Source organism: Cololabis saira, chromosome 3, assembly GCF_033807715.1.
Source record: "Cololabis saira isolate AMF1-May2022 chromosome 3, fColSai1.1, whole genome shotgun sequence".
Lineage (NCBI taxonomy): Eukaryota > Metazoa > Chordata > Actinopteri > Beloniformes > Belonidae > Cololabis > Cololabis saira.
The window spans coordinates 44,893,683-44,965,771 of NC_084589.1; the positions used below are offsets into that span (position 1 = coordinate 44,893,683).

The following is a 72,089-nucleotide window of genomic DNA, read 5'->3' on the forward strand; positions in this document are numbered from 1 at the left end:
TTATACAGGACTGTCTCAAAAAATTAGAACATTGTGATTTTCCGTAATGCAATTACAAAAACAAAAATGTCATACATTCTGGATTCACTACAAATCAACTGAAATATTGCAAGCCTTGTATTATTTTAATATTGCTGATCATGGCTTACAGCTTAAGAAAACTCAAATATACTATCTAAAAAAAGAATCTTCTGATTGTTAACATCAATATATAAAATAAAAATATTTTTTAATTCATGTGTACTTTATTATTTGTCATAAAACATTTATGTTGTTAAGAAACTTTTATTGCAATGGGTCTCAAAATAATACATAAGGTAAGTCTTTGAGACATTAAAACATTTAAATATCCAACTTAGTTTAGTTCAGCGCTTCCAGTCGGTGGATTTATTATTGACGTGCACATGCAGGACTCATGAGTCACCGTTTGGCATTAAAATAAAAAAGTAAGTTAAGTCAGAGGGAAGGTAAACTTCGGATGGTTCGACCAGAGGGAACACAGGGAAGGAAATGAGGATCAATTAACATGATTTTGGTGTGAAATATATAGATATACAAGACTCATTTAAAGCTGCAGTTTCCAACATTTAACCACTAGAGGGAATAAAGATCCCAAACTAACCCCCAAACTCAGAATGACGGTTCATTCATGCATGAATCACCCACAGGTTTTCTGCAGGGGTTTGAAGCCTCTTTTTCCTCGTATTGTGGCAGGTTGGAATTATATAAAGCAAGAAGTTTAATGCGTAATTAGGGGCGTGGCCTTTTGATTGGCATTAATTTGTCCAACCTGTAAATAAATAATTTTTCTAAGATCTTAGAAAATGTTGGGAGTAAAGAATCAGGCCTGTAATTAGTGAATTGGTGTCTGTCTCCAGTTCTGTACAGTGGGATGACTTTTGCAGTTTTCATTTCATTCATTCTTTCATACATTCAAAGTCCTCCCTCCATTATCATATTATTTTTATTATTATTGTAATTATTATTACAAAAGTGTATCCCCACTCGTTGAGTTTGCACTCTGAAAGAGATGGAGAATGGACTGGTACCAAAAGCCAGGCTTGTTGCACAAGGTTTTGAGGAAGTGCAAGTTTCTGCTACAGAAGGAATCTCCAACCTGACGACAACATGAGCTTCATTTGTCACGAGTCACCAGACTTCTCCTCCGGGTGATTTTTCATGTGACTCAGCAAATCAATTCTGCGGCTTAAACCTTTGTTGCACATCTTGCACAAATATCACTTCTCGCCTGTGTGCATGGTTATGTGGCTTTTAAGAGATGATGATCTAGTAAAGGTTTTGCTGCAGGTGTTGCACAGGTACGGCCTTTCACCGGTGTGGATCCTCGAGTGAACCACTAGGTGGGAAAGTTGCTTGTAACTTTTTCCACATGTTTTGCAGATGTAGGGCTTCTCACCCGTGTGCGTGGTTATGTGGCTCTTAAGAGCTGATAATTGAGTAAAGGTTTTTCCGCAGGTGTTGCACAGGTACGGTTTCTCGCCCGTGTGGATCCTCGAGTGAACCAGCAGGTGGGAACGTAGCCTGTAACTTTTACCACATGTTTTGCACATGTAGGGCTTCTCGCCCGTGTGCGTGGTTATGTGGCTTTTAAGAGCTGATAATTGAGTAAAGGTTTTTCCGCAGGTGTTGCACAGGTACGGCTTCTCGCCCGTGTGGATCCTTGAGTGAACCAGCAGGTGGGAACGTAGCCTGTAACTTTTACCACATGTTTTGCAGATGTAGGGCTTGTCGCCCGTGTGCGTGGTTATGTGGCGTTTAAGATCTGATGATTTAGTAAACGATTTTCCGCAGGTGTTGCACAGGTATGGCCTTTCGTCAGTGTGGATCTTCATGTGAGCCATTAAATTACAACTTTTACTGAACTCTTTCCTGCAAGTGCTGCAAGAAAATACCTTCTTCCCCATGTGGGTCCTGGTCAGCTTTGATTTACAGTTGCTGTCTGACGGGACAGCAGCATCCTCGTGGTCACCGTGTCGTCTCATTGGCTCCGGATCTGCAGTTTTACTGGAGTCTGAGCGTAAACTTTCAGTCCCTTCCTCATCTTTGTTTTGAGCTTCAGGAGAAGTGTGCAACAGCAGCTGGCCACAGTTTGGTCCTGGTTCATCATTTTCAACTTTCACATCAGCGACATTGATCAATGAGACATCCACCTCTACGTCCTCGTGCTTCATCTCCTGACCGCTGGAGTCTTCCTCCAGTCCTGTAGTCTGTGGATGCCCTGGTTCCTCCTGGTCCGGGCTGCAGCTCCTCTCCAGGTTATCCAGGTGCTGGTCACTGAAAACCCCGTCCTCCTCCACCTTACAAACATTTTCTTGTGGGAGTTCTGGAATTACAAAAAGGGACAAAAAGATAGGATTTTAACAAGTCAAAAGAGCTTCCCATTGTTTATTGTATTTGTGAGGTTTAAACTTTGTCCTGAATCTTCGGTCTTCCCCTTCATCTATGTAGTATATTTGAAAACAAGTGCATTACTCTGTGTGACCATTAGGTGGCACTGTGACTGTACTCTTGTGTTACTGCGTTGGTATCGAGACATTTGAAGAATAAAGTTATTGCATTTCAGGTTGATCCATCCATCCATCCATCCATCCATCCATCCATCCATCCATCCATCGTCTGCCGCTTTATCCGTTCCCGGGTCGCGGGGGCAGCAGTCTCAGCAGAGATGCCCAGACTTCCTTCACCCCAGACACTTCCTCCAGCTCTTCCGAGGGGAGTCAGAGGCGTTCCCAGGCCAGCCGAGAGACATAGTCTCTCCAGCGTGTCCTGGGTCTTCCCCGGGGTCTCCTCCCGGAGGGACATGCCTGGAACACCTCCCTAGGGAGGTGTCCAGGAGGTATCCGGTACAGATGCCCAAGCCACCTCAGCTGACTCTTCTCAATGTGAAGGAGTAGCGGCTCGACTCTGAGCTCCTCCCGGGTGACCGAACTCCTCACCCTATCTCTAAGGGAGCGTCCAGCCACCCTCTCAGTGGCCGAGATGAGGAAACTCATCTCGGCCACTTGTATCCGCGATCTCGTCCTTTCGGTCACTACCCAAAGTTCATGACCATAGGTGAGGGTAGGTGCGTAGATTGACCGGTAAATCGAGAGCTTCGCCTTTCGACTCAGCTCCTTCTTCACCACGACGGTCCGGTACATCGACCGCATAACTGCGGACGCTGCACCGATCCGTCTGTCAATCTCACGCTCCATTGTTCCCTCACTCGGGAACAAGACCCCAAGATACTTGAACTCCTCCACCTGAGGCAGGACTTCTCCACCCACCCGGAGAAGGCATGTCACCCTCTCCCGGTGGAGAACCATGGCCTCGGTTTTGGAGGTGCTGATTCTCATCCCTGCCACGTCGCACTCTGCCTCAAACGGCCCCAGCACATGCTGAAGATCCCGGTCCGATGAAGCCAACAAGACAACATAATCCGCAAAAAGCAGAGATGAAATCCTGAGGTTCCCAAACCGGATCCCCTCCGGCCCCTGGCTGCGCCTAGAAATCCTGTCCATAAAAATAAACAGGACCGGTGACAAAGGACAGCCCTGCCGGAGTCCAACATGCACCGGGAACAAGTCTGACCTACTAGCAGATGACACCACACTCTTTCTCCGGGATGAAAATCAAGTTTCTATTGCAATAAACACCATAAATGAGTTTTCCAAGGCCTCTGGCCTAAATCTGAATCTTAATAAATGCAAAATTATTTCCATTAAGGATTCTGAAAAAACATCAATTTGTAGTATCCCAGTCAAAAATGAAGTAGTTTACTTGGGTATTACAATAACTAAGGACCAACAAAAAAATCACTTCACTGAATTTCAATCCTATTATCCAAAGAACTCAAAAAAAGTTAAACCAGTGGCTATTATGGGATCTCTCTTTTAGGAGGTAGAGTTCTACTCACCAAGGCAGAAGGAATATCACGTTAACATATGCATCTCTGTCTCTGTTCGTGGACAACAAACGTATTACTCAGATTGACAGGCTGCTTCTCAAGTTCTTGTGGAAAAATAGAACTCATCATCTGAAAAAAATCTGTTCTAATGAATGACTATGAAAATGGTGGACTACATTTTCTAAATTTCTGCACCCTAAATAACACGTTTAAGATAAAATTGGTTGAAACAAATCTGATTCTGATCAAAATCTGTTTGTCCTGTAACCGTGGTAAGAACAATAAGTTGATTAGATTCTTGTTTAGACAGGATGTCACCACAGTTCCTTATGTGGTCTCACACTGGAATAGGTACATGGATCATATTGGCTGGAAAAAGGTCTGGCTCTTACCCAACCGATACCTGTTGACCAACAAAGTTAGAGAAATATTGTTTAAAATAATTCATAGATTTTATCCTTCTAATGATCATATTGTTAAAAAGTTTTAGATAGACATTGATGTGAAATGTGCTTTCTGTTCTGTAAATATTGAAACAATTACTCATTTATTTTGGCTCTGCCCCATTGTCCAAAACCTCTGGATTGATATATGTAATTTTATTGTTAACAATATTGAAGAATTTAAGTTGTTTTGGAGGGATGTGCTGTTTGGACTCTTTGACTTTGACAGGATTAAGGCAAAACCCAATGAAACATTCATTATTAACCTCGTCATACTGTTGGCAAAATTTCACATTCACAAATGTAAATTTACACATAGAAAACATTCTTTTGTTACTTATTACAATGAGCTCAAACATCGACTCCATTCAATTTTCTCTTAATCAAAAGTCGATGTTTTCTTGTAAACTCTTATCCCCCCTGGCATGAAATGTGATTTCTATGTTCTGTTGAAGATATATAATTTGTAAACTTCAGGTTTTTGTGAAATAAAGTATTTGAAAAAAAATAAAATAAAAAAATAACAATCTAACTACAAGTCCTGCATATGAACTCCTACATGAACATCCTCCTACGATCTGGTTTTTTGCCAGTGTCATCTCACATCTTACAGGAGCCACTGTGATCTGCATCTTTTCTACTAAATAAACAATTAAGTCTAAAGAAATGTATGGATCTGGTTAAGAAATGTATGGATCTGGTTAAATACAAAACAGCGCAAGTAATGTTCAAAGCAAGGAATAATCTACTACCATCTAATTTTAGAAAACATAAAGTAGGAACAACAATGTGCAGCATGTGCATATGGAACTGTGGAGACTCTGTGGAACAGTTTGGAGCTGGAAATGAAAAGGTACTAACATAAATCTGTTTAAAAAGAGATACAAACAATTATTTATAAACAGGTACAGGGGGTTGCAAAAGTATTCACTCCCCTTGGCTTTTTATCTATTTTGTTACATTTCAACCTGTAACTGAAATATTTTTTGAATCTGAATTGTATGTGATGGATCTGCACAAAATAGTCTAAGTTGGTGAAGTGAAATGAGAGAAATATCTATAAAACAATAATTAAAAAAAATAAAACACTTAACATTAGCATGAAAGAGGAAATGGGGTAACGAGTGTGAGAAACAAATAAAATAGGGAAAAATTGTATATTATACTTGCTTAAGATATGTTTAGATATTTATGTGGATATTTATGTAGTATATATTATATGTTGAGAGGGATAGTTATAATTATGTAATATATGTTATATATTTATTAGGTATGTAGCATATATATATTTATAGGGATATTTATGTAGTTATATAGTGTATATTTATATAGATTTATAAAATATTTGTATTTTCTATATATTGATATAATATTTATGTAATATTTATATTTTCCATATACTTATATGGATAATTATGAGGTAATAAGCATGTTTTACATAGTATTTATATAGACTATATTTATATGGATATTGTGTAGATATAATAATAGCAATAATGTAAATTCATAGAGTTATAAAGGGGTAGGAACTAGGAAAAAGTGTAGACTTCTTCCTACTCCTTTTTTCCAACATATGTGAATATGAAGATGTTAATGTTTATTTTTTATATACATGTTCGAAATAAAAATTCATTCATTCATTCATTGATAAAGTGTGAAATATGAGTCTGGTCCAGAGTGTGAATGGAGCATGAAAGGCAGCACCAAGTAAACAGAACAACAAGTTAGTTCGGGATGTTTCCGAATCCCACATCAGCAGCTGCTTGAGCTGGGGAGTTTCCCATTTAGTTGGTTTGCTTCATCACCACGGCTTTTAACTGGAAACAAAGGGATCTTGTAGGAGTCATACTCATGTGTTCATTCATTCAACTTTCCAGGGTTACGTACCGACTCTGTGGAGTCTGATTTCAGGTTTCCAGGCGAGGTCCAACAGTCTGCGCTGACGGTCGAGCTCTTCTTCATACTCCAAGATGCTTTTTTCAAACACTGACAATATTTCTACAGCAGCTGCTGTTAGTCGCTGACCGATAAACTCTCTCAGATGATTCACCTTAGACATTGTTGAAGAGGAAAAAGAAAGGAAACAACAGAACCGTCCTCTCCTTCTTCTTCTCTAGGTTTAATGGCGGATCACAACCAACGTTATTAGGTTCTACCGCCACCTGCTGTACCGGAGTGTGTAACATCAGGATCATTATTACACCAGGTTACAGTCTAACTTAAAGGGGGGAAAAAAGGAAATACCTAAATAAAATAAGATAACCACATTTAAATCTTATTATCTATCCCTGCATCTTTAAGAAAGACAAGGATTTCCTTATAACAATCCCTCATCACCTCACTCCTCCCTAATAACCTACTAAACTCCATTCCCGTCCCAGCTCGTACATCCTGTCTCTTAAAGCGTTCCTTTCTACCTCATACTTGCCACATTTAAGAATCACATGCTCTACATTCTCTGTGACATCACACTCATCACATTTATCACACACGGACTTTGACATTAAATACAGAGTTGATTTTAAACTAGTATGACCTAATCTTAATCTAGAAATGATGACTTCCTCTCTCCTACACTTTCCTTTGAAAACCTTCACGTTAATTGACTTGTGTATGTTATAAAAATGTCTCCCTTTTACACCGTTGTCCCACACCTTCTGCCATGAATCCCTCACTGCCTTTCTAATTCATGATTTTGCTTCACCTTTACCAAAAGGAATTTCCATAATTACCTCACTACTCAATTTCAATGCTCTTTTAGCAATATTGTCTGCTTTCTCATTGCCATCAACACCCATGTGGGCAGGAACCCAACAAAACTACACAGTAATTCCAGTTCTGCATAACCTCCACAATACCATTAATATTTCCAACACTAGATCTTCTCTTATTGTTTTATTTGAAGTCAAACTTTGAAGGGCTGCAGTGGAGTCTGAACAAATGACATAGTTCCTTCTCGCAGTTACAGTCAGTATTTCATTTACCAACGAAAGTAATTAGAACAAAATGCATACAACATTCTTTTCATCACTGGTTTACTACGACTTCTGTCATTTAGCAGACGCTTTTATCCAAAGTGATTTACATCTGAGAAAACAACACAAGCAAGAAGGTTTAGAAAGAGTTTTATTTTTTCCGACACAATGAGAGCTGACGCAATGTATATGATAAGCTTCTGATTGTTAATATCAAAATATAAAATACAAATATTTTTAATTCATGTGTTCTTTATTATTTGTCATAAAACATTTATGTTGTTAAGAAACATTTATTGCAATGGGCTTCAAAATAATACACATGGTAAGTATTTGAGACATTAAAACATTTAAATATCAAACTGATCAAACTATCAAACTGATTTTGGTGTGAAATATATAGATATACAAGACTCATTTACAGCTGCAGTTTCCAACATTTAACCACTAGAGGGAATAAAGATCCCAAACTAACCCCCAAACTCAGAATGACGGTTCATTCATGCATGAATCACCCACAGGTTTTCTGCAGGGGTTTGAAGCCTCTTTTTCCTCGTATTGTGGCAGGTTGGAATTATATAAAGCAAGAAGTTTAATGCGTAATTAGGGGCGTGGCCTTTTGATTGGCATTAATTTGTCCAACCTGTAAATAAATACTTTTTCTAAGATCTTAGAAAATGTTGGGAGTAAAGAATCAGGCCTGTAATTAGTGAATTGGTGTCTGTCTCCAGTTCTGTACAGTGGGATGACTTTTGCAGTTTTCATTTCATTCATTCTTTCATTCATTCAAAGTCCTCCATCCATTATCATATTATTATTTTTATTATTATTGTAATTATTATTACAAAAGTGCATCTCCACTCGTTGAGTTTGCACTTTGAAAGAGATGGAAAATGGACTGGTACCAAAAGCCAGGCTTGTTGCACAAGGTTTTGAGGAAGTGCAAGTTTCTGCTACAGAAGGAATCTCCAACCTGTGCTTCAGTCTCTGAGGCTCCTTGTGGCAGGAAGTTATCAAAAACAATGGACACTGCATTTGATGGACATAAAATCTGCCTTCTTTCATGGACTAGAAATGTGGAGACATTTTGATTAAACCTTCTCCAGAGACCAACAGAGCAGATCATCTTTTTTTAACCCACATCAACTCCATGGTTCCTGACACAGTGGATTCCTATCAGTTTTCCTACCGTGCCAACAGATCAGTGGATGAAGCGATGGCTTCGGCTTCACTTCACCTTCCAACACCTGGACAGGATGAACACCTATACACGGCTTCTGTCCTTGGATGTGTCATTTGATGAAGCCAAGACCAGTGAAATAACAAACTGGATCAAAATGACGTGATTGAGGAAGTTGAGGATAAAGGACAAAAGTGCATCTCCACTTTTCAACTTCATTTGATGACATTTCTCTTTCCACATTGTTTTCTGAGCTAAATGCTGGTTGTACTGATCACGCTGTACCAATAATCTGCGTCACTGACAACTTTCCTCTTGTTGATGCACTAAAGTCTTTTTTTATTTGTGTTTTTATTATTATTATTACGATAGATTGTTCACTCTTGGGTTTATGTTGAGCTTTTATAACTCACCACCAGGGGGCACTGCTGCTCTTTCTAAATAATAACATTCCAGAATTATAAACAATAAAAAAATTCATCCATGTAAAATGAAAATTGAATTACATTTTTCATGATTATTTCTTACTAAATATGAGTTGAGGTAAAAAAAACATTTACTTTCAAACGGATGTCTGATATAAAAGGGTTAAATCCAAAGTCTGTCCTCTTCCTGGAATCTGATCCCGATGATCCTCCCTCTTCTTCCTGCTCTCCAACCTGCAGATCTGCAGCTTCAAGACGTATCTCAACATCAACTTTAGAATAAATCATGTGTCAGACGAGTTGTAAATCTAGTACAACTTGATTTTATACATGTGATTAAATAATATTGTTAATTTTATATTTTTTTAAATAATATGAAAAACGTACACAAATATGTTGTAACATATAGTTACAATAACATAGCATGGATCATTTGAATTACATTGTTTTGATTTAGTTTGTCTCATAAATTATCACGATAATCTGATGTACGCGCAGCTCAGATTTTAAAATGTATAAAGCCTTTTACAGTTTTCAGCGAACTATGTATAACCTCTGAACGGAGTAGATGGAGAGAGTTTAACAACATGGAGCTGCAGATTAACTTTACAAAGAGAATGTGAGTGAAGAAGAAACAGACGGGAAAAAGGATGTGTGGGAGAGGCTTTGTAGATGAACGAAATAAACTGTCATGTTTAAAGAAACTTCAGCACATACTAACAGCTCTTTATTTGCACCATGGAGACGACAAGTTACCAACAGCAACAAATAATACGATTTTAAGAAGGAACAGGGATTCAAACAACCTCAATGCAGAACTTTAAAAAGTGTACACAACCACATCGTTCCCTCTGCGTCAAGTTGACGGAGAAGCATAAATCTGGGTTGAACCTGCAACCCTTGTGGGGAGGGGATTAGGCTCATCAGCCACAGGAGGTGGTGGTTGGAGTTCTGCGGGTTCTTCTTCTGTGGGTGAGACAGGAGTGGACAGCTGCCCCCGGAGGACGACAACATGAGCTTCATTTTTCACGAGTCTCCAGACTTCTCTTCCGGGTGATTTCTCATGTGACTCAGCAAATCAATTCTGCGTTTTGCACAAATATCGCTGCTAGCCCGTGTGCGTGGTTATGTGCCGTTTAAGATTTGATAAATCAGCAAAGGTTTTGCTGCAGGTTTTGCACAGGTATGGCCTTTCGCCGGTGTGGGTCCTCGAGTGAATCACCAGGTGGGAAGGTAGCCTGTAACTTTTTCCACATGTTTTGCAGATGTAGGGCTTCTCACCCGTGTGCGTGGTTATGTGGAATTTAAGACTTGATAATGTAATAAAGGTTTTATTGCAGGTGTTGCACAGGTACAGCTTTTTGCCGGTGTGGGTCCTCGAGTGAACCCTTAGGCTGGAATGATCTGTGTAACTTTTTCCACATGTTTTGCAGATGTAGGGCTTCTCGCCCGTGTGCGTGTATATGTGGCTTTTAAGATGTGATGATCTAGTAAAGGTTTTGCTGCAAGTGTTGCACACGAATGGCCTTTCGCCAGTGTGGATCATTTTATGGTTCTTGAGCGTTGATGATTGTCTAAACGATTTTCCGCAGGTGTTGCACAGGTGCGGCCTTTTGCCAGTGTGGATCTTCATGTGATCCATTAAATTACTACTTTTACTGAACTCTTTCCTGCAAGTGCTGCAAGAAAACGCCTTCTTCCCCGTGTGGGTCCTGGTCAGCTTTGATTTACAGTTGCTGTCTGACGGGACAGCAGCATTTTCGTGGTCACCGTGTCGTCTCATTGGCTCCGGATATGCAGTTTTACTGGAGTCTGAGCGTAAACTTTCAGTCCCTTCCTCATCTTTGTTTTGAGCTTCAGGAGAAGTGTGCAACAGCAGCTGGCCACAGTTTGGTTCTGGTTCACCATTTTCAACTTTCACAACAGCGACATTGACCAATGAGACATCCACCTCTACGTCCTTGTGTTTCATCTCCTGACCGCTGGAGTCTTCCTCCAGTTCTGTAGTCTGTGGATGCCCTGGTTCCTCCTGGTCCGGGCTGCAGCTCCTCTCCAGGTTATCCAGGTGCTGGTCACTGAAAACCCCTTCCTCCTCCACCTTACAAACATTTTCTTGTGGGAGTTCTGGAATTACAAAAAGGGACAAAAAGATAGGATTTTAACAAGTCAAAAGTGTTTCCCAGTGTTGATTGTTTGGTTGTATTTGTGAGGTTTAAACTTTGTCCTGAACCTTCGGTCTTCCCCTTCATCTATGTAGTATATTTGAAAACAAGTGCATTACTCTGTGTGACCATTAGGCGGCACTTTGACTGTACTCTTGTGTTATTGCGTTGGTATCGAGACAGTTAAAGAATAAAGTTGTTGCATTTCAGGTTGAGCATTTCTTGTAAATTCTTGTGTTGTCAGCATCCCGTTTGTCCAGTCTTTTACACACTACCCAAAGTGCACAAAAGCCTGTCAAATCCTCCGGGTCGCCCTATTGTCGCCCAGATGAACGCTTTACTATCAACTTTGTCAGAGTTTGTGGATCACTATATCAAACCTTATGTCCAAACACTACCAGCGTATATTAGAGACTCCACGGATTTCATTAATAAGATCTTTAACCTCACTAACCTTCCTGATGATCTTCTGTTGGTCACCTTCGACATCCCCAGTCTCTACACTAATATTCCCCATGATGGTGGTAGAGAAGCCTAAAAGTTGTATTTGCAGGACTTACTAATGCCCCTGGATACGTTTATTGTTGACTTAGCTACTTTAATCATGAAGAAAAACTACTTTAACTTTAATGGTGAATATTATTTACAAGTATATGGTACCAGCTCTATTTGTGCTCCGAATTAGGCAAATCTATACGTGAGTCACTTTGAAAAAAACTGTGAAATCCTGAGCACAATATTTTTTTGCCAAAAATCTTAAAATGGTACAGATTCATTGATGACATCTTCTGTCTAATTAAAGCTGATGCTAACGAACTGGAAGACTTTTTTACCTTACTGAATAGCTTCGACAGCAACCTCCAATTTACAATGGAGTATAGTAGTGAAAAAGTTCTTTTTCTAGATATGTGGGTTGAAAAAAAGAATGGCTCCTTATCCACTTTACTCTACCACAAAGAAACCGAAGGAAATACGTTCTTATTGGCTAGTAGTTTTCATCCTCCTCCCCTCAAAAGAGGCCTACCCAAAAGCCAGTTTTTTAGATCCCGGAGAATTTGCAACAGTACAGAGGATTTCATAGACAAGGCATCAGAGATGAGCTCTAGATTTTTCCAGCGGGGATATCCTATGGATTGTATCCAGAGGGCGTATGATGCGGCACGGAGGAAATCACGCTCACAACTGCTACAAAAAAGCCAAAAGAAAGAAAAGAAGTTCTTTGTGACCTGTATCACTCTGTGAAATCCACATTTGAGAAATACTGGCACAAACCTGACCTGCTTGTTCCCGCTGACTATACTACCCAAACACCTAAGCCACCTACTCAGAGACTGTTTATCATCCCCACTCTAATAAAAAAATTTCCATCAAAGAGGTGATTACTTGCGCATCTACACATGTCATATATATGCTACGCTGCCCTTGCGGTCTAGCATATGTGGGAAAAACTTCCAGACAGCTAAAACAAAGGATAAGTGAACACAAAAGCTCCATATGGAGAAAATACATTAACTATCCTGTGGCTGTTCATTTCAACGAGAACAAACATATCATCTCAACTTTACGTTTTTGTGGACTTGAAAAAGTCAGCCTTCCACGGAGGGGTGGGAATCTGGACTTGCTGCTAAAACGTCGAGAGCTCTTCTGGATTTTTACTTTACAAACACTGGCACCGAAGGGATTGAATGATGAACAACAACAGTCAAGTTGCTTATTTATAACATCAAACTGGCTACTATGGACTGAAATGCTTGTGCTCAATATAATATTCAAATTGGTGGAAAGGTGGAAATCAAACATCATCAATGTTTCAAAAGCAATAATATTAGCACAACTTTATCAGCTTGGTGGGAATTTCTTAAAGTAGCTAAAATTTCACTTTTTCCATTGTGACCGTACACCCATATGGAACAACCCAGACATCCGTTTTGTTTGTGGTTTTTTTGTTGCAGATTTCCAGTGCTTTGTCATTATGGCGTGTTTTATTAAAAGTAGGTCAATATCAATTTCATTAAGTTTGCACAATGCATGGTTTCAAAATGAGCATTTAAAATAATATTTATTTATCTGATTATATTTAACATTCACAATGACTAAATCTGGAGACAATTAATACATAATTATATATATATATATATATATATATATATATATATATATATATATACACACATACATAAATCTTCGACTTTGAGTGCAAAATACATTTTGAAAACCCCCAAATGTTGTGTGCTGTCCTGCAGCAGCTCCATGGACTTCCAACCAAATACTGCATCACTTATAAAATTCTTCCTCTCACCTTCAAGGATCAACAACCAGCCCCACAGTGTCTTGCTGAGCTGCTTCATATTAACATCCTCACCGTTCTCTCAGTCCTCCTCTTCCATCCACCTCACCCTCTCATCTGCTCGTCTATCCACCTCACCCTCTCATCTGCTCTTATCCACCTCACCCTCTCATCTGCTCGTCTATCCACCTCACCCTCTCATCTGCTCTTATCCACCTCACCCTCTCATCTGCTCGTCTATCCACCTCACCCACTCATCTGCTCTTATCCACCTCACCCTCTCATCTGCTCGTCTATCCACCTCACCCTCTCATCTGCTCCTATCCACCTCACCCTTTCATCTGCTCCTATCCACCTCACCCTCTCATCTGCTCGTCTATCCACCTCACCCTCTCATCTGCTCCTATCCACCTCACCCTCTCATCTGCTCCTATCCACCTCACCCTCTCATCTGCTCTTATCCACCTCACCCTCTCATCTGCTCTTATCCCCCTCACCCTCTCATCTGCTCTTATCCCCCTCACCCTCTCATCTGCTCCTATCCACCTCACCCTCTCATCTGCTCCTATCCACCTCACCCTCTCATCTGCTCGTCTATCCACCTCACCCTCTCATCTCCTTCAAATCCACCTTAAACCTCATCTTTTCAGACATGCAGACTCACAATAATCTTGGAACTGGAATAACTCACTATTGCACTTTACTGTTTCATGTATTGTACTTTGTTATGTTTTTAATTGATGGCAATGTTTTGATTGTTTTTAATGTCCTTTTGTACGGCGACCTTAGCTGTCCTGAAAGACTTCTATAAATATGTATTATTATTAGTATAGGAATATAAATATTAAAAAACACAGCTGAACAATAAGGACAGTAAAAGATAAAAAACACTGAAATACTAAATATAGAAAGGTTTTTAGAAAAGTAAGGTGTTTGAAGTTTACACCTTAATATTTAAATATTTATACAGTAAAATTGTTTGAAATTCACTGTGCCTGTAGTGATTGTAGTTGTGAAGAGAGCTATATGAGGCATTGGGTGAAATTATGGGAGGTTTCATTTTTATAGTCTCTGGAAAAACAGAACCTGAAGGAAAAAAGGCGAATGACTTTCGTAGAAAAGTAAGGTGTTTGAAGTTTAGATGTTAATATTTCAATATTTGTACCCGGACCACCCTCCCACGGAAGACAACATTCATCCGAGAAAGGGAGAAATGGAGAACCAAGCCATCACCTCCAAACTCAGGCCCACTGGACACAGCCCGGGATTGGGAAATGCGGGTCGACCTCAGCCAGAGGCCTCACTTTCCCGCCAGAAATCGCAGCAACCAACCTGCTCCCAGATTTGGTCCTCTGGTCCAAGTCCTGCCGTCGTGTCTTCATTGTGGAGCTGACTGTCCCATGGGAGGATGCCATCGACGAAGCATTTGAAAGAAAAGCTATGCCAACCTAGCAGCAGCTGATGCAGAGGTGCGGGGGTGGAACGTAAAGGTGTGGCCAGTGGAGGTGGAGCTGCTTCCGAGGCTTTGTAGCCAGGTCCACCACACGACTCCTGAAGGAAGTTGGGGATCAGAGGACTAACAGGCCCAGTGGAAGGCAATAAAAGAACTTGTCAAAGCAGCCGAACGGAGCAGTCAGTGGCTGTGGCTGAAAGGGAGGGATCAACATGGGCTGCTACATGACCCCGGGGGGCCACCGTATGACACACACCCAGGTCTGATCAGCCTGTGGGGGCCGACCTTGGCAGAGGGAGTATTGTGATAAGAGGCCGAAACACCTGATGAAGACAAGACACACGACTGATGACGTGTAGATTTGGTGGTGCCCCGCGATCATGTCCAAACTCCACCCACCCACATGTGCGCTAGGAGTTATTGTGCTGATATATTTAGGGATATTAACAGCTAGTCCTAGTAAGAATCCTGCAGTAAAATTGTTTGAAATTAAGCATGCTTATAATGATTACAGTTGTGAAGAGGGGTATATGAGGTATTGGGTGAAATTATGGGAGAATTAATTTTTATAGTCTCTGGAAAAACAGAACCTGAAGGAAAAAAGGCGATTTACTTTTGTAGAAAAGTAAGGTGTTTGAAGTTTACCCCTTAATATTTAAATTTTTCCACAGTAAAATTGTTTGAAATTCACAGTGCCTGTAGTGATTTTAGGTGTGAAGAGGGCTATATGGAGTATTGGGTGAAAATATTATTCATTTTTATAGTCTCTGCAAAACAGAGCCTGAAGTTAAAAAAAAGTAGTGTTTCATCCCTTTCTTTTACAGTAAGAGCTTGTAAATATTACGGTGGAAGTATATGAAAAACATATCTGCATTATCTCAAACTCAGTATTTCATATCTTTCCGTTTCTGAGCCGCATGCATTTGCATTAAAAGGCTGAAATAGGAGCACATGAAAATTTAGGAGCGGCTGATTTGACCACGGAAGTACGAATGACGGCTGGCTTGGGGAGTTTCCCATTTAGTTGGTTTGCTTCATCACCACGGCTTTTAACTGGAAACAAAGGGATCTTGTAGGAGTCATACTCATGTGTTCATTCATTCAACTTTCCAGGGTTACGTACCGACTCTGTGGAGTCTGATTTCAGGTTTCCAGGCGAGGTCCAACAGTCTGCGCTGACGGTCGAGCTCTTCTTCATACTCCAAGATGCTTTTTTCAAACACTGACAATATTTCTACAGCAGCTGCTGTTAGTCGCTGACCGATAAACTCTCTCAGATGATTCACCTTAGACATTGTTGAAGAGGAAAAAGAAAGGAAACAACAGAACCGTCCTCCTCAAAGGAATCACTGCTCACGTGTTCCGTTCGCTCCAAACTTTCGCTCTTCCGCCAGGTGTTACAATCTGGATTTCCGCATAGACATGTCGTCTCCTCCTTCCATGGAGCTGCTGCGATGCGTCAACGTCGCCGCCATATTGGATGTGGCAAGACTGCGCTGTAAACTAATACAAGTAAATTGACTTATTTTCATAAAGCGCCTTTCTACAAAGAAATGTACGTTTTACGTCTCATTTATTCATTCACACATGCACTAATATACTTGGGAAACAGTTAGGCACCAAATATAATATATTTAATTTTCTCAGATGGCAAAAATAAGAACTTTATTGATCCCACATAGGAGTATTCATGTTATACCAGCTATAGAGAACAAGGTAGTGCCGCAAAACAATATCCCCCCTCACAAAAATAAGAAAATATTTTCTCATCAACAAAACAAATTTTAGATTTTTCAAATAAAAAATAACATATTTGAACCATTTTTCAGACAATATCTGTGAATATCTCTATATAATAACTGAAAAAAATCGGAAAAATTGTTAAAATGTTATTTTGTTACTTGAAAAATTTTAAATGTTTATGTAAAATATGCTACATGAATATGTAGTATATGTATATGTAGTATATGTAATGATATACAATAAAAAATAAAACAATTTATGTCCAAGTAGAGTTTATAGTTGTATTGTAATCCTCACTCGCCAGTGCGCCCCCCCAAAATTTTTTATCACCAGCCGCCACTGCTTGTTATTATTATTATTACGATAGAACGTTCACGCTTGGGTTTATGTTGAGCTTTTATAACTCACCACCAGGGGGCACTGCTGCTCTTTCTACATACGGAGAGTGTAATATTCCAGAATTATAAACAATAAATCTACAATGAAAACTTAATTACATTTTTCATGATTATTTCTGACTAAATATGAGTTGAGGTAAAAAGACATTTACTTCTAAACGGATGTCTGATATAAAAAGGTTAAATCCAAAGTCTGTCCTCTTCCTGGAATCTGATCCCGATGATCCTCCCTCTTCTTCCTGCTCTCCAACCTGCAGATCTGCAGCTTCAACACGGATCTCAACATCAGCTTTATAATAAATCATGTGTCAGACGAGTTGTAAATCTAGTACAACTTGATTTTATACATGTGATTCAATAATATTGTTTTTTTTTTTTCCCCAAAATATTGTTAATTTCATATTATTTAAATAATATGAAAAACGTACAGAAATATGTTGTAACTTTAGCTTGTATAGAACAATAACACAGCATGGATCATTTGAATTACATTGTTTTGACTTAGTTTGTCCCATGAATTACACGATAATCTGATGTACGCGCAGCTCAGATTTTAAAATGTATAAAGCCTTTTACAGTTTTCAGCGAACTATGTATAACATCACAATATATAACCTCTGAACAGAGTAGATGGAGAGAGTTTAACAACATGGAGCTGCAGATTAACTTTACAAAGAATGTGAGTGAAGAAGAAACAGACGGGAAAAAGGACGTGTGAGAGAGACTTTTGTAGATTAAATAAACTGTCACGTTTAAAGAAACTTCAGCACATGGGTGATTATCTGAATTCGGTTCCTTTTATGTCCCACACGTTTATCTTTAATTTCTTCAATTAGAGTAACCAAAAAAAAAAGCATTTTTAATCTATAGATTGATAGATCCACATGTTTTGCATTATTACACACAACTGTAATAAAAAAATATCTGTTTATTTTTATTTGTATGGATTGCTCAGGAACAGATGACAGCCAAATGTGCATGTCCCCATTAACCAATGTTACTTTTTCATTGAATATAAAACAACAAAAAATTGCATTTCACCCTAAGTTGTTCCTGATAATATAATCCTATGTCAGTCTACCTGAATGAGAATATGAAACATCTGAAAAAACCCCATGAATAATTCATAAAACAACATAATTTTATCGTGTCCCCCAGTTTCGTTCAACCCCGTAACGGCCTATCAATTTCCCCCCTTTTAAAAATAATGGTTCAGTCCAACATCCTCAGGATCTAGGAAGTGAAATCACTCAAGTCTTTTCAAGGTGACACTGTACAGAGAGGTAAGTGTTAGCATACTTTTCTGCCTATATTTGATTGTTTTTAATGTCAGATTGAGTATGTCGAGCTCAACCATTCAACACTGTTACACAAATAAATGACAGATACTATTTGTGAGGGAAAAGCAAACAATAGTATTGGAAATATATGTTAATTTCATGGCTTTCTAATGCCAAGTGGTGCTCCATGCTAGCTAAATATGGACAAGAAGGCTAGTTGAAGCTAAAAACTTCAACCCCGTAACATTCAACCTGTAACAAAGAGCACTGTTACAGGGTTGAATCATTGTTACAGGGTTGAAAGTAGGAGGGGGGGGGGGGAGGAGCTCGCAGAGAGCTTCCACACCCATCTAAAGAAGTTCAAGAGGCACCTCTTTAACATACGTCAACAGTATGCCTACTACCGAGAGCTGCGTAGCAGCATGGCCAACAATGAATGCCTGATACACATCGATTTCTCTGAAAATGTCTCTTGCAAGTACAACAAAGAAATCCAGTCAGTACATTTTGGATCATCTCATCAACAGGCCACACTCCATACAGGGGTTATCTATGTTAGTGGAAACCAAGAGCCAACCTGCTTCACCTCCATCTCACCATCAAAGCACAAGAGTCCAGCTGCTATATGGGACCATCTGAAGCCTACACTGGACCTTGTGCAGACCACCTACCCAGAGGTTTCTGTCCTACACTTTTTCAGTGACGGGCCCTGTACTCAGTACAGACAAAAAGGCAACTTTTTCCTGTTTAGCACAGAGCTAGAAAAGAGAGGCCTGAGAGGGACATGGAACTTTTTTGAGTCCAGCCATGGAAAAGGAGCACCAGATGGTGTCGGAGCAGCTTTGAAAAGGACAGCCGATGTGATGATCAGCCATGGCAGGGACATCTACAATTCCCATGAGCTCTTCAAGTCCCTTTCAGAGACAAACACTTCAATCAAGCTGTTTTTTGTCGAAGGTGAATCTGTTGAGCAAGCACTCGAACATTCCAGCAGTCCCAGGAACCATGCAGATCCATCAGGTGGTAACTCTGGCTCCAGGAGAGATAACATCGCGAGATGTCAGCTGTATGTGCTCAACCAAGAAGAAGTTAGAATGTGAATGCTGGAATACACAGCATTTCAGCTTTTCCAAGAAAGTGCCAGCTACTGTTTTGCACGGGGAGAAGCAAATCAATTAGGATGACCCAGAGGTCATAGGGCTTTGGTGTGTGCTCACCTATGATAAAACCTTATACCCAGGAATCATCATTGCCACAGACGAAACAGACGTCCAGGTCCGATGCATGCACCATGCCGGAATAACCAAAAACAGATTCTTCTGGCCTCGACTAGAAGATGTGCTGTGGTACCCATTTGGTGACGTGCTCGAGCTTATCCCACCGCCTCAGCCTGTGACAGTACATGATGCACGTCACGTGGAAATTCTGAATGAGATTTGGGACAGACTGTCTTTGAACTAAAATAGTTCTTCAGCTCTGTGGTTGCCTGGGACCTGTCCACACAGCAATTTGATTAAGGGACCTTAGCAATTAGGCTATACTGTGTAGCCTATGTAGTAGCAGTCTTCTTGCAACAAATGTCTATCCTCATAATTTTGGACTTTCTTTCAAAAATCAATTCAATCTACTTGAATTCATGCTTTTGATATTGTTTTCCCAAGTAGACATGTTCAGATGTTGTTTTTAAGCAATCCATTTATAGCCTTCAATATTGTTTTTCAGTCATGTTCAGATGTTATTTTTTAACAATGCATTTATAGCATTCTATGGTGTTTTTTAAGAGGACGCGTTGTTATTTTGAATACTGTTCATTTAATTGATGTGTTTGTTCCCTCAAAGGTGTATTAATCTGTAGACCCTATGGAAATATTCAATGTCCCTTCAACCCTGTTATCCTATTCAACCCTGTTACAGTGAGTTCAACCCTGTTATTTCATACATTTTATAATTTTTTTGTATAATAAAACAAATATTAAATCAATTGTTTCTGGATTGTATGTAGAATGTAAGGGACACCAAGAAAATATATGGGAGCCAAACCATTTCTTACTGTTGATGCATACCGTTTTTACATGAAGTTGTCAAATCCTACTTCTCAGTCAAATTATGAATATTAAAAATAAAACAAAATCTACTCACCAAGAGTTATTCTAAACAAGGGACAGATAATTACCAATATTCTGCAATAATTATTTTGAACATGTTTTACTTTAGTATTCACACAGATATCGAGTTGACCGTTACAGGGTTGAATTCAAAACAACTCGGGTGACAAAGAATTTGCTAATAATGTTTGGGATTTCAAGTCTGAGGTGGACAGAGGTAATTTCTCAAAGGTTCAGATAGTCCTTTATCAGATGCAATGTTCAGAAATATGATTATTTGTAGTATTTTTTTCAAAACCAAGACAACCCAAAGGGCACCGAATTCAGATAATCACCCACATACTAACAGCTCTTTATTTGCACCGTGGAGATGGAAAGTTACCAGAAGCAACAAATAATACGATTTGAAGAAGGAACAGGGATTCAAACAAACTCAATGCAGAACTTTAAAAGTACACAATCACATGGTTCCCTCTGCGTCAAGTTGACGGAGAAGCATAAATCCGGGTTGAACCTGCAACCCTTGTGGGGAGGGGATTAGGCTCATCAGCCACAGGAGGTGGTGGTTGGACTTCTGCGGGTCTCTTCTTCTGTGGGTCAGACAGGAGTGGACAGCTGCCCCCGGAGGACGACAACATGAGCTTAATTTGTCACGAGTCACCAGACTTCTCCTCCGGGTGATTTTTCATGTGACTCAGCAAATCAATTCTGCGGCTAAAACCTTTGTTGCACGTCTTGCACTAATATAGCTTCTCCGCGTGTGCGTGATTATGTGCCGTTTAAGATGTGATGATTCAGTAAAGGTTTTTCCACAGGTGTTGCACAGGTACGGCCTTTCGCCTATGTGGATCCTCGAGTGAATCACTAGTTGGGAACGTAGCCTGTAACTTTTTTCACATGTTTTGCAGATGTAGGGCTTCTCGCCCGTGTGCATGGTTATGTGCCGTTTAAGAACTGATGATTCAGTAAAGGTTTTTCCACAGGTGTTGCACAGGTACGGCCTTTCGCCGGTGTGGATCCTCGAGTGAGTCACTAGGTGGGAACGTAGCCTGTAACTTTTTCCACATGTTTTGCAGATGTAGGGCTTCTCGCCCGTGTGCGTGGTTATGTGGCTTTTAAGGTTTGATGATTTAGTAAAGGTTTTTCCGCAGGTGTTGCACACGAACGGCCTTTCACCGGTGTGTATCCTTGAGTGAGCCACCAGGTAGGAAAGTATCCTGTAACTCTTTCCACATGTTTTGCAGATGTAGGGCTTCTCGACCGTGTGCGTGGTTATGTGGCGTTTAAGATCTGATAAATTAGTAAAGGTTTTGCTGCAGGTGTTGCACAGGTACGGCCTTTCGCCAGTGTGGGTCCTCGAGTGAATCATTAGCTGGGAACGTAGCCTGTAACTTTTTCCACATGTTTTGCAGATGTAGGGCTTCTCGCCCGTGTGCGTGGTTATGTGGCTTTTAAGATTTGATGATTTAGTAAAGGTTTTTCCGCAGGTGTTGCACATGTACGGCCTTTCGCCAGTGTGGGTCCTTGAGTGAACCACCAGGTTGGAACGTTCTGTGTAACTTTTTCCACATGTTTTGCAGATGTAGGGCTTCTCACCCGTGTGTGTGATTATGTGGCGTTTAAGATTTGATGATTTAGTAAACGATTTTCCGCAGGTGTTGCACAGGTATAGCCTTTCGCAATTGTGGATCTTCATGTGATCCATTAAAATACTACTTTTACTGAACTCTTTCCTGCAGGTTCTGCAAGAAAACGCCTTCTTCCCCGTGTGGGTCCTGGTCAGCTTTGATTTACAGTTGCTGTCTGACGGGACAGCAGCATATTCGTGGTCACTGTGTCGTCCCATTGGCTCCGGATCTGCAGTTTTACTGGAGTCTGAGCGTAAACTTTCAGTCCCTTCCTCATCTTTGTTTTGAGCTTCAGGAGAAGTGTGCAACAGCAGCTGGCCACAGTTTGGTCCTGGTTCACAATTTTCAACTTTCTCATGAGCGACATTGACCAATGAGACATCCACCTCTACGTCGTTGTGCTTCATATCCTGACGACTGGAGTCTTCCTCCAGTTCTGTAGTCTGTGGATGCCCTGGTTCCTCCTGGTCCGGGCTGCAGCTCCTCTCCAGGTTATCGAGGTGCTGGTCACTGAAAACCCCGTCCTCCACCCCCTTACAAACATTTTCTTGTGGGAGTTCTGGAATTACAAAAAGATAAGATTTTAACAAGTCAAAAGTGCTTCCCAGTGTTGATTGTTTGGTTGTATGTGTGAGGTTTAAAGTTTGTCCTGAACCTTCGGTCTTCCCCTTCATCTATGTAGTATATTTGAAAACAAGTGCATTACTCTGTGTGACCATTAGGCGGCACTGTGACAGTACTCGTGTTACTGCGTTGGTAACGAGACAATTGAAGGATAAAGTTGTTGTTCTAGAAATGGCTTCTTCCGCATCATATATAACATGGTGTCAGAGTAAATACTTGAAGGAAAAAAAAGATAGGAAGGCAAAATGGAGCAGATGAAACCTCCGACCTCATTAAATTTAAGAGGAAATCTAGCAGAAAATTGGAGTCTGGATCCAGAGATTTGAACCGTTTCTTGTCGCCAGCGGAATAGACAAAAAAATCTGATGCAGTGAAAAGAGCCACGTTCCTACATATGGCTGGGGACGAAGCATTTAAAGGTATATAACAATTTTGACTTTGATGAAGACGTAGATGACTATGATACACTGAAAGAACTTTTCCGCCAACATTGTGAGCCAAGGAAAAATGTGACGTATTTGAGACACCTGTTCTTTATTCGAGTGCAAGGAAAATCAGAGACTGTTGATGCATATGTGACTGATTTAAAAAACAAAGTGAAAGACTGCGAGTTTGAGCACCTCACCGACTCACTGATACGAGATAGAATCGTGTGTGGAATCACAGATGACCAAGTGAGAGGACGACTACTGAGAGAACCGAACCTCACCCTAAATAAAGCAATAGACATTTGAGCCAGTGAGTTGACTCGGAGTCAGCTAAAAAAAAAGTCTACGTGAAGAGGTTGAAATTCCTGTCAATAAAGTCACTAAGCAAAAACAGAAAGACAGTCGTGCCACAGCACAGAATGTAAAGATGAGAACTCAAGGAAACTGCGCAAGATGCAGCTACAGGCATGAGCCAAGGAAGTGCCCTGCCTACGGACAAGTGTGCAAAGCCTGCCACGGGGAAAATCACTATGCCAAAATGTGCCACTCACGCAAGCACACAAATAATCATAAAGTGCAACATATAAACAAGGCAGAGGCAGATCAGGACTTCTTTATTGGCACAATCCAAGCAGAAAAACAAGTCTCACAAATCGATGCAGTGGATGCAAAGAAAAAAAAGTGGCATGAAGATCTGAGTGTCTTCTTTTTTTTTTTTTTTACCTTGTCTGCACATATATTAATGGTTAATATCATAATGGTAAAAACCTAAGGCATATATATGTGTATTGTTACTATATATATATATATATATATATATATATATATATATATATATATATATATATGCATACATATACATATACATACACATACACATACACATACACATACAAACCCGCTGCTAAACCAGGAAGCAAGAACACTTGGAGGCACAAGTCGAGCACTGGAAATCTGCAACAAAAACCACAAACGAAACACGAAACCAACACGGAACCGACCAAAACACGAGCAGCAACTGTCCCAAATCTCAAGATTCAATCACAATCTGAGCTAAGCTACCGCGATTAACTAACCCCAAAACTACAGAGCAAGCATGCAGGTGAACAAGCCAATGTGTATGGGATGTGTGTGTGTGCGTGTATGTATATCTCTGTGTGTGTGTGTGTGTGTGTGTGTGTGTGTATATGTATATAAATGTATGTGTGTGTGCGCGAGCGTGTGTATGTATATGTGGGGCCATGTGTATGTATGTATGCATGTATATATGTGTGTGTGGGTGTGTGTGTGTGTGTGTAATAAACCAAACAAAGCTACTTGAAGTGTATCTATAGTGGGGGAGGGGGGGGGGCAACCCCGCCACCCGCGAGACCAGAGGCCGACACGGAAGAGCCCGGAACCCAGGCCACCGGCGACCCCACAGAGGGGAGAAGCAGGAGGGAGGCAACCCACCGCGTGCGAGGGCCCCCCCCCCCGGCAGCGGCCGAGGGGGTCTGCGGGCGGGGCCCCCACGGCGCGGGAAGAAGCAGCCAGGGATCCCGCGGCAGCGGACCGCGACCCAGGCAATCCCCGGCCACCCGGTCCGGGCCGGACACGCGGCCAGGAGGCCCTCACCCTTCAGGCCAACGACCCCCACCCGGCAGGGGGCCAGCCTGCCCGGAGAGACAGAGCCGCCCCGGCCGCCGACGCGGGCAGGTGAACCTGCCCCCCACGAAAGTGGCCCTCCAAGACCAGAGGGGCGCCCCGCCGCAGAGGCAGCGGGGGGGACCGGAGACGGGCCCGGAGAGAGGGAACCCCCCAACAAGGCGACACACGTGCAGGCCCGACAACGGAGGACCCGAGACCCAGGCATCCCATTCATTCATCCATTCACCTATCCGATATCTATACTAATAATAATATGATATACTATACATAATAATAATACTAATAATACTAATAATAATAATAATAACCATCTTTGTATAATATAATATTGATAAATTATTAAGTTTTGATGTCCTGCCAATGGAGGCTCAAATCCTCCATGGCAGGACCCTTCCATACCGCATTCTCACCGACACAGACACACAATCACGCACCGTTTCCCCCTCCCCGGGGGGGTCCAGCACCGCCAGAAGGCACCCCAGGCTGCACGGCGAGCACCGCCGGGCCCGGGTACCCCGACCCACCTATCCCAGGCCGGTGAGGGAACGCGGGTGATGTGGGACCCCCTCCCGCCCCTGGTGTTGAGTGCATGTGATTAATGCCATAAAAACAGGGAGGGGGAGGGCCAAGTATCGATTTGACACCGACCCGCCCCCTCCCGAACTACGTGTCCTTGTCAAATGTATTTATTAAGTGTTGAATGTGCAGTGTCTATTTTGCTGTTAAAACCGTGAGGCGGGGAGTGCCGGGCCACGCGGGATAATGCCCCCCACGACCCGGACCCCCCGCCCTTTGCCTATGTGCGTATGAATCGTGTAGAGGGGGAAGGAGGGGGAGCGGAGGCCGAAGCCAGGAAGCAGGACCAGCAAAGCCGGCCCTGATAAGACACCCGCGCCCCCCCACCGGCCATCCAGTAGACGGGGGCCGGCCCTCCGAGCCGGGCCAGGGCCCCACCGTACCTCCACGGGCGCCCCCGGCGCCGCCGGAGCCCCCAGACGGAGGGGGAAACGGTCCATCATCCTCCCATTCATACTGACCCCAAGGGTCACGGAGTCCCCACATCCGCAGGGGCACCCGGCGCCCGCCCAGCGACGGAGGACCAAGGCAGCAATGCCCCCCCAGCGCAGACAGCCACCCCCCCACCCAGGCAGGGCCGGGCCCTCCGAGCGGGACCCCCACGCCCACGGCCCAGCCCCTCCTGGGAAAACCGGAGACGCCCAAGCCACCGCCCCCCGCCCGAGCCCCCCCCAGCCACTCCCCCCACCGCCATGAGGCAACCCCCCCACAGGCCCCCACGGCCCCACCCACCGCCCCCCAGGGGCCAACAGAGGCCCGCGCCCCAGACCCCTCAAGCCGACCCCCAATCCCAAGGGCTACGAGATCACCACCCCCCCACCCCCACTAGGTAACGAAGCCAATAATCGGGGACCAGAGAGAGTGCAATTCAGCCGAATGTTGTTCAGTGGGGGCAGACATTATCTCACTACTAATATGATCTGATAAAAGATTACTAAAATGGTTGATACATAAACTGGATTTTTGTTTCCAATTTACTAAAATGGTTTTCTTTGCGATACATAAGGCAGTGAGGACCCGGTGTGTCCAATTAGGTTCTATTTGAATATCTCCCAGGTGACCTAATATACATATCGTGGGGCACACTGGGATTCTGTAGTTGATCCATGAGGATAAATCCTCACAAATCTCCTTCCAGAACCTCTGTACCGGTGTACAGAACCATAAAGCATGCATATAATCATCTGGGGTGTTCTCTGTGCACTGTGAACAGATATTAGAGGTGACAAAACCCATCTGGAACATCCTTTGTCCAGTATAGTGTATTCTATGAACAGTGTTGGGCAAGTTACATCCAAAATATAATACATTATATATTACTAGTTACTGTCATTTGAAAGTAATTACATTACAATATTACTATATCTGAATTGTAATGGGTTACACTACTTGTGTATTACTTTTGAGTTACTTTCAACAAAATAGGAAAAAAAGATAAATCTTGTCCCACTGGCAGATTTTTCTACTTATTTCAAGTGAAAATTTACTTGAAACAGGTGAAAATTGTCAAATTTTTCTGGTGTTATTTTTCTGGTGATGACTCTAAATGTTGAAATAGCAGTAAAACCACATTCATTGATGAAATGACATAAGGGATGGAAAGGAGGGATGGCAGTTTTACAGGGGGGATGATTTGGACCATTTTTATTTCAGGGGGGATGATTTGGACCGTTTTTATGTCAGGGGGGGGGGTGATTTGGACTGTTTTTATTTCAGGGGGATGATTTGGACCGTTTTAATTTCAGGGGGGGTGCCATCACATCACCCCTCATCCCCCCTCAACTCGAATACTGCTCACACGGAACTCAGAACTTCTTCATAAATAACTCCCAGAGAGAAAAAAAACACCAGCAAGCTAACAAACAAACCAATAAAGCTCTCAGAGTTAACAAAACGAACCAGCAATCAACAACTCGCAGCTGTTTTAACCTCTCCTCCTGATGGGCTGCAGGTGTGGTTTAAGGCTGATTTATGGTTCCGCGTTACACCAACGCAGGCCATACGCCGTGGGTTACGCGAACTACTGCGTACCCTACGGCGAAAGCTCTGCGTCGATTTAACGCAGAACCATAAATCCGCTCTCACAGCGCGACTGACTGTGAGCCCGGCTCGGGCTCCTCGCCGCGCGCAGCTCCTCGCCGACTCCGCGCTCATATATATTTAATAAATGTATAAAGCCCATATATTAATAAAGCCTCACTTGGCCGAGCCCTAACGCTGAGACCATGGTAGATTTAAGTTACACGCGGACACGCCGCACTGTTGACTTTTCCCTGCCGGCTCTGCTCACTGAACAGTCCCCACACAAACAGTGTCCAGCGGCGCTATGTTCCGCCGCGCCGCGTTCCGAACGCTTTTTTCTGTTGTCGGGATGTCTCGCGGACGCGGTGTTGGTGAATTCTTTAAAAAACAACAGCTAAACGGGTTAAAATGCGTTGTAACGCGTGTTACTTAGATTGTAACGAGTAAAATATTACCGAAAATGTATTAGTAATGCGTTATATTACTGCGTTACAGCAAATAGTAATACATTACTGTAATTGCGTTACTTTTGTAACGCGTTACCCCCAACACTGTCTATGAAGCACTTTGTACTGTATAAGTTGTAAGTTTGGGTTCTTAGTCATAGTAAACGTATTTAAGCATATTTGTGACCAAGAAAACTGGTCGGTATTAAGAGAGAGATCCGCCTCCCACTTGGAAATCGGGAGAGAGACTGAATCGTCCAGTTTAGATACTAACCTGTAGAGTTTTGATAACAACTTTAAAGTGCTTAGATTCAATAAATCTATTATCCTAGCGGGAAGTTGTAAGTCTAATTGGCTAATTTTATATGTTTTATTTATTATGGCCTTAAGTTGTTGGTACTCTAAAAATGTATTACTGCTAACTCCGTATTTGAACAATGAGTGTATTGAAAGGTACAAACTGTCCTCCTACAATTACGTGCTGTAAATACCGTATTCCTTGATCTCTCCATTGAACAAAGTTAACCATCTTTTTATCATTTTTCAGGATGTCTGGGTTGTTCCATATGGGTGTACGGTCACATGGAAAAAGTGAAATTTTAGCTATTTTAAGAAATTCCCACCAAGCTGATAAAGTTGTGCTAATATTAATGCTTTTGAAACATTGATGATGTTTGATACTTGACTAATAAATAGGGGTGTAACGGTACACAAAAATCTCGGTTCGGTGCGTACCTCGGTTTTGAGGTCACGGTTCGGTTCATTTTCGGTACAGTAAGAAAACAAAATGCAAAATATTAACATGCTAGTTGTTTATTACACACACACAAAATAGCATTGGCTCAAACTCAAAAAAATATCTCCCTGATGTGCAAAATTGAACAGTTGCAACACTGAACAGTTTAAAGTTGTTGCTCAGATTAAATAACATTTATAAGGCTCAGACTTATAAACAACAAAATCTTAAATCTTAAAAACAAATCTTTTTACATCAAATGTGCAAAATTGAACAAATGCAACACTGAACAGTTTAAAGTTGTTGCTCAAATTAAATAACATTTATAAATAATTTACTTTTATTGCCAATACTAGCGGCGTTACCCTGCATTCACACACAAAGCGTCAGTGCCTGCAGCGGGGCGGGGGTGGGCGGGGTTTTAAGGTGCGCTGCAGAATTGAAGGGAACAGTGGGAACAGCCTACACATATAGCGTACACATCTTAATTTTCCTATTTCACCATAGATCATACTTTGGGACGCCTTCTTTATATTTTAGCGTTATTTCCGTAGATAAGAGTGAGTTTGATGCTCCTTAACAAGTTTGGTCCGCGGATCAACATCAACCGCCAGAGCCCTTGCTCCCGGTGACTGATTTATGGTTCCGCGTCACACCAACGCAGAACCAACGGCGTAGGGTACGCGGCGACGCACACCGCACCGCGTCCCTACGCCGTCTGGCCGCCGCCGATTTAACGCGGAACCATAATTCAGGCGAAGCTGCAGTCTGTCTGCGCTGATACTGACACACTGGGTCGGAGCGGATTTGGTCATGATGTTTAACCTGTGTTTTGTGATTAATAAGCACGGGTTATTGCCAATACTAGCGGCATTAGCCATGACGTCGGCTACAACTGTTGCTTGTTGTTTCTCGGTGTGAGCGCAACTGCCTATGTGCAGCTGCAGCAGCGCTCTGCTCCACAACGTGCGGTCCTCTACTTAACAGGTCCGTGTGGAAACTCGTTCGGTACGGCTCCGTTCCGAACCGAACACGCTATACCGAACGATTCAATACAAATACGTGTACCGTTACACCCCTACTAATAAATGGTAACTCTGAGATTTCTAGTTCATTACAAAACACTTGCTCTGAGTCCAGCCATTGACTATCTAAAGGATGATCTTTTGACCATTTTACAATATACGAAGTATGAAGTAATACTGAAAATTAGGTAACTCTAAACCTCCATATTCTTTGCAATGTCTTTCTTTTTCCACAGAAATTTTGATACATATGAGTCCAATGATTTAAACCAAGAAAGAGGGGGTTTGAACAGTGGTGTAAAGTAACGAAGTACAAGTACTTCGTTATTGTACTTAAGTAAGATTTTTGAGAATTTGTACTTTTATTGATACTTTCATTTTTCTGTACTTTTACTTTTACTTCGTTACATTTTCAAGGGAAAAATCGTACTTTTAATCCGCTACATTTAAAATTGGACACGTCGTTACTCGCTACAAATTAAAGCCATGAGAACAGCACAGCGGGGGCTGATTTATGGTTCCGCGTTACACCGGCGCAGAGCTACCGCGTAGGGTACGCGGCGACGCACACCCTACGCCGTAGCCTACGGCGTAGGTGTGCATCGATTTAACGCGGACCAAGGCGGACGGGAAGGAAGGGGGGCGATTGAATTGCCCGTGATTGCCCGGCGGCGGGTCCGTGACGAGACACCTTTAATACCGTTAATATTATAGATCCATGCGAGACACCTGGGGCAGACGGGGAGACTCGGCCTCCCCGAGAAGGAGCCGCAGCCCCCGGGAGAGTTGCGCCGCAGAGGCGGGCCGCGTAGGCTCTGCGTTGGAACCATAAATCAGCCTTGAGCGGCAGCCGACGCTCAAGCCGACGAAATTAAAATGGGATAATGGAAACAAACGCTAAAGGGGTCAGAATAATATCACCATTATTTAGAGTTGTAAGCAAATTCTTGGATTCTTCATTTCTTTGCAATCCTTTTGAAAATAATTTTGTACTTTGAATTTTGTACTTGTACTTTTTACTTTTTACTTTTGTACTTAAGTACATTTTACACCATGTACTTTTGGTACTTTATTATATTTAATTTGAGGTACTTTTATACTTTTACTTAAAGAGCATATTGCAGGTTGGAGACCCCTGTGAATCAATGTGTAGGAAAATAATGTAGGAGCTGAATTTTCATTGAAATACGCATAAATATATACTACAGTGACCTCCGGAGTTGTTTTTGTGAGAGTATTTTACTTCCGCATCTGAAAAAGTTGAACCGGAAGTGACGTCGCATTGGGGAGCGCGGTGAATTCAACAATAGGAAAAATAGTGGATCTTAATGTTATTTGTGACACTGAAGAGGTTGTGAATGTGTATTCACACCAATATGACAGGCCACAGCCTTATAATTACGAACCCGTTAGGCCCCCCACGTTCTTTTGATTGACAGCTGAAACTCGCTTTTTAAAAGGCTGATTTATGGGTCCGCGTTACACCAACGCAGACCCTACGGCGTAGGTTACGCGGCGACGCACAGAACGCTGCGTGCGCCGCGTAACCTACACCGAAGGCTACGCCGTCGATTTTACGCGGAACCATAAATCAGCCTTTATTCACTGCAGCACCCGCCCGTGCTCCTGAAAGAAACTCCGAAAATAACTCCTTAAAAACGGGTGAGTACTTGTAATCTGTCTATGTTTGTAGTTTCTAAACAGAAAACAGGCTTGTTATCTTCTCTTTTTTTTTAAAAGCATCCGAAATAGCCGGGTATTTTTAAAACCGAATACTTCCCCCCCTTCGTTTATCCACATTACATCGTTGTTAAAAAAAAAAAAAACCTTCCACACAGAACCGAAGATCTGCGTTTTCGACCACTTTCATAAGCACAGACCTGTAGATCATCTGGTCTTCCGGACTCTGGGCCGCCTCCGCGGCGCAGTTACCCCGGGATCCGCGCCTCCTCCTCGGGCAACGAGCTGGAGTTTCCCCGTGTCCGCCACGGAGCTGCCGCGTTAATCGACGCAGCCCTGCTGCAGCCCTGCTGCGCGTCGCCGCATACCCTACAGCGTAGGCTCCGCGTCGGTGTAACGGTGTCAAGAGCAGAGACCATTTATTTAATAAATAGCTTGGAGGACAGATGGTGGATCATCTGCAGTTCTGGATCGCACGTTAGACGTCAGACTCAGAGCAGATTTGTTGTTGTTTTGGAGCATAATGTGACGTTCGAAAACGCAAAACTCCGGTTGTCTCTGTTTACACCAGGTCTACACGCATCTACATAAACGGAGTTTTCAAAAATCTTCCCTTTGCCCGGAGTTTTTTTAAACATTCGTTTATTTGTGTTTTCATGTGGATGACAGGTCCAAACGTAGGAAAATATCTTGGGTTTAGCAGATACCCAGCTACGTGTGTACGGGGTCTGGGCATACAGATGGGGCAGAGCTGTGGAGACGTCTCCCTGGTGTGACGTCATATGACGCTGTGTTCGAAAAAAAAAGCGTTTGTACGAGCTTGGCTAAAATCAGCCACTTTTTCCTCTGAATAAGTGCCCTTATGTCTTGTAAAACATATTAAATCCTACATTAACTTCTCACATAGTCATTTTCACATAAGGTCAGGTATCATTTTTGAAAAAATTCTAACCTGCAATATGCTCTTTAAGTAATTTTCTTAATGGGTACTTTTTACTTTTACTTAAGTAATTTTCAAGCAGAAAATTTGTACTTTTACTTAAGTACAATATTTTTGTACTTTTTCCACCTGTGGGTTTGAATGGTATCATTGAGAAAAAATAATTTACTTTTGGTAAAACCATCATTTTAATGGTGGCAATTCTACCCATGAGTGAAATAGGGAGAGAGCTCCATCTGGAAAGATACCCTGTTGTTTTTGATTCATATAAATGATTTGGCCGCAGCCTTGTCCTCCTTGTTTTCTGTACTTTTTGCCGATGATACAAACTTATTTATTTCACATAATGATTTTTCATCTGTAATGGGAAAGGCCAACCATGATTTACAAAACATTTCAAAATGGTTTAATATTAACAAAAATCACTGAATATAAAAAAAAATCTAATTTTATTATATTTGCATCAAAAAATGAAATATATTGTAAATCTAACACCGGTCTGTCTATAGGAGATGACCCGCTCACTCAAGTTAACAACCTTCCTTGGTGTAATTATCAATGAAAGTTTAAGCTGGAAAAACCACATCAACCATGTCTGTAAAAAATATCTAAATCTATTGGTATTATTGGCAAATTCTGTTGTTTGGTGAATGAAAATTGTCTCCCAACTCTTTATTATAGCTTGATATCTCATTTACTGTAATATCATTTGGGGAGCTACCTATAACACACATCTTCATAAACTTCATATGTTGCAGAAAAGATTGTGCAGGATTGCCACACACAGTAATTGGTCTGCTCATTCTGCCCCTCTTTTCAAACAACTCAATATTTTACCCAACTTTAAGTTAAATACATATCAATCCTGCAATTTTATTTTCAAAGTATTGTTCCTGCCACTTTCATTTTCTTTGCCATGTAAAGATTGTTTTCAGTTCAACAGTGATATGCACCATTTTAATACAAGACAGGTTAATCATTTAAATCTCCTGAAGTTCCGTACTGGTTTGTGTCAGTTCTCCATCAGATACAGTTATGGAACACCTACAGCAATCTCGTCTACCTCTACTTCATTCAATCATTTTAAACGTAAACTCAGGACACATTTAATTGATCAGATTACCTAATGATATTTCTAGATTTGTTATTTTTTCTTTAATCATGTAGATACCATGTATTCTATTCTTGCTGCTGTTTATTTGCTTTGTCTTTGTTTTTAGACTGCAATCATGTATTCTGCATATTTTAAATCTTTGTACAATCTTTAGCTGTATTTTACAGGTAGAGGCCTCGTATAAGCCCCTTGGGCTTTTTGCCTCAGCCTAGCACATTACCAATCTCTCTTTTACATTTGTATGTTACTTGTTCTGTTTTTTATACTGTGCTGAATTAATAAATCTAAAAAAAAAAAATCTACACGGAGCCGGTGTGATCTGCATCTTTTCTACATAATAAAGGATTAAGTGTAAAGTGTGAAATATGAGTCTGGTCCAGAGTCTGAATGGAGCATGAAAGGCAGCACCAAGTAAACAGAACAACTGGTCACTGAAAACCCCGTCCTCCTCCACCTTACAAACATTTTCTGGTGGGAGTTCTGGAATTACAAAAAGGGACAAAAAGATAGGATTTTAACAAGTCAAAAGTGCTTCCCAGTGTTGATTGTTTGGTTGTATTTGTGAGGTTTAAACTTTGTCCTGAACCTTCGGTCTTCCCCTTCATCTATGTAGTATATTTGAAAACAAGTGCATTACTCTGTGTGACCATTAGGCGGCCATATTTTCACCAAATCTCTAGAAACTGGAATAATACCCAATGACCTCAAAATTACCAAAGTAGTCCCTGTTTACAAATCTGGAGACCATAGTGTATTTAGAAACTACCGGCCCATTTCTGTTCTCCCATGTTTCTCAAAGATCCTGGAGAAATTGGTCTATAACAGAATGATGAAACATTTGCAGGAATGTAATATACTGTATAAACACCAATATGGATTTAGGAAAAATCCTTCTACAGAAATGGCTATAATTCAATTGGTTGCAATCAATAATAATGAATACACTTTGGGAATCTTTCTTGATTTATCCAAAGCTTTTTTTTTTTATATTCTTCTTCAAAAATTATTACACTATGAATTTGCTCTAAAAAAATCTACACTGAGCCAGTGTGATCTATATCTTTTCTACAGAATAAAGGATTAAGTGTAAAGTGTGAAACATCAGTCTGGTCCAGAGTGTGAATGGAGCATGAAAGGCAGCACCAAGTAAACAGAACAACAAGTTAGTTCGGGATGTTTCCGAATCCCACATCAGCAGCTGCTTGAGCTGGGGAGTTTCCCATTTAGTTGGTTTGCTTCATCACCACGGCTTTTAACTGGAAACAAAGGGATCTTGTAGGAGTCATACTCATGTGTTCATTCATTCAACTTTCCAGGGTTACGTACCGACTCTGTGGAGTCTGATTTCAGGTTTCCAGGCGAGGTCCAACAGTCTGCGCTGACGGTCGAGCTCTTCTTCATACTCCAAGATGCTTTTTTCAAACACTGACAATATTTCTACAGCAGCTGCTGTTAGTCGCTGACCGATAAACTCTCTCAGATGATTCACCTTAGACATTGTTGAAGAGGAAAAAGAAAGGAAACAACAGAACCGTCCTCTCCTTCTTCTTCTCTAGGTTTAATGGCGGATCACAACCAACGTTATTAGGTTCTACCGCCACCTGCTGTACCGGAGTGTGTAACATCAGGATCATTATTACACCAGGTTACAGTCTAACTTAAAGGGGGGAAAAAGGAAATACCTAAATAAAATAAGATAACCCCATTTAAATCTTATTATCTATCCCTGCATCTTTAAGAAAGACAAGGATTTCCTTATAACAATCCCTCATCACCTCACTCCTCCCTAATAACCTACTAAACTCCATTCCCGTCCCAGCTCGTACATCCTGTCTCTTAAAGCGTTCCTTTCTACCTCATACTTGCCACATTTAAGAATCACATGCTCTACATTCTCTGTGACATCACACTCATCACATTTATCACACACGGACTTTGACATTAAATACAGAGTTGATTTTAAACTAGTATGACCTAATCTTAATCTAGAAATGATGACTTCCTCTCTCCTACACTTTCCTTTGAAAACCTTCACGTTAATTGACTTCTGTATGTTATAAAAATGTCTCCCTTTTACACCGTTGTCCCACACCTTCTGCCATGAATCCCTCACTGCCTTTCTAATTCATGATTTTGCTTCACCTTTACCAAAAGGAATTTCCATAATTACCTCACTACTCAATTTCAATGCTCTTTTAGCAATATTGTCTGCTTTCTCATTGCCATCAACACCCATGTGGGCAGGAACCCAACAAAACTGCACAGTAATTCCAGTTCTGCATAACCTCCACAATACCATTAATATTTCCAACACTAGATCTTCTCTTGTTGTTTTATTTGAAGTCAAACTCTGAAGGGCTGCAGTGGAGTCTGAACAAATGACATAGTTCCTTCTCGCAGTTACAGTAAGTATTTCATTTACCAACGAAAGTAATTAGAACAAAATGCATACAACATTCTTTCCATCACTGGTTTACTACGACTTCTGTCATTTAGCAGACGCTTTTATCCAAAGTGATTTACATCTGAGAAAACAACACAAGCAAGAAGGTTTAGAAAGAGTTTTATTTTTTCCGACACAATGAGAGCTGACACAATTTATATGATAAGCTTCTGATTGTTATATCAATAAATAAAAGAAAGATATTTTTTAATTAATGTGTTCTTTATTATTTGTTATAAAACATTTATGTTGTTAAGAAACTTTTATTGCAATGGGCTTCAAAATAATACACATGGTAAGTCTTTGAGACATTAAAACATTTAAATATCAAACTGATCAAACTATCAAACTGATTTTGGTGTGAAATATATAGATATACAAGACACATTTAAAGCTGCAGTTTCCAACATTTAACCACTAGAGGGAATAAAGATCCCAAACTAACCCCCAAACTCAGAATGACGGTTCATTCATGCATGAATCACCCACAGGTTTTCTGCAGGGGTTTGAAGCCTCTTTTTCCTCGTATTGTGGCAGGTTGGAATTATATAAAGCAAGAAGTTTAATGCGTAATTAGGGGCGTGGCCTTTTGATTGGCATTAATTTGTCCAAACTGTAAATAAATACTTTTTCTAAGATCTTAGAAAATGTTGGGAGTAAGACCTTTGCAGTTTAAATTTTTTTTTTTGTAAATGTCCCAGTTCTGAGCGACTGATTACAGCTGTATGTCAGTTAACAATCCATCAATAACCTTTTTGACTATTGTCATATCACCACAGTCAGTTGACACCTTGTTTTTACATTTACTTACAATATCTATGATTTCTCTCTCCTCCACAGCTGTGAGAAACATTGAATCTGGATTTCTACTTATTAATGTTTCCTTCCATCCATCAGCTGATCCAGGATCACACATTTTTCTGCCAGCTTTGGTCCAAAACTCACAAAATACCTGTTAAAATTATTAACCACCTCATTCATATCATTAATGACTTCATCATTATTGGTTAAATATTGTGGATAATTAGTCTGTCTTGAACTTTTCCTAATGGCATCATTCAATATATTCCAAATACCTTTAATATTATTTTTAGTCCTTATTCATGAAAGAATTCATGTCCCTCTCCATGAAGGCAAGTGGTCTCAGCTCTGAAACAGCAAAGTCCTCCTTCCATCATCATATTATTATTATTATTATTATTGTAATTATTATTACAAAAGTGCATCTCCACTCGTTGAGTTTGCACTTTCAAAGAGATGGAAAATGGACTGGTACCAAAAGCCAGGCTTGTTGCACAAGGTTTTGAGGAACTGCAAGTTTCTGCTACAGAAGGAATCTCCAACCTGTGCTTCAGTCTCTGAGGCTCCTTGTGGCAGGAAGTTATCAAAAACAATGACAACTGCATTTGATGGACATAAAATCTGCCTTCTTTCATGGACTAGAAATGTGGAGAGACATTTTTTATTATTATCATTAAAGTAGATTGTTCACTCTTGGGTTTATGTTGAGCTTTTATAACTCACCACCAGGGGGCACTGCTGCCCTTTCTACATATGGAGAGTGTAATATTCCAGAATTATAAACAATATAATAAGTCATCCATCTAAAATGAAAACTTAATTACATTTTCATGATTATTTCTGACTAAATATGAGTTGAGGTAAAAAGACATTTACTCCTAAACGGATGTCTGATATAAAAGGGTTAAATCCAAAGTGTGTCCTCTTCCTGGAATCTGATCCCGATGATCCTCCCTCTTCTTCCTGCTCTCCAACCTGCAGATCTGCAGCTTCAACACGGATCTCAACATCAGCTTTAGAAGAAATCATGTGTCAGACGAATTGTAAATCTAGCACAACTTGATTTTATACATGTGATTCAATAATATTGTTAATTTCATATTTCAATAATATGAAAAACGTACACAAATATGTTGTAACATATAGTTACAATAACACAGCATGGATCATTTGAATTACATTGTTTTGATTTAGTTTGTCCCATGAATTATCACGATAATCTGATGTATGTGCAGCTCAGATTTTAAAATGCATAAAGCCTTTTACAGTTTTCAGAGAACTATGTATAACATCACAATATATAACCTCTGAACGGAGTAGATGGAGAGAGTTTAATAACATGGAGCAGCAGATTAACTTTACAAAGAGAATGTGAGTGAAGAAGAAACGGATGGGAAAAAGGACGTGTGAGAGAGGCTTTGTAGATGAACAAAATAAACTGTCACGTTTAAAGAAAAATCAGCACATACTAACAACTCTTTATTTGCACCCTGGAGACGGCAAGTTACCAACAGCAACAAATAATACAATTTTAAGAAGGAACAGGGATTCAAACAAACTCAATGCAGAATTAAAAAAAAAAAGTACACAGCCACATCGTTCCCTCTGCGTCAAGTTGACGGAGAAGCATAAATCCGGGTTGAACCTGCAACCCTTGTGGGGAGGGGATTAGGCTCATCAGCCGCAGGAGGTGGTGGTTGGACTTCTGCGGGTTCTTCTTCTGTGGGTCAGACAGGAGTGGACAGCTGCCCCCGGAGGACGACAACATGAAATTCATTTGTCACGAGTCACCAGACTTCTCCTCCGGGTGATATGTCATGTGTCTCAGCAAATCAATTCTGCGGCTAAAACCTTTGTTGCACGTCTTGCACAAATATAGATTATCGCCCGTGTGCGTGGTTATGTGCCGTTTAAGGGCTGATGATTCAGTAAAGGTTTTTCCGCAGGTGTTGCACTGGTACGGCCTTTCGCCGGTGTGGGTCCTCGAGTGAACCACCAGGGTGGAACGTAGCCTGTAACTTTTTCCACATGTTTTGCAGATGTAGGGCTTCTCGCCTGTGTGCGTGTATATGTGATTTTTAAGAAGTGATGCGTGTCCAAACGATTTTCCGCAGGTGTTGCACAGGAATGGCTTTTCGCCAGTGTGGGTCCTCGAGTGACCCACCAGGTGGGAACGTTGCCTGTAACTTTTTCCACATGTTTTGCAGATGTAGGGCTTCTCGCCCGTGTGCGTGTATATGTGCCGTTTAAGATTTGATAATGTAGTAAAGGTTTTGTCGCAGGTGTTGCACAGGTACGGCCTTTCGCCAGTGTGTATCTTCATGTGATCCATTAAATTACAACTTTTACTGAAATCTTCCCTGCAAGTGCTGAAAGAAAACGCCTTCTTCGCCGTGTGGGTCCTGTCCAGCTTTGATTTACAGTTGCTGTCTGACGGGACAGCAGCATCTTCGTGTTCACCGTGTCGTCTCATTGGCTCCGGATCTGCAGTTTTACTGGAGTCTGAGCGTAAACTTTCAGTCCCTTCCTCATCTTTGTTTTGAGCTTCAGGAGAAGTGTGCAACAGCAGCTGGTCACAGTTTGGTCCCGGTTCACCATTTTCAACTTTCACATCAGCGACATTGACCAATGAGACATCCACCTCTACGTCCTTGCGTTTCATCTCCTGACCGCTGGAGTCTTCCTCCAGTTCTGTAGTCTGTGGATGCCCTGGTTCCCCCTGGTCCGGGCTGCAGCTCCTCTCCAGGTTATCCAGGTGCTGGTCACTGAAAACCCCGTCCTCCTCCACCTTACAAACATTTTCTTGTGGGAGTTCTGGAATTACAAAAAGGGACAAAAAGATAGGATTTTAACAAGTCAAAAGTGCTTCCCAGTGTTGATTGTTTGGTTGTATTTGTGAGGTTTAAACTTTGTCCTGAACCTTCGGTCTTCCCCTTCATCTATGTTGTATATATTTGAAAACAAGTGCATTACTCTGTGTGACCATTAGGCGGCACTGTGACTGTACTCTTGTGTTACTGCGTTGGTATCGAGACAGTTGAAGAATAAAGTTGTTGTTCTAGAAATGGCTTCTTCCGCGTCATATATAACGATCTAAATACAAGTACTGCATATGAACACCTATATGAACATCCTCCAACCGTCGTGTTTTTTGCCAGTGTCATCTCACATCTTACAAGTTCTAGTTCTAAGGTATAGAGTGTATAACAAAATAAATGTTGACCGGTTTGAGATGCAGGTTGATGACATCCTATGGGATGATGGATACACCCATGATGATGTTGAACAAGCATATCAGTCATTTTTCAAGTCTTTCAACTCTGTATTCATCAGGTGCTTTCCTCTTGTCAGCAAAAAAGCAAACCAGGTCTCTGCATTTAGAAAACCCTGGTTTACACCAGATCTCCACAAGTCTCTGAAAGCTAAGAATAGATTGTATAAGAAATTCATCAGTAATCCATCCCCAATTAATAAAGCAAATTATAAGACATTTCGTAACAATTATAATCATCTTGTTAGAATTGCCAAGAAAAAGTACTTTTCCGACAAATTCAATGAGGCTTCTAATAACATAAAAACTACCTGGGGAGTCATTAACCAGCTTCTAAATATGAATAATTCTACAGCCAATCTTGTACAATCGAGTCTACTCTGACCCATCTGACATTGCATATGTTTTTAACAATTATTTTGTTAATATTGGTACAGTTCTTTCAGAAAGGATAACTCCTATAGCCGGGTCTCCATCGGAGTTTCTGACAGGTTCCCATCCTTCTATTCAGAGCTTCAAGCCTCCTACAGAGAAGGAAATCTTTGACATAATTATGTGCCTGAAAGACTCAGCTGCTGGTCATGATGAGGTCAGATCTAACTTAATTATGAAAACTAGACATTCAATTGCTAAGCCTTTGACCCATATTTTCACCAAATCTCTAGAAACTGGAATAATACCCAATGACCTCAAAATTGCCAATTGGCCCACCTAGATGGTGCTTTCAGCATAAGTGCTTACAAGATGAAGAATTTTGTAAAGTACATAGGAAAACAAATAGAGTAGTTCTTCAAAACTAACACTACACAGACAACAGCATGTATAAGGTGGGAAGCATTTAAAGCCTTTCTCAGAGGACATATAATAAGCTATACGGGTTCAAAGTCAAAAAAAGGCACAAGAAGAGAGATTACATTTGGCAAAAAAAAGAAAACTCTTCAAGAAAAAGTTTATGAAAAAAACAACTCTCAACTGGAAAAAGAATTACTAATTTTGAGGTCTGAATATGACAAACAATCTGCTTTTAGAGCCGCATCTAGTCTTCTAAGATTAAAACAGTCATTCTATGAACAAGGTGATACATCTGGAAAACTATTAGCATGGCAAATAAAACAATTAGAGACCAGAACAGCTATTACAACAATAACATCCAACGGGAATGTTGTGGTGAACCCTACAGAAATAAATGATGCTTTCAGAGATTATTATTAAAAGATTATATGGTACAACTAACTCTATTAATGTACAAAATAGATTTTTAGATGGATTACCTATTCCTTGTACCCCAGATGAATATAAACAAGATTTAAATACAGATATTACCAAAGAAGAAATCTGTAACGCCATAGATAATTTGAAATCAGGAAAAAGAGCAGGACCAGATGGTCTCTCGATTGACTTGTACAAAGCATTTAAAAACATATTGCTAACACCCCATTTAGAAATGTTTCTCGAGGCATTTCGGAGTGGCAATCTTCCATCTTCGATGAATAAAGCTCTAATTATTTTACTGCCAAAACCAGGCAAAACCCATAATAAGTGTGAAAAATCTGAGACCAATAAGCCTCCTAAACTCGGACCTTAAAATATTATGTAAGCTTCTAGAAATTAGATTACAGAGAATTCTGCCAAAAATTGTAAATAAGGACCAAAATGGATTCATATCAGGAAGACAAGGTTTCCATAATGTCAGAAGAATACTGAATATCATTCACTATAAAAAAAGATAAACCAGATACAGCCCTATTATCATTAGATGCCGAAAAGGCCTTTGATAGGGTCGAATGGCCTTATCTTTTCAATGTTTTAGAAAGATTTGGTTGTGGAAATATCTTTATTAAATGGGTGCAGGTCATATACAATAACTCTACAGCAGAAATTCAACGAACAGAAATATTTCAAAACCAATAAATGTTAACAAAGGATGTCGACAGGGCTGCCCTCTCTCACCCTTGTTATTCACATTAGCAATAGAACCGTTTACTATAGCAAAACGTTCTCATCCACAGTTTTGCGGAATTACAGTAGGACCAGTAGAGCACACAATTGCCCTTTACGCAGACGATGTAATCTTATTTATGTCCTGTTTAAGGAAATCAATCCCAGCTCTGATACAGCTGATAAGAGCGTTTGGCGATATCTCAGGGTATAAAGTGAATCATACCAAATCCTCTATATTACTACTTAATTCAAATGAGAGGAAAAATCCAATAGCTGAAGCAATTCAGTTCAATGTTGTGGACCAATTTAAATATTTGGGAATACGCATTGTACCCGGGTTAGAACAGGTAGCAAGTGCCAACTATGAACCTTTAATGGCAGAAGTTAGTGAGTCAATCGACAGGTGGATGTCGTTACCAGTATCCATAATGGGCAAAGTTAATATTTTAAAAATGAATATTTTGCCAAAGTTGCTTTATTTATTCCAGAACATCCCATTACCACCACCTACAGATTTATTCTCAAAAGTCAAAACATTATTTGTTGGTTTTCTATGGAACAACCGTAGGGCGAGAATACGCTTGTCTTTATTGTACTTACCATATGACCGGGGGGGTCTAAAATGTCCGAACTTGATATGGTATTACTGGGCTGCACAACTGAGGTCTATTATGTTTTATTTTTCAATGGATAATGCCCCCCACTGGGCTGAAATGGAATCTTGTGGCTTAAATCTATCTCTTCCTTCATATATTTATTCAGACAGTGTACAAAAGCTTTGTAAACAAACTAAAAATCAAATTGTTAAACAAATGATAAAGATTTGGTATGAAGTGAAGAAATACTTAAACGAACCACAATCACTATCGCAATTTAGGCAGGGCAGATGAAACATTCAAATTGTGGTTAACTAAGGGACTAAAAACTATTAAAAATCTATACACAACAAACTCAGATGATATGATGTCCTTTGAAGAACTAGTAGCTAAATATCATCTTAATAGAAAACATTTCTTCAACTACCTTCAGCTTATAAATGATGTTAAAATAAATCAAAGCAATCTACTTTCTAAACCCTGTAGCACAGAACTAGAAAAAATTGTAACAAAGAATTGTCTGAGAAAGGGTGCAATATCAGAAATCTACAATTTGTTGATATCATTTTCAAGCGAGAACTCAACATATAAGCTAAGGGCCTGGAAGGAAAACATCCAAACAGATATTACCAAGGAAGAGTGGGAAGCTGCATGTGCCAACGCTCATTCTGGATCCATAAATGCACGCCTTAGAATAATACAATATAAATGGTTAATGCGGATGTATCTGACACCGATGGATTTGAATAGATATGACCCAAATATACCAGACATATGCACAAAATGTACAGAAGATAGAGGAACACTATTTCACTGCCTTTGGCAGTGTGGAATAATTATTAAATTCTGGGAAGAGATAAGAGTCATCATCGAAAAGATAATTTCCAAATCAATATCATTGGATCCTAAACTTTTCCTGCTGGGCCTTTATCCAGAGAAACATAACTTCAGTAAATATGAAAAAGCAATTATAGATTTAAGCTTTTTAAATGCCAAAAAATGTATTGCACTACTATGGAAAAGAAGCCATTAACCAAGTACCAGTCAATGGTTAAGACAAATGTTATCAACCCTACCGTTGGAAAGAAATACTTATATTCTGAAAGCCAAACAGCATGTATTTGAAGGTACATGGAAGCCCTTTATTGAATACCGTATTTTCGCGACCATAAGGCGCAACTTTTTTTTTTTTTTTTTTTTTTAAATGTGCCGGGCGCCTTAAGAAACGGTGCGCCGTGTCTATTACCTGAATTACGGTAATGTAAGGCCGGCCATGAGAACGGTAAAGGGAGAAGGGGGCGGGTGAAGCTGAATGAGACCATCCACTGAGCTGTTTAATGCGAAACAGAAGATGAAAACTTTTAAGGATTTGCTTGATGTGTAAAGTGAAATAAAATACAATCAAACTAAGTTTTGCTCCCGCTCTATTTAAATAAGCACACTTGTTCTGCAGCGCGCGTGTGTTTTGCATGTCGGAACCGGTGACTTTCCCCGGTTAAAGCAGCGGCTGGAGCAGCGCGGTGATGGGCGCTGCTGCAACCCGACTTCCTGGTTCCCCAAGCGGTCCAATCGACCTGGTTCCCGGCCGCTTTGCGAGCAGAAATTTCTGGGGTCTGTCTCAGGTCTGATCAGCTTCACCCTCCGAAATTTGCAGCCAAATCTGTCGGTTACAAACCCGGTACCGGACCCCGACATGCGCGGGTGTGTATTCGCGGCGCGACACACAGATTCTCATTTATGTAGCGCTTGACTGGCGCAGCTGATGGACAGAAACCTATGGTGATTTTTAAAAGAAAAACTTTGCATAAGACATTTCCAGCCGGAGTCCTTATAAGGACGAATGGAAAGGGGGGGGCTGGATGAAGGGATGATGATGATCAGGTGGCTGAGACAGGTCTGGAAATTCGGACTGGAGCTCCTGTCGGATACAAACCCCGGTACCGGCTCCCCGACAGCGCGTGTGTGAGCGGGTCCAGCGCGGGGGAGCAGACGGGGAGCGGACCAGGGACCAGCGCGGAGCGGGACCCGGGACGCGGGACCCGGGACGCGGGACGCGGGACCCGGGACGCGGGACCCGGGACCCGGGACGCGGGACGCGGGACCCGGGACCGCCGCGGTCGGGATCCGCAGCACAACGCAGCACAACGGGGTATGAAACGTTTATTTTCTTACCTTTATTTATTCAGGGGTCTGTCCCAGGTCGGAACAACTTCACCCTGCGAGATTTTCAGGCAAATCTGTCGGTTTGATCTCTGGTAGCCTAACCAAGATGCAGAGGATGCGCTCAGGAGCCGCCAGGCTCCCGCCGCGGGTTTGCCGGGCCAGGGCGCACCATCCCCGGGGCAGATCCGGCCGAAATGCCGCTGGTCTTTCCCCGGGAGCCCCTACTCCCATACAGGTGGGTGGCTTCGGTCCCAGCCAGTCCGAACAGGTCACATTCCCGGTTAAAGCCGCTGTGACGCGCGCTGCTCCACCCCGCTGGGGAGAGACGGGCTCTGCGCGGTGGAGGATCCGCACAACGGGGTATGAAAAGTTTATTTACTGTTGTGCAGAAAGTGACTGACACCGAGGAAATTCGGACTGGCGCAGCTGAATTAGCGGAGCTCTTTAATGCAGAAACAGAGGTTTTGCTCCCGCTCTATTTTTTAAATAAGCGCTTGTGTGCTTGTGTGTGCGTTCTGCATGTGTGTGCGTTCTGCAGCGGGTGTTTGTGTTTTCCGGCCGGCGTGTTTTGCGGCACGCGTGTGTGCAGCTCTGCTCTGTAGACTGCGCCTTTTGGGTCGGTGCGCCATATGTATGTTTTAAATCTAAAAATGACACACAAAAATGAGGGTGCGCCTTTCCACACGGTGCGCCGAATGGTCGCGAAAATACGGTACGTCAAGAACTCAGACTTAACAGAAAACCAAAATGATCACTAACTGTGGGTATGGTGTGTATGTTTGTTTATATGTATGTATGTATGTATGTATGTATGTATGTATGTATGTATGTATGTATGTATGTATGTATGTATGTATGTATGTATGTATGTATGTATGTATGTATGTATTTATTTATTTTTTCTCTGTTACTTTTAAAGCGCGTAGCTTATCATTATTATTACTATTATTTCACAATCCATTACATTGTGTTCATAATCTGTATAATAACAAGAGAAGCATTTTGTTCATTTTGTGTTTTTGTGATTGTGATTGTTTTGTTTTAAGCTATGTTTTTTTTTTGCTATATTTGGCAGCTAATCTAAAGAAAATACATGGCCATGACTAGACTATACATTACATGATTGTTTTTACTGTGATTGTCTTGTGCTGCTATAAAACTCAAATAAAGATATTGTGGAAAAAATAAATAAATAAAATATATTGTAAATTTAACACCGGTCTGTCTATAGGAGATGACCCGCTCACTCAGGTTACATCAACAACCTTCCTTGGTGTAATTATCCATGAAATTTAAGCTGGAAAAACCACATCAACCATGTCTGTAAAAATATATCTAAATCTATTGGTATTATTGGCAAATTCCGTAGTTTGGTGAATGAAAATTGTCTCCCAACTCTTTATTATAGCTTGATATACCCATATCTCATTTAGTGTAATAGTATTTGGGGAGCTACCTACAACACACATCTTCATAAACTTCATATGTTGTAAAAAAGATTCTGCAGGAATGCCATACACAGTAATTGGTCTGCTCATTCTGCCCCTCTTTTCAAACAACTCAATATTTTACCCATCTTTAAAGGGAAAGTTCGGTTTTTTACAACCTGGACCTTATTTCTGGCATTTTTTATGGTTGTATACTCACCCAGAGGTGTTTGGTGTCATTTGGAGTCCTTCGGAAGATATTAGGAGTTTTTTGCGAGCCGCTTATCCATATAACGGTAGCGCATGGGGGCACCGCGGGACACAGACGATGCAGCGTCTAAATAACACATGATTGCCGCGAAACTCTTCATTTCTTTTATGAATCACTAGATCTGCTTCCAGAACCTGTTGTCTACATCCGGGGTTGTCTGTGTAACAAATAAATCAGTTTGTAAACAAGACCTCTGAACTCATGACGTCATCTCTGTGCGCGCATCCCAGACACAGCTCCATGTACAGCTGGAGTTCGCTGCTGTTAGTTTACTGTTAGTTATTTGAAACATGTCTGAATATTTGTCAAATTCTGAGGTTGTGGACGACGACTTTGAATATGATGGACGTCTTTACCGTTTTGAGCCAGAGTATACGGCTGAAGAGCTCACTGAACGGAGGACAGAGTGCGCGCACAGAGATGACGTCATGAGTTCAGAGGTCTTGTTTACAAACTGATTTATTTGTTATACACACAGCCCCGGATGAAGACAACAGGTCCTGGAAGCAGATCTAGTGATTCATAAAAGAAATGAAGAGTTTCGCGGCAATCATGTGTTATTTAGACGCTGCATCGTCTGTGTCCCGCTGTGCCCCCTTTGCTACCGTTATATGGAGAAGCGGCTCGCAAAAAACTCCTAATATCTTCCGAAGGACTCCAAATGACACCAAACACCTCTGGATGAGTATACGACCATAGAAAATGCCAGAAATAAGGTCCAGGTTGTAAAAAACCGAACTTTCCCTTTAAGTTAAATACATATCAAACCTGCAATTTTATTTTCAAAGTATTGTTCCTGCCAGTTTCCTTTTCTTTGCCATGTAAAGATTGTTTTCAGTTCAACAGTGATATGCACCATTTTAATACAAGACAGGCTAATCATTTAAATCTCCTGAAGTTCCGTACTGGTTTGTGTCAGTTCTCCATCAGATACAGTTATGGAACACCTACAGCAATCTCGTCTACCTCTACTTCATTCAATCATTTTAAACATAAACTCAGGACACATTTAATTGATCACATTACCTAATGATATTTGTGGATATTTTTTTTCTTTAATCATGTAGATACCATGTATTCTATTCATGCTGCTGTTTATTTGCTTTGTCTTTGTTTTTAAACTGCAATCATGTATTCTGCATATTTTAAATCTTTGTACAATATTTTGCTGTATTTTACAGGCAGAAGCCTCGTATAAGCCCCTTGGGCTTTTTGCCTCAACTGAGCACTACTGCGGTCCAGCCAGCCGTCATTCGTATTTACGGTCAAATCAGCCGCTCCTAAATGTTCATGTGCTCCTATTTCAGCCTTTACGGTAAATGAATGAACGTTGCTCAGAAACGGAAAGATATGAAGTTCTGAGTCTGAGATAATGCAGATATGTTTTTTTTCATATACCCATACTTCCACTGTAATATTTACACGCTATTACTGTAAAAGAAAAGGATGAAACACTTTTCTTTTAAGATCTCAACTTCAAACATCTTACTTTTCTATAACGGTCAATCGCCGTTTTTGCTTCAGGTTCTGTTTTGCAGGGACTATAAAAATGAATTCTCCATTAATTTCACCCAATGCCTCAAATACCTCTCTTCCGAACTAGAATCACTACAGGCACAGTGAATTTCAAACAATTTTACTGTACAATTATTGAAATATTAAGGTGTAAACTTCAAACAATTTACTTTTCTACAAAAGTCAATCGCCTTTTTTTGCTTCAGGTTCTGTTTTGCAGAGACTATAAAAATGAAATTCACCCATAATTTCACCCAATACCCCATATACCTCTCTTCACAACTGCAGTCACTACAAGTATGCTTAATTTCAAACAATTTTACCGTAGAAATATTGAAATATTAAGGTGTAAACTTCTAACACTACTTTTCTACAAAGGTCAGTTGATTTTGTTGCAGAGACTGTAAAAATTAATTATTCTATAATTTCAGCTAATACCTCATATACCTCTCTTCAGGACTACAATCACTGCAAGTATGCTTAATCTTTTCACTACAGGTCTGCTCAATTTCACATTCACTGTACTTTTATAATCCACACAGAATCACAGGTCAGTCCCGTCACCACAATCGCCTCATTGTTTTATAATCATCCTTAAGCACACTATGTGGATATTTGATTTAGTTTTAGAATTCATTTTTACAGTCTCTGCAACAAAGGCGACTGACCTTTGTAGAAAAGTAGTGTTTGAAGTTTACACCTTAATATTTCAATATTTCTAAAGAAAAATTGTTTGAAATTAAGCATGCTTGTAGTGATTCTAGTTATGAAGAGGGCTATATGAGGCATTGGGTGAAATTATGGGAGAATTCATTTTTATAGTCTCTGCAAAACAGAACCTGAAGTAAAAAAAAAAGTGTTTTCCTCTTCCTTTTCTTTTACAGTAAGAGTGTGTAAATATTACGGTGGAAGTATGGGTGTAATCAAGTTAATGAAAAAAAATATATGAAAAAAACATCTGCATTATCTCAAACTCAGTATTTTCATATCTTTCTGTTTCTGAGCCGCGTTCATTCATTTACCGTAAAGGCTGAAATAGGAGCACATGAACATTTAGGAGCGGCTGATTTGACCGTAAATACGAATGACGGCTGGCTGGACCGGAGTCGAGCACTTTACCAATCTCTCTTTTACATTTGTATGTTACTTGTTCTGTTTTTATACTGTGCTGAATAAATGAATCTAAAAAACCGGTGATCTGCATCTTTTCTACAGAATAAAGGATTAAGTGTAAAGTGTGAAATATGAGTCTGGTCCAGAGTGTGAATGGAGCATGAAAGGCAGCACCAAGTAAACAGAACAACAAGTTAGTTCGGGATGTTTCCGAATCCCACATCAGCAGCTGCTTGAGCTGGGGAGTTTCCCATTGAGTTGGTTTGCTTCATCACCACGGCTTTTAACTGGAAACAAAGGGATCTTGTAGGAGTCATACTCATGTGTTCATTCATTCAACTTTCCAGGGTTACGTACCGACTCTGTGGAGTCTGATTTCAGGTTTCCAGGCGAGGTCCAACAGTCTGCGCTGACGGTCGAGCTCTTCTTCATACTCCAAGATGCTTTTTTCAAACACTGACAATATTTCTACAGCAGCTGCTGTTAGTCGCTGACCGATAAACTCTCTCAGATGATTCACCTTAGACATTGTTGAAGAGGAAAAAGAAAGGAAACAACAGAACCGTCCTCTCCTTCTTCTTCTCTAGGTTTAATGGCGGATCACAACCAACGTTATTAGGTTCTACCGCCACCTGCTGTACCGGAGTGTGTAACATCAGGATCATTATTACACCAGGTTACAGTCTAACTTAAAGGGGGGGGGGGGGGGGGGAAAGGAAATACCTAAATAAAATAAGATAACCACATTTAAATCTTATTATCTATCCCTGCATCTTTAAGAAAGACAAGGATTTCCTTATAACAATCCCTCATCACCTCACTCCTCCCTAATAACCTACTAAACTCCATTCCCGTCCCAGCTCGTACATCCTGTCTCTTAAAGCGTTCCTTTCTACCTCATACTTGCCACATTTAAGAATCACATGCTCTACATTCTCTGTGACATCACACTCATCACATTTATCACACACGGACTTTGACATTAAATACAGAGTTGATTTTAAACTAGTATGACCTAATCTTAATCTAGAAATGATGACTTCCTCTCTCCTACACTTTCCTTTGAAAACCTTCACGTTAATCAGAGGTGTCAAGTAACAAAGTACAAATACTCCGTTACCTTACTTAAGTAGAAATTTTGGTTATCTATACTTCACTGGAGTAATTATTTTTCAGACGACTTTTTACTTTTACTCCTTACATTTTCACGCAATTATCTGTACTTTTTACTCCTTACATTTTAAAAAACAGCCTCGTTACTCTATTTCATTTCGGCCTTTAAAAAAAAACTATCCAGTTAAATTGCTCCATCCGGATAGAGTGAATTTGGTTGTGGTTGTTTCAGATGTTCTTGTCCAGTTTTGTTCTTACATCCGTTCCCTCAGATTCCTGCAACTAAACTTGGATGTACATTCCAATAAAGGTTAGGATAAATGATAACATGCCTCTGAAGTTTGACTTATTGCAACATTACAATACTTATAGGCAACTAGTCATCATATCTTCTGCTCTCCGAAACACATGTTAATGCTCAATAGTACACGTATATGCTTCTTTAATATATTTACATTATACTAAGATACATTCATTTTCAATGGCTTTTGTCCTTAATGGCTTTTTTCCCCCTTACATTACTTTTACTTTTATACTTTAAGTAGTTTTGAAACCAATACTTTTATACTTCGACTTGAGTAAAAAACTTGAGTCGATACTTCAACTTCTACAGGAGTATTTTTAAACTCTAGTATCTATACTTCTACCTGAGTAATGAATGTAAATACTTTTGACACCTCTGACATTAATTGACTTCTATGTTCCATAATTACCTCACTACTCAATTTCAATGCTCTTTTAGCAATATTGTCTGCTTTCTCATTGCCATCAACACCCATGTGGGCAGGAACCCAACAAAACTGCACAGTAATTCCAGTTCTGCATAACCTCCACAACACCATTAATATTTCCAACACTAGATCTTCTCTTATTGTTTTATTTGAAGTCAAACTCTGAAGGGCTGCAGTGGAGTCTGAACAAATGACATAGTTCCTTCTCGCAGTTACAGTCAGTATTTCATTTACCAACGAAAGTAATTAGAACAAAATGCATACAACATTCTTTTCATCACTGGTTTACTACGACTTCTGTCATTTAGCAGACGCTTTTATCCAAAGTGATTTACATCTGAGAAAACAACACAAGCAAGAAGGTTTAGAAAGAGTTTTATTTTTTCCGACACAATTAGAGCTGACGCAATTTATATGATAAGCTTCTGATTGTTAATATCAATAAATAAAAGAAAGATATTTTTTAATTCATGTGTACTTTATTATTTGTCATAAAACATTTATGTTGTTAAACTTTTATTGCAATGGGCTTCAAAATAATACACATGGTAAGTCTTTGAGACATTAAAGCATTCAAATATCCAACTTAGTTTAGTTCAGCGCTTCCAGTCGGTGGATTTATTATTGACGTGCACATGCAGGACTCATGAGTCACCGTTTGGCATTAAAATAAAAAAGTAAGTTAAGTCAGAGGGAAGTTAAACTTCGGATGGTTCGACCAGAGGGAACACAGGGAAGGAAATGAGGATCAATTAACATGATTTTGGTGTGAAATATATAGATATACAAGACACATTTAAAGCTGCAGTTTCCAACATTTAACCACTAGAGGGAATAAAGATCCCAAACTAACCCCCAAACTCAGAATGACGGTTCATTCATGCATGAATCACCCACAGGTTTTCTGCAGGGGTTTGAAGCCTCTTTTTCCTCGTATTGTTGCAGGTTGGAATTATATAAAGCAAGAAGTTTAATGAGTAATTAGTGGCGTGGCCTTTTGATTGGCATTAATTTGTCTAACCTGTAAATAAATACTTTTTCTACGATCTTAGAAAATGTTGGGAGTAAATAATCAGGCCTGTAATTAGTGAATTGGTGTCTGTCTCCAGTTCTGTACAGTGGGATGACTTTTGCAGTTTTTTTTTTTTTTTTAGAAATGTCCCAGTTCTGAGCCACTGATTACAGCTGTATGTCAGTTAACAATCCATCAATAACCTTTCTGACTATTGTCATATCACCACAGTCAGTTGACACCTTGTTTTTACATTTACTTACAATATCTATGATTTCTCTCTCCTCCACAGCTGTGAGAAACATTGAATCTGGATTTCTACTTATTAATGTTTCCTTCCATCCATCAGCTGATCCAGGATCACACATTTTTCTGCCAGCTTTGGTCCAACACTCACAAAATACCTGTTAAAATGATTAACCACCTCAATCATATCATTAATGACTTCATCGTTATTGGTTAAATATTGTGGATAATTAGTCTGTCTTGAACTTTTCCTAATGGCATCATTCAATATATTCCAAATACCTTTAACGTTATTTTCAGTCCTTATTCATGAAGGAATTCATGTCCCTCTCCATGAAGGCAAGTGGTCTCAGCTCTGAAACAGCAAAGTCCTCCCTCCATTATCATATTATTATTTTTATTATTATTGTAATCATTATTACAAAAGTGCATCTCCACTCGTTGAGTTTGCACTTTGAAAGAGATGGAAAATGGACTGGTACCAAAAGCCAGGCTTGTTGCACAAGGTTTTGAGGAAGTGCAAGTTTCTGCTACAGAAGGAATCTCCAACCTGTGCTTCAGTCTCTGAGGCTCCTTGTGGCAGGAAGTTATCAAAAACAATGGACACTGCATTTGATGGACATAAAATCTGCCTTCTTTCATGGACTAGAAATGTGGAGAGACATTTTCATTAAACCTTCTCCAGAGACCAACAGAGCAGATCATCTTTTTTTAACCCACATCAACTCCATGGTTCCTGACACAGTGGATTCCTATCAGTTTTCCTACCGTGCCAACAGATCAGTGGATGAAGCGATGGCTTCGGCTTCACTTCACCTTCCAACACCTGGACAGGATGAACACCTATGCACGGCTTCTGTCCCTGGATGTGTCATTTGATGAAGCCAAGACCAGTGAAATAACAAACTGGATCAAAATGACGTGATTGAGGAAGTTGAGGATAAAGGACAAAAGTGCATCTCCACTTTTCAACTTCATTTGATGACATTTCTCTTTCAACATTGTTTTCTGAGCTAAATGCTGGTTGTACTGATCACGCTGTACCAATAATCTGCGTCACTGACAACTTTCCTCTTGTTGATGCACTAAAGTCTTTTTTTATTTGTGTTTTTATTATTATTACGATAGATTGTTCATTCTTGGGTTTATGTTGAGCTTTTATAACTCACCACCAGGGGGCACTGCTGCTCTTTCTACATATGGAGAGTGTAATATTACAGAATTATAAACAATATAATAAGTCATCCATCTAAAATGAAAACTTAATTACATTTTCATGATTATTTCTGACTAAATATGAGTTGAGGTAAAAAGACATTTACTTCTAAACGGATGTCTGATATAAAAGGGTTAAATCCAAAGTCTGTCCTCTTCCTGGAATCTGATCCCGATGATCCTCCCTCTTCTTCCTGCTCTCCAACCTGCAGATCTGCAGCTTCAACACGGATCTCAACATGAGCTTTATAATAAATCATGTGTCAGACGAGTTGTAAATCCAGTACAACTTGATTTAATACATGTGATTCAATAATATTGTTAATTTAATATTATGTAAATAATATGAAAAACATCCACAAATATGTTGTAACTTTAGCTTGTACAGGACTGTCTCAGAAAATTAGAATATTGTGATTTTCAGTAATGCAATTACAAAAACGTCATACATTCTGGATTCAATACAAATCAACTGAAATATTGCAAGCCTTTTATTATTTTAATATTGCTGATCATGGCTTACATATTAAGAAAACTCAAATATCCTATCTCAAAAAATTTGAATATTCTGGGAATCTTAATCTTAAACTGTAAATGGTGACAGATGGTTGGCTGTTCTGTTTCTGACGTGTTGATGGTTGCATTTCTTCTTTTGTCCTCGTTTCTCTGAAGTTTCTTCATGTTTTTCAGAGGAACGTTGTGAAAACTGAACATGTAAATATATCAAACTTGGATTAACCTCTGAACGGAGTAGATGGAGAGAGTTTAACAACATGGAGCTGCAGATTAACTTTACAAAGAGAATGTGAGTGAAGAAGAAACAGATGGGAAAAAGGACGTGTGAGAGAGGCTTTGTAGATGAACGAAATAAACTGTCACGTTTAAAGAAATTTCAACACATACTAACAGCTCTTTATTTGCACCGTGGAGACGGCAAGTTACCAACAGCAACAAAAAATATGATTTTAAGAAGGAACAGGGATTCAAACAAACTCAATGCAGAACTTAAAAAAAAAAAAAAAAAAGTACACAACCACATTGTTCCCTCTGCGTCAAGTTGACGGAGAAGCATAAATCCGGGTTGAACCTGCAACCCTTGTGGGGAGGGGATTAGGCTCATCAGCCACAGGAGGTGGTGGTTGGACTTCTGCGGGTTCTTCTTCTGTGGGTCAGACAGGAGTGGACAGCTGCCCCCGGAGGACGACAACATGAACTTCATTTGTCACGAGTCACCAGACTTCTCCTCCAGGTGATTTTTCATGTGACTCAGCAAATCAAATCTGCGGCTAAAACCTTTGTTGCATGTCTTGCACAAATATCGCTTCTCGCCCGTGTGCATGGTTATGTGGCTTTTAAGATCTGATAATCTAGTAAAGGTTTTGCTGCAGGTGTTGCACAGGTACGGCCTTTCACCGGTGTGGATCCTCGAGTGAACCACCAGGGTGGAACGTTGCCTGTAACTTTTTCCACATGTTTTGCAGATGTAGGGCTTCTCGCCTGTGTGCGTGTATATGTGATTTTTAAGAAGTGATGCGTGTCCAAAAGATTTTCCGCAGGTGTTGCACAGGTACGGCTTTTCGCCGGTGTGGGTCCTCGAGTGACCCACCAGGTGGGAACGTTGCCTGTAACTTTTTCCACATGTTTTGCAGATGTAGGGCTTCTCGCCCGTGTGCGTGTATATGTGCCGTTAAAGATTTGATAATGTAGTAAAGGTTTTGCCGCAGGTGTTGCACAGGTACGGCCTTTCGCCAGCGTGTATCTTAATGTGATCCATTAAATTACAACTTTTACTGAAATCTTCCCTGCAAGTGCTGAAAGAAAATACCTTCTTCCCCGTGTGGGTCCTGGTCAGCTTTGATTTACAGTTGCTGTCTGACGGGACCGCAGCATCTTGGTGGTCACCGTGTCGTCTCATTGGCTCCGGATCTGCAGTTTTACTGGAGTCTGAGCGTAAACTTTCAGTCCCTTCCTCATCTTTGTTTTGAGCTTCAGGAGAAGTGTGCAACAGCAGCTGGCCACAGTTTGGTCCTGGTTCATCATTTTCAACTTTCACATCAGCGACATTGACCAATGAGACATCCACCTCTACGTCCTCGTGCTTCATCTCCTGACCGCTGGAGTCTTCCTCCAGTTCTGTAGTCTGTGGATGCCCTGGTTCCTCCTGGTCCGGGCTGCAGCTCCTCTCCAGGTTATCCAGGTGCTGGTCACTGAAAACCCCGTCCTCCTCCACCTTACAAACATTTTCTTGTGGGAGTTCTGGAATTACAAAAAGGGACAAAAAGTTAGGATTTTAACAAGTCAAAAGTGTTTCCCAGTGTTGATTGTTTGGTTGTATTTGTGAGGTTTAAACTTTGTCCTGAACCTTCGGTCTTCCCCTTCATCTATGTAGTATATTTGAAAACAAGTGCATTACTCTGTGTGACCATTAGGCGGCACTGTGACTGTACTCTTGTGTTACTGCGTTGGTATCGAGACAGTTGAAGAATAAAGTTGTTGTTCTAGAAATGGCTTCTTCCGCGTCATATATAACGATCTAACTACAAGTACTGCATATCAACACCTATATGAACATCCTCCAACCGTCGTGTTTTTTGCCAGTGTCATCTCACATCTTACAAGTTCTAGTTCTAAGGTATAGAGTGTATAACAAAATAAATGTTGGCCGGTTTGAGAAGCAGGTTGATGACAGCCTATGGGATGATGGATACACCCATGATGATGTTGAACAAGCATATCAGACATTTTTCAGTCAAGTCTTTCAACTCTGTATTCAACAGGTGCTTTCCTCTTCCTCGTCAGCAAAAAAGCAAACAAGGTCTCTGCATTTAGAAAACCCTGGTTTACACCAGATCTCCATAAGTCTCTGAAAGCTAAGAATAGATTGTATAAAAAAATCATCAGTAATCCATCCCCAATTAATATAGCAAATTATAAGACATTTCATAACAATTATAATCATTTTGCTAGAACTGCCAAGAAAAAGTACCTTTCCGACAAATTCAATGAGGCTTCTAATAACATAAAAACTACTTGGGGAGTCATTAACCAGCTTCTAAATATGAATAAGTCTACAGCCACTCTTCCATCTCAATTTGGTGATGAAAATAGAGTCTACTCTGACCCATCTGACGTTGCATATGTTTTTAACAATTATTTTGTTAATATTGGTACAGTTCTTTCAGAAAGGATAACTCCTATAGCCGGGTCTCCATCTGAGTTTCTGACAGGTTCCCATGCTTCTATTCAGAGCTTCAAGCCTCCTACAGAGAAGGAAATCTTGGACATAATTATGTGCCCGAAAGACTCAGCTGCTGGTCATGATGAGGTCAGATCTAACTTACTTATGTTATTGCTAAGGCCCAAACCCAATTCCCCTTCACTCGCCCTTCTTTTCTTCACTCGCCCTTCTTTTCTTCCCTACCCTTTCTTCCCTAAATGATCATGCCGCGCTCGCTCCCCGTTGGAGTGCGCAGACCCAAGTAATCGATCCCTGATCGTGGCGGATCTAAACGTACTCTCTGCAAAATGAAGGATTTACTATACACTATACTATATGTAAATACACACCATTTCTCTTACTATTACACGTACAGCTAAATCTACACGGAGCCAGTGTGATCTGCATCTTTTCTACTAAATAAAGGATTAAGTTTAAAGTCTGAAATATCAGTCTGGTCCAGAGTCTGAATGGACCATGAAAGGCAGCACCACTCTTATCCCCCCTGGCATGAAATGTGATTTCTATGTTCTGTTTCAGATATATAATTTGTAAACTTCATGTTTTTGTGAAATAAAGTAAACATAAAGAAAACATAAAGTAGGAACAACAATGTGCAGCATGTGCATATGGAACTGTGGAGACTCTGTGGAACAGTTTGGAGCTGGAAATGAAAAAGTACTAACATAAATCTGTTTAAAAAGAGATACAAAAAATTATTTATAAACTGGTATATGGAAGAGGAAATGGGGTAACGAGTGTGAGAAACAAATAAAATAGGGAAAAATGGTATATTATACTTGCTTAAGATATGTTTAGATATTTATGTGGATATTTATGTAGTATATATTATATGTTGAGAGGGATAGTTATAATTATGTAATATATTTATTAGTAATGTAGCATATATATATTTATAGGGATATTTATTATTTATTATTATTTATATTTATATATGTTATATAGTGTATATTTATATATATTTATAAAATATTTGTATTTTCTATATATTGATATAATATTCATGTAATATTTATATTTTCTATATACTTATATGGATAATTATGTGGTAATAGGCATGTTTACGTAGTATTTATTAGACTATATTTATATGGATATTGTGTAGCTATAATAATAGCAATAATGTAAATTCATAGAGTTATAAAGGGGTAGGAACTAGGAAAAAGTGTAGACTTCTTCCTACTCCTTTTTTCCAACATATGTGAATATGAAGATGTTAATGTGTATTTTTTATATACATGTTCCAAATAAAAATTCATTCATCCATTCATTCATTGATAAAGTGTGAAATCTCAGTCTGGTCCAGAGTGTGAATGGAGCATGAAAGGCAGCACCAAGTAAACAGAACAACAAGTTAGTTCGGGATGTTTCCGAATCCCACATCAGCAGCTGCTTGAGCTGGGGAGTTTCCCATTTAGTTGGTTTGCTTCATCACCACGGCTTTTAACTGGAAACAAAGGGATCTTGTAGGAGTCATACTCATGTGTTCATTCATTCAACTTTCCAGGGTTACGTACCGACTCTGTGGAGTCTGATTTCAGGTTTCCAGGCGAGGTCCAACAGTCTGCGCTGACGGTCGAGCTCTTCTTCATACTCCAAGATGCTTTTTTCAAACACTGACAATATTTCTACAGCAGCTGCTGTTAGTCGCTGACCGATAAACTCTCTCAGATGATTCACCTTAGACATTGTTGAAGAGGAAAAAGAAAGGAAACAACAGAACCGTCCGTCCTCCTCCTCTGTCCGTCCGTCAGGAACCAGACTCTGCTCATCAGTTCCGCTGCAGTTGCGTGGGTCTTCGTGGGTCTTCGTGTGTTTTCATCTGCAAAACTGGAAATAAAAACTCAGAAACAGACGGTCGGGTTTTTACCAGCAGTGTAATACATATGTTTGTTCTCCAGCTGATGTCGGGGTTTCTGCTCCTCCACCTGGTGATGAGTTCAGGTAACAAATACTGCTGGAAACAGCTGTGTTTCTTTATTTACAGTAGGATAAAGTTCTTGTAGGAACTAATCGCCCCCCCACGGGCCAAACCTCAGACACAAATTCAATTTTACAATTTTAAAATTATAGTATGCTTATAGTTTATAAGTTAAGTAAAACTAGTTTAACTAATTCAGAGTAAGACTAACTGTAAAAAGACTGTTCTCACATAGACATGTAATGTTCTAGATGAGAGCTGCACAGAGCTAGATAATAGCCTGTATTTACACTGCTTTATGTGTCAATATGCATTATCCCATCTAAATAAATTTAAAAAAATATTTTAATATCATTTCCAGTGTAATGTTATGTGTGTGTGTTCTGAGACAGTAAAGTTTAACATTATTTAGTTAGTTGGCCCTTAATTCTGTCAATAGCCTGCCCCTCTTTTTGGTTCTGCTGCTGCTTCCTCCCTTTTTTCTTCATCTCTAACTTCGGAGTCGCTCTCCCTTTTTCTCTTAAATATGTCCTAAATCTATCTCTGCATTTTGATGGCGATTCTGTATCATACCTGTCAAGTTTTGGATTTTAAAATAATAATAATAATCCGCCGCTGTCCCGCCGGTCCAACCGAGACAGATTTATGAGAAATCTAAAATAACTACCTGTCAACCACTTACAAACTACAATTATGAGCTCAGAATCTGCTAATTCTACCTTTGTTGACACTGAAATGCTGTGGACATTCCTGTGTTTGTAATTCCTTTAATAGAGCCTAAATGAAAACACTAGTGAATTATAGCACACTTATTTATTTTAAACATTTTTAGTTTATATATGCATTGATTGTCTTCAAGTGAAACATTTACATTTTATTTTAATTTGTCATTTTCACTCATGTGGCTCTCTGCCATCAATGACTGATGACACAGACGCACGTTTCTGTGTCTCCAGCTGAAATAACTTTCAGAACTCGTAACTGTTCATGGTCCTGCTCCTCTTTAGGAAAGTTTTTTTTAGAGATATTTACACAAAGTTTGCTTTTCTGTCAGAAATGTCTTCTCTCTGGTTACATCCATCCATCTCTGATTTGTTCCGAGTTTGTTCCCGTTGTTGCCACTAACCTCGTGAGAACTGCCCCCCAGGCTGCAGCAAGAAGCAGTTTCTGGCGAGACTAGTGACAATTCAGTTTGCGGTTTAAAAATGATTATATTATAAAACGGGAAATTTACAGGAAAATACTAATACGGGAGGACAGCGGGAAAGAGGGGTGAAATACGGTAGTTTCCCACCTAAACGGGAGACTTGACAGGTGTGTTCTGTATGTGTTCACTGTATATTCCTGTGTTCTGCCACCAGGAGGGGCTGTGGGCAGCTCGTTACATTACAGCGGTGTAAATGTAACGTTACACCGCTGTAGTGTAGTTTGCTCGTCTGAAGGGACAAACTGGCAGCGTTAGATAGAAAGGGATACGTTTGTCTTCTAGTTAACATTTGATTAGTTTCTGCTCGTGTTGTGAGCATCAGTAAACTGAGAATAACAGCTGGATCATCTGTCCTCTCCACTCTTCTCTCTCCTCCCACTCTGCTCAAAACGCCTTCGTGTGGGATCCGGGTCTATATTTCTTTCCAGATTCCCGTTCCGGACCGATCCGGCTTACTTTCACCCCTGGTCTTACCGATAATTCTGTGCATTTTTTTAGGCTCCGGGCACTCGCTGTCGGTGTTGCTCACCTACATCTCAGGACCAACCCAGTTCCCAGAGTTCTCTGGGGTCCTGATGCTGGACGACATCCAGGTGGGGTACTATGACTCAGAGACCAACAGAGTGATGAAGGTCGGTGCCGGAGGTGAGAAAGGGGAGGAGCTTGACGTGGGACACTTTGCCTTGAATGGGCTGTGGAACAATATGAAGGGGATGAGGATCAGGTTGGACATAGCCAGAAAACAGCTGAACCTGACCTCTCCAGGCATCTACGTTTACCAGAGGATGGTGGTTTGTGGGGACCAGGAAGACGATCAGCATCATTTCCTCATGGTCAGGGATGGTGTGAATGGTCATGATGCCGAAAGCGTAGTGTGTAACACAACCCACTTCCTGTACGGCGGTGGTGATGGTTGGGAGTTCCAGTTGGACACCATGGAGCAGATTTACTTTCAGATGCGCTTCTCAAACATCTACCTGCCCTTCTGTGCCCGGACTCTGCAACACCTGCTGGAGATCAACAAGCACCTGGTGATGCGTCGTGTTCGACCTCGACTACGCCTCCTATCACAGCCGGGGGGGGGCGGGGCCCAGATCACCTGTCTGGCCACAGACTTCTACCCTCGCCACATCAACCTGACGCTGCTGCGGGACGGTGAACCCGTGGACGAGGAGGAAATGACCGTTGGCTCGGTGCTGCCCAACGGCAACGGTCTCTACCAGCTGAGGAAGACGCTGGTGGTGGATGAAGAGGAGCTGCAGAGGAAGCACAAGTACACCTGTGCAGCGTCTCACCTGAGTCTGGACAACCGGCTGGACGTGAGCTGGAGGGCGGATTCTTTCCGTTCATTCAGAGTCCACGTCATCTCCGCTCCCGTCGTCCTGATAGTTGCTGCCATCCTGCTGCTGTGCTGATGATGAAGATGAGGAAGAGGTCAGGGTCAGAGGGCCTCTCCATGGAAACACAGGAGAGTCCCCCGGAACAGACACCTGAATCTTGATGACACGGTTCCTGAAGTTTGCTGGTTCGTCCAGATGCAGTTTTGTGATCTTCAGTCCTGCTTCCAAGTTCTCTCTGCTCAGTTTAAATTCCAGTAAATGTTGAACTGACGACAAGTTTGATTTTCAAGTATCAGTACTGGATATTTACAGTAGTAATTATCAAATCAAATCAAATCAAACTTTATTTATATAGCACTTTTCCTACAAATAATGAAACACAAAGTGCTTAACAGGGAAAAAAAAAACAAGAAAAAACAAATAAACATAAAACTTAATAATGCCCCTCCCCCCCCCCCCCTCCCCGCAGACAAAAGCACACTACAATTCACCTAAATTCCTAAATTACACACACAGACACGCACGCAGACACATGGTGTAGACATTATGTTCTACATCGTAGCCCAGTCGTCATATCAGGTGGGAGTGTGGGGTTCAGTGTCCTGCTCAAAGACTCCTCAGACTGGGGTCAGTCCACGACCTTCAGGATGGAGGACGACCTGCTCCACCCAACCACATGTCCAGACGGCTGCAGCGTAAGATCATTATTATCTGAAGCTGTTCAACGACACCTTCAGAAGATGCACGGTCCTTCCTTGAGCCAGCAACAGTGCATAAATGTTATTTATATACAACTTATGTTTTTTTTTTTGTTTAACAATAAAGTTGCTGTGGCAGGTTGGAGAGATGGATGGAACACGCACCTGTGTCCCATCCGCCTGAGTGGCTGATTCTCTCCACCTGCCTGCCTTATAAGGCGGAGCTGGACAGCAGCGAGGGGTCGGAGGAGCTGCTGTCAGGCTGTGATGCTTGTGCACTGTGGGTGTTTTTGTACATAAACAGGTTCTGCACGATTTGTGTGTCTCTCCGTCCTTCGGGCGGGCCCCCGTGGCACGCACCCTGCCACATCTGGCGCCCAACGTGGGGCTTCGAAGGGCGGAGGAGGGGACGCATGGAGCGGGCCCTGGACGCGCTCGCCCAGGCCATGGCGGGCATGACGGCCATGTTCCGGGACCAGGGTGAGCAGCAGCTGGCCGCGATGGAGGCTCTCGTGGCCGCGGGGAGACCCACCCCTGCGCCAGCAGCGCGGGAGGAGCTGGCGGCGACGGCTCCCGAGACGGCGGGACCGACGGAGCGACCCATCCCTGCACCCCGTCTGAGGTTCGCCGCGGCAGCGCTGGTAGCGCCGCAGCTTTGGGGCCGCGAGGCAAAAGCTGCGGGCCGCCAGGCGACGGCTCCTGGGATGGAGTCAGCGGCGGAGACGGAGGCGGAGTTGGCTGGGGAGGAGGCTGCGGAGGCGCAGCCTCCAGCGACGGCGGGTCCCGCGAAGACGGGGGCGGACCAGCAGCCCGCGCAGGGCTGCGTCGCAGAGGAGGAGGAGGAGGCGGTCCCGGAGGCGGACCGGCAGCTGGCGCGGGGCCGCGTCACGAAGGAGGACGTGGTCCGGGACGCACCAGCTCCAGAGCGGGGCTGCGCCGCGAGGGACGCGGTCCGGGACGCACCGGGCGGCCCGAGGCCACCATGGGCCCGGCCCCGAGAGCGTCTTCCCCGGCGGGCGGGCCGACGCCGGGGGCGACCCCCGCGACCGTGCCGCAGGTCAGGCCGACGCCGGGGACGACCCCCCGACCAGGAAGCCCGGAGGGTTCCTCTCCCGCTCCGAGGGGGCGGGGGGGGGGGGAGTAGGCTCGGCCGGACGGACCCCGGCTCGAAGTTGGCGTTGGGGGTGTGTGGCAGGTTGGAGAGATGGATGGAACACGCACCTGTGTCCCATCCGCCTGAGTGGCTGATTCTCTCCACCTGCCTGCCTTATAAGGCGGAGCTGGACAGCAGCGAGGGGTCGGAGGAGCTGCTGTCAGGCTGTGATGCTTGTGCACTGTGGGTGTTTTTGTACATAAACAGGTTCTGCACGATTTGTGTGTCTCTCCGTCCTTCGGTCGGGCCCCCGTGGCACGCACCCTGCCACAGTTGCCATTTGTGAAAATTCAGTGTTGTGATTTCTTTACAGTTAACATGATTAATTTGTCTTTTAACATAATAAAATGAAATGATGAGGAATCGGAGTAAATAACTGTGGTGTACCTGTTTAGAATTCAATTAAATCTTCCTGTGTGAAGACGAGGTGACTAAAGGCTGATTTATGGTTCCGCGTTTCACCAACGCAGAGCCTACGGCGTAGGGTACGCGTCGATTTAACGCAGAACCGTAATTCAGGCTTTAAGATCCGTTTACACCGTGTCATAACTGCATGCAAGCGTCCGACGCTCTCTGTCCACACTGAAACCGTTAAACTCGCGGCCAGTTAGGACAGTCCAATACAAAAAAATAAAGCAATGGAATTGATTTTGTCACTCAAGTTCGATCGCATCGCATGGGACACGCTTTGTGTACGCAGCCGGCTCTTCTGCCTGGAGCGAGGCTTTGTTCCCTCACCTGCTACACGTCATTCAAGCAGCCAATCGCACAGAGCCTCATTATCATAACCCCGCCCCCTCAGAATCCCTCACAGAGAAGGTTAGAAGCGGTAAAACTAGAGACATGGCCCAGAGGCCGAATTTCGGATTTATGTAGAAAAAACAATCTTTCGATTGTTTTTAAGACATTCAATGCCTGTTTAAAATATACATTAAATGCCATAATAGGTCCCCTTTAACGCACATCCTAAGTCACTTTTGCATAGACTCATATCCGGCACTTTAAAAACCTCATATTGTTCATTTTTGCTTATACATTTTCTCTCTTATATATTTGCTTTTATATTTTATATTTGTATTGTATTGCACCAATCACCACAACAAATTCCTTTTGTGTGTTTAACAAACTTGGCAATAAACCTTTTTCTGATTCTGTTGAGCTTTTATAACTCACCACCAGGGGGCACTGCTGCTCTTTCTATGGAGAGTGTAATATTCCAGAATTATAAACAATAAAAAAAATTCATCCATGTAAAATGAAAACGTAATTACATTTTTCATGATTTTTTTTCTGACTAAATATGAGTTGAGGTAAAAAGACATTTACTCCTAAACAGATGTCTGATATAAAAAGGTTAAATCCAAAGTCTGTCCTCTTCCTGTAATCTGATCCCGATGATCCTCCCTCTTCTTCCTGCTCTCCAACCTGCAGATCTGCAGCTTCAACACGGATCTCAACATCACCTTTATAATAAATCATGTGTCAGACGAGTTGTAAATCAAGTACAACTTGATTTAATACATGTGATTCAATAATATTGTTAAAATCTCATTATGTAAATAATATGAAAAACGTACACAAATATGTTGTAACTTTAGCTTGTACAGGACTGTCTCAGAAAATTTGAATATTGTGATTTTCAGTAATGCAATTACAAAAACAAAAAAGTCATACATTCAGGATTCAATACAAATCAACTGAAATATTGCAAGCCTTTTATTATTTTAATATTGCTGATCATGGCTTACATATTAAGAAAACTCAAATATCCTATCTCAAAACATTTGAATATTCTGGGAATATCTTAAATCTTAAACTGTAAATGGTGACAGATGGTTGGCTGTTCTGTTTCTGACGTGTTGATGGTTGCATTTCTTCTTTTGTCCTCGTTTCTCTGAAGTTTCTTCATGTTTTTCAGAGGAACGTTGTAAAAACTGAACATGTAAATATATCAAACTTGGACTAAACTCTGAACGGAGTAGATGGAGAGAGTTTAACAACATGGAGCTGCAGATTAACTTTACAAAGAGAATGTGAATGAAGAAGAAACAGTCGGGAAAAAGGACGTGTGAGAGAGGCTTTGTAGATGACCGAAATAAACGTTTAAAGAAACTTCAGCACATACTAACAGCCCGTGGAGACGACAAGTTACCAACAGCAACAAATAATACGATTTTAAGAAGGAACAGGGATTCAAACAAACTCAATGCAGAACTTTAAAAAAAAAAAGTACACGACCACATCGTTCCCTCTGCGTCAAGTTGACGGAGAAGCATAAATCCGGGTTGAACCTGCAACCCTTGTGGGGAGGGGATTAGGCTCATCAGCCACAGGAGGTGGTGGTTGGACTTCTGCGGGTTCTTCTTCTGTGGGTCAGACAGGAGTGGACAGCTGCCCCCGGAGGACGACAACATGAGCTTCATTTGTCACGAGTCACCAGACTTCTCCTCCGGGTGATTTTTCATGTGATTCAGCAATATACTTCTGCGGCTAAAACCTTTGTTGCACGTCTCGCACAAATATGGCTTCTCACCCGTGTGTGTGGTTATGTGCTGATTAAGAGTTGATGATTTAGTAAAGGTTTTGTTGCAGGTGTTGCACAGGTACGGCCTTTCGCCGGTGTGAGTCCTTGAGTGAACCACCAGGTTGCAACGTTCTGTGTAGCTTTTTCCACATGTTTTGCAGATGTAGGGCTTCTCGCCCGTGTGCGTGGTTATGTGGCTTTTAAGAGCTGATAATTGAGTAAAGGTTTTTCCGCAGGTGTTGCACAGGTACGGCCTTTCGCCAGTGTGGATCTTCATGTGATCCATTAAATTGCAACTTTTACTGAACTCTTTCCTGCAAGTGCTGCAAGAAAATACCTTCTTCTCCACGTGGGTCCTGGTCAGCTTTGATTTACAGTTGCTGTCTGACGGGACAGCAGCATCTTCGTGGTCACCGTGTCGTCTCATTGGCTCCGGATCTGCAGTTTTACTGGAGTCTGAGCGTAAACTTTCACTCCCTTCCTCATCTTTGTTTTGAGCTTCAGGAGAAGTGTGCAACAGCATCTGGCCACAGTTTGGTCCTGGTTCACCATTTTCAACTTTCACATCAGCGACATTGACCAATGAGACATCCACCTCTACGTCCTCGTGCTTCATCTCCTGACCGCTGGAGTCTTCCTCCAGTTCTGTAGTCTGTGGATGCCCTGGTTCCTCCTGGTCCGGGCTGCAGCTCCTCTCCAGGTTATCCAGGTGCTGGTCACTGAAAACCCCGTCCTCCTCCACCTTACAAACATTTTCTTGTGGGAGGTCTGGAATTACAAAAAGGGACAAAACGATTGGATTTTAACAAGTCAAAAGTGCTTCCCATTGTTTATTGTATTTGAGTTTGTTTGAGTTTGAGTTTGAGTTTTTTCACAATACCAGAATAATAATTATAATAATACAATTGAATCAAACGGGTAGAGTGAATGGGTCCCCCAAGGAAGCTAGGAAAGCTTATAGGTGGGGGCCCATAGTTCATATAAGGGTGAGGGTACAGTCAATGGTATAAGCAGTTACCATCCGTAAAGAGATGGTGATGGACAAATGCATACAAGTACACAAAAAAAAAACACTTAACATACATACTTAACATTACATACACATACAGTCACACACATACATCCCAGCAGTCCATGGAGAAGCATTTTAAATTATATAAAGGTTAGTAAAAGATTATTTTTTAGTTGTCTTTTAAACTTGGAGATAGAACGCCTTGAGGCCATCATCAATCCTGTTCCAAATCTGCGGCCCCCTGCAAACAACACTCATACTGGCGCGCACATGTCGGCGACATTTCCCTAATATGAGTGGTTTGATTCTTGTTTGGTACGTGTGCTGAGGACTGGAGATTGGCACAAGACTACTAAGTCTAGGGTTGAGCCTGTTGACAACTGTAATGGCGCCGCCATTACAGTCTGCAAGATGGCGGCGCGCACGGATGCAGCGGCTCACAGCTCTCCACTTCAGTGCTCTTTTTTGTTGTATTTTTACTCATTTTTTAACTATTTTTACTTATTTTGTGCCCTTACATGGACCATCAGTACTGCAAACACGCAGTACAACCGCCAAGAACTTTTAGACATCGGGTTTTCTCTCATCCATTCACCGATCTCCAGTGACTTTCACCACGCACACGCGATCCCCGACGACATAGCGAGAGAGCCGGGCTCCCCGTGGATTGTGATCGGGCCGTGGAGGCGACGCAGACGGAGACGGGAGAGGAAGCAGAAGCGGGGCCGCCGGTCCGGCGTTATGCTACGGCTAAAGCAACGACCACACAAGCCTCCTCTACCCAGCCTGTTTCTCTCCAACGCCAGATCGCTGGTATATAAAACGGACGAGCTGGAATTACAACTCGCTGGAAACCGCTATGTCCGAGACTGCTGTGTGATGATCATAACTGAGACCTGGCTCCGTCCGGAGATCCCCGATGCTAGCCTGCAGCTAGCCGGCCGCACGTTGCTGCGGGGAGACAGGACTGCCGACTCCGGTAAGAGCAGGGTAGGGGGTCTCTGCATCTACGTGCACAACAACTGGTGCAACAATGGGACAATAATTAATCAACACTGCTCCCCAGACGTCGAGTACATGTCTGTTAGATGTCGGCCTTTTTATTTGCCGAGAGAGCTCACTGTAGTGATCATCACGGCTGTTTACATCCCGCCTGATGCCTGCGTAAACACAGCGCTCTCTCTCCTGCTGAACACCATTAATGAACATCAGCGGGCCCACCCAGATGGTGTTCACATTATTGCAGGAGACTTTAACAAGGCCAATCTAAAGACTGTGCTGCCGAATTTTTATCAACACGTTAAATGCCCCACCAGGGGAGAGAACACTCTGGATCACGTTTATACAAGCATTAAACGTGCTTACAGAGCCACACCCCTCCCCCATCTCGGAAAATCAGACCATCTTTCCCTCCTGCTGTCTCCTGCATACACCCCCCTCAGACGCAGAGCCAGGCCCACTACAAAGACAATCACAACCTGGCCTGACCATGCACTTCCAGATCTCCAGTACTGCTTCAACCGGACTGAGTGGGACTTATTTGAACATCAGGAGCTGGATACTTTCACAGACACAGTACTGGACTACATCAAGTTCTGTATTGGGAATGTGACTGTAGAAAAAACCATCCGGGTTTTTTCCGAACCAGAAACCCTGGATGACTAACCAGGTCCGCTCACTCCTCAGGGCCCGCAACGCCGCCTTCAGGTCAGGTGACAGAGCTCTGTACAGAGCTACTCGAGCTGACCTGTCTAAAGGAATTAAGAAAGCCAAAGCGGACCACAGGATGAGAATAAAGTCCCACCTGTCCAGTAACAACTCCCGGGAGGTGTGGCGGGGAATACAACACATCACTAACTTCAGAGGCAGTGATGTGTCAACTGCAGACCTGAGTGCACCACGAGCAGAGGAGCTGAATGGCTTCTTTGCTCGCTTTGAGACACCACAGCAGCACTCAGCTGCTCCAGCCCCGCCCACCCCCCCACCAGGATCCTCCATCACTCCACTCACTGTACAGGAGCATGACGTCAGACGGGTGCTCCTGACAGTGAACACCAAGAAAGCTGCCGGCCCAGACGGAGTTCCAGGGAAGGTGCTCAGCGCGTGCGCCCACCAGCTCACCCCCACCTTCACCAGGATCTTCAACACCTTCCTGGCCCAAGCAGTCGTCCCGTCCTGCCTGAAATCTGCTACCATCATCCCGGTGCCGAAAAAGTCTCCCGCCACCAGCCTTAATGATTACCGCCCAGTGGCCCTCACCCCGGTAATCACCAAGTGCCTCGAGAGACTAGTTCTTCATCACATTAAGAACCACCTCCCCCCGGACTTTGACCCATTCCAGTTCGCCTATCGAGCTAATAGATCCACTGAGGACGCCATCGCTGTAGCTCTACACTCTGCTCTGACCCACCTGGAGCAGCAGCAGAGCTACGTCCGGATGCTTTTCGTCCGGATTTCGACTATAGCTCCGCCTTCAACACGATAATCTGTAGATCCGCCTTTTGGGTCGGTGCACCGTATGTGTGTTTTAAATCTAAAAATGAGACACAAAAATGAGGCTGCGCCTTTTCACACGGTGCGCCGAATGGTCGTGAAAATACGGTAGTATATATGAAAACAAGTGCATTACTCTGTGTGACCATTAGGCGGCACTGTGACTGTACTCTTGTGTTACTGCGTTGGTATCGAGACAGTTGAAGAATAAAGTTGTTGTTCCAGAAATGGCTTCTTCCGCGTCATAAATAACGATCTAACTACAAGTACAGCATATGAACACATATACGAGTATCCTCCAACCATCACGTTTTTTGCCAGTGTCATCTCACATCTCACACTGTGACCTGCATCTTTTCTACAAAATAAACGATTAAGTCTAAAGCATGAAATTTGAACGGTAAAGTTGCATCTTAGTAACAGTTCAATGCCTCCCAGTTTATTAAAAATGACTCTGAACTGAAATGATCTGAATCATCTACTGTATTAATGAATGTGTTTACACAGGACTTGATTATATTTATTATTAATTTTTGTTCTAGTATTAATAGACATATGTTAAATGATTTTGAATGATGTAATTTATTGACCATGTGACGGAGGGAAGGGGAGAGGGTGTGCTGTTGTTTTTATTTTTATTTACTTATTTATTTATTCCTTTTTTAATTTATTTTTTCTTTTTCTTATTTTTCTTTTTTATCTTATTATTTATTTATTTTGGTTTAATTAATGTTATGAAAAGTAAAAAAAAGAAGGGGGGGAAAATATTGATAATTATATTTGTAAAGGACCGTATTGGGCCAATTTGTTTAGTTGATACATTTTTTCTTTATGATAAATATGGGATTTGTTATGAGTATAATTTCAGTTGATTATTCTTTGGATGTGTCTTAAAATTGTAATTTCTTTCATATATATTGTATTTTGTATTTATTTGATATGATTTGGATGTAAATTGACCGGAAATCCGCCCGCATGATTGAAAAGGTCCGGTGGGCGGCCCCGCGGCTTTGATGATCAGCTGGCTTCGTGGCAGCCGGGTACACAGAACTTCCCCGGGCCTGTCATACAGGATCGGGTTTTTGTCATCTGTGGCTCTGTCCCGGTCAGTCTATACATTTTTGGTGCAAATGGTTCATTCTCACTGCCTCTAACAACTTCAAGGGGTGCTAAGGCTGAAGGACAGTCGTATCCAATCAACAGCCCTACCTCACATTCTTGAAGCGCTGGCAACTTGTTGGCAAGATGTTTGAGATGTGGCCATTGCAATGCTGTGGTCTTTGTTGGAATAGAGGACGTATCAACAGGGATAAAGTCACGTGTGTATGCTTGTCGTAGTTGCAAATGGTTTCCACGATTAAAGCTTCGAACTTGCAAACCACAGACGCTTTGACTTGGTATTACTGTATCTATGGCAATCATTGTACTGAGTTTTAACTGGAGTGGTCGAGTCATAACATTTAGCTCTTTGATAAGACTTTCCAAGACAAAGGATGAATCACTCTGCGTATCAAGAAGAGCGTATGTGAGAATTTCCTTCTGAGGGTCTCCATTGAATGACAAGAAGACTGGGACGATACTAGAAGTGGCAGACGCCTTACCGATGAGTCTATGTGACAGAGCTTCATGAACTTCCGTACTTGGTTCTTCTTCTGTGGGAGCATCTTCTGCTGTGTCTCCACTCTGCCTTTCTCCCACCATGTGCAGGCAAGTGGGATGTCGTCGACCACACACTCCACAGATATGTCTAGTTCTACACTCCTTTGCAAAGTGTCCTTTGCGTAAACATCCAAAGCAAAGACGATTTTGATGTATAAATGATCTTTTTTCTCCCATTGACTGAGATGCAAAGAGAGGGCACTTAGCGATGCCATGCAGCTCTTCCTTACAGACAATGCATGGTAGCCTTGACTTAGGAACAGAGTCAGAAAAATGTTCTGACATCTTGAATGTCTGATTTTTAGCTTGGGCATTAGTGCTAAGGGACTTTACTCCTTTGGGAAATGTATCATCTGATGATCTAGCGCTAAACAAGAAGGGTGAGGCAATAGGATTACAGGCTATGCGAGCCTCCTTCTGCACAAACTCAGCAAAGTGTTCAAAGCTTGGATACTCTTCAGATTTATCAAGCTCTTCCACAGCAATTCTGCTCCATTTGCGCACAACCCAGTCTGGTAACTTCTTCAAAAGCTTATGATTTTCTTCGCTGTCATTTAAGATAGACAGCCCTTTAACATGAGGCATGGCCTCTACACAGCCTTTTAGAAAGTCCGAAAAATCTCTGAGAGCAAGGGGGTCGTTTGGACCTATTTTAGGCCATTTCATCAGCTTATCTCGAAAAGCTTTCTGAACAACGAATGGATTGCCGTACCTGTCCTTTAAAACAGACCAGGCACCTTTATAAGCATCTTCAGAGCTCCGATAGAAGAATCCCTCTACAGCTTTACGTGCCTCACCAGCAAGGTAGCTTTTCAGATACAGCATTTTTTCGCTTGCAGGAATAGGTTTAGAGTCAATCAAAGTTGTAAATGACACCTTAAAGTCCACAAATTTCAAAGGATCCCCAGCGAATGTGGTAGGCTCAGGAACAGGAAGGCGATTTAAGGAGAGTGAATTTGCGATTGTTTCAGCAAAGATGGCTACTGTGTCTAGATGACTATTCCTGAGCCTACCACATTCGCTGGGGATCCTTTGAAATTTGTGGACTTTAAGGTGTCATTTACAACTTTGATTGACTCTAAACCTATTCCTGCAAGCGAAAAAATGCTGTATCTGAAAAGCTACCTTGCTGGTGAGGCACGTAAAGCTGTAGAGGGATTCTTCTATCGGAGCTCTGAAGATGCTTATAAAGGTGCCTGGTCTGTTTTAAAGGACAGGTACGGCAATCCATTCGTTGTTCAGAAAGCTTTTCGAGATAAGCTGATGAAATGGCCTAAAATAGGTCCAAACGACCCCCTTGCTCTCAGAGATTTTTCGGACTTTCTAAAAGGCTGTGTAGAGGCCATGCCTCATGTTAAAGGGCTGTCTATCTTAAATGACAGCGAAGAAAATCATAAGCTTTTGAAGAAGTTACCAGACTGGGTTGTGCGCAAATGGAGCAGAATTGCTGTGGAAGAGCTTGATAAATCTGAAGAGTATCCAAGCTTTGAACACTTTGCTGAGTTTGTGCAGAAGGAGGCTCGCATAGCCTGTAATCCTATTGCCTCACCCTTCTTGTTTAGCGCTAGATCATCAGATGATACATTTCCCAAAGGAGTAAAGTCCCTTAGCACTAATGCCCAAGCTAAAAATCAGACATTCAAGATGTCAGAACATTTTTCTGACTCTGTTCCTAAGTCAAGGCTACCATGCATTGTCTGTAAGGAAGAGCTGCATGGCATCGCTAAGTGCCCTCTCTTTGCATCTCAGTCAATGGGAGAAA

The 72,089-nt window shown here is 41.6% G+C and overlaps 3 protein-coding genes across 3 annotated transcripts; 1 reads left to right on the forward strand and 2 right to left on the reverse strand.

The window, feature by feature from the left end:
• Positions 1-684: 684 nt before the first annotated feature.
• Positions 685-22,054, reverse strand: LOC133440671 (zinc finger protein 26-like). Its single transcript, XM_061717994.1, has 3 exons — positions 21,467-22,054; positions 21,275-21,382; positions 685-2,339 (listed from the first exon to the last, which is right to left on the reverse strand). The coding sequence occupies exons 1-3, from the start codon at positions 22,052-22,054 to the stop codon at positions 1,239-1,241; spliced, it is 1,797 nt and encodes a 598-aa protein (XP_061573978.1). The 3' UTR covers positions 685-1,238.
• A 15,908-nt stretch (positions 22,055-37,962) lies between these two features.
• On the reverse strand, positions 37,963-39,277 carry LOC133440427 (zinc finger protein 239-like). The gene has a single exon (XM_061717685.1). It carries the CDS (start codon positions 39,128-39,130, stop codon positions 38,249-38,251), a length of 882 nt encoding a protein of 293 aa, XP_061573669.1. The 5' UTR covers positions 39,131-39,277; the 3' UTR covers positions 37,963-38,248.
• An 18,886-nt stretch (positions 39,278-58,163) lies between these two features.
• On the forward strand, positions 58,164-60,863 carry LOC133440672 (hereditary hemochromatosis protein homolog). Its single transcript, XM_061717995.1, has 2 exons — positions 58,164-58,264; positions 59,947-60,863. The coding sequence occupies exons 1-2, from the start codon at positions 58,207-58,209 to the stop codon at positions 60,861-60,863; spliced, it is 975 nt and encodes a 324-aa protein (XP_061573979.1). The 5' UTR covers positions 58,164-58,206.
• The last annotated feature ends 11,226 nt before the right edge of the window (positions 60,864-72,089 follow it).

Excerpts from the sequence above, each read along its gene's own strand:
- LOC133440672 (XM_061717995.1), top strand. The coding sequence starts at position 58,207 with ATGTTTGTTCTCCAGCTGATGTCGGGGTTTCTGCTCCTCCACCTGGTG. Across the intron at positions 58,265-59,946 it reads CCACCTGGTGATGAGTTCAG|GCTCCGGGCACTCGCTGTCG; the intron begins GTAACAAATACT and ends GCATTTTTTTAG.
- LOC133440671 (XM_061717994.1), bottom strand. The coding sequence starts at position 22,054 with ATGAAGATCCACAATTGCGAAAGGCTATACCTGTGCAACACCTGCGGA. Across the intron at positions 21,383-21,466 it reads CATCAAACCTTAAAAGCCAC|TCGAGGATCCACACCGGCGA; the intron begins ATAACCACGCAC and ends CTAGTGACTCAC. Across the intron at positions 2,340-21,274 it reads CCATGCACACGGGCGAGAAG|CCACAAGAAAATGTTTGTAA; the intron begins CCCTACATCTGC and ends ATTCCAGAACTC.
- LOC133440427 (XM_061717685.1), bottom strand. The coding sequence starts at position 39,130 with ATGAAACGCAAGGACGTAGAGGTGGATGTCTCATTGGTCAATGTCGCT.